Source organism: Triticum urartu, chromosome 3, assembly GCF_003073215.2.
Source record: "Triticum urartu cultivar G1812 chromosome 3, Tu2.1, whole genome shotgun sequence".
In the NCBI taxonomy this organism is placed as follows: Eukaryota; Viridiplantae; Streptophyta; class Magnoliopsida; order Poales; family Poaceae; genus Triticum; species Triticum urartu.
Genome location: NC_053024.1, coordinates 169,444,012 through 169,516,100, shown reverse-complemented (window position 1 = coordinate 169,516,100; position 72,089 = coordinate 169,444,012). Strand labels below are relative to the sequence as shown.

At 45.3% G+C, this 72,089-nt stretch overlaps 1 protein-coding gene across 1 annotated transcript; it reads left to right on the top strand.

Moving 5' to 3' along the window:
- Positions 1 to 42,880: 42,880 nt before the first annotated feature.
- On the top strand, positions 42,881 to 45,907 carry LOC125548228. Its single transcript, XM_048711887.1, has one exon. The coding sequence runs from the start codon at positions 42,985 to 42,987 to the stop codon at positions 44,200 to 44,202; it is 1,218 nt and encodes a 405-aa protein (XP_048567844.1). The 5' UTR covers positions 42,881 to 42,984; the 3' UTR covers positions 44,203 to 45,907.
- Positions 45,908 to 72,089: the final 26,182 nt, after the last annotated feature.

Here is a 72,089-nt window from a genome sequence, read left to right as displayed (position 1 = left end):
TAGGGTTTGATCCCTAGTATCCATTATGTTCTGAGATTGATGTTGCTATGACTTTGCTATGCTTAATGCTTGTCACTAGGGCTCGAGTGCCATGATTTCAGATCTAAACCTATTATGTTTCCATGAATATATGTGAGTTCTTGATCCTATTTTGCAAGTCAATAGTCACCTACTATGTGTTATGATCCGGTAACCCCGAAGTGACAATAATTGGGACCACTCCCGGTGATGACCGTAGTTTGAGGAGTTCATGTATTCACTAAGTGTTAATGCTTTGGTCCGGTACTCTATTAAAAGGAGGCCTTAATATCCCTTAGTTTCCAATAGGACCCCGCTGCCATGGGAGGGTAGGACAAAAGATTTCATGCAAGTTCTTTTCCATAAGCACGTATGACTATATTCGGAATACATGCCTACATTACATTGATGAACTAGAGCTAGTTCTGTGTCACCCTATGTTATAACTGTTGCATGAGGAATCGCATCCGACATAATTATCCATCACTGATCCAATGCCTACGAGCTTTTCACACATTGATCCTTGCTTAGTTACTTTTCCGTTGCCACTGTTACAATCACTACAAAACCAACAATGTTACTTTTTCCACCGTTACCGCTACTTCCATATTACTTTGCTACTAAATACTTTGCTGCAGATATTAAGTCTTTCAGGTGCGGTTGAATTGACAACTCAACTGTTAATACTTGAGAATACTCTTTGGCTCCCCTTGCGTCGAATCAATAAATTTGGGTTGAATACTCTACCCTTGAAAACTGTTGCGATCCCCTATACTTGTGGGTTATCAAGGCTATTTTCTGGCGCTGTTGCCGTGGAGCATAGCTCTATTCTTTGAGTCACTTGGGATTTATATCTATTGATCACTATGAAGAACTTTAAAGATGAAAGAACCAAGATTTATCCCTCAACTACGAGGGGAGGTAAGGAACTGCCATCCAGCTCTGCACTTGATTCACCTTCTGTTTTGAGTAAACTTGCGACACCTACACCTGCTATTTATTCTGATATGTCGCGTGTTATTGATGATGCCACTTCTGCTATGCATGATGCTTATGATGAAACTACTTCTATGCTTGATAATACTATGCCACTAGGTGAATTTCTTGATGAATGCTACCTCTTGAGCACTGCGTTGGTTTTCCCTTGAAGAGGAAAGGGTGATGGAGCAAAGCAGCGTAAGTATTTCCCTCAGTTTTTGAGAACCAAGGTATCAATCTAGTAGGAGACCACGTGCGAGTCACCTCGTACCTACACAAACAAATAAGAACCTCGCAACCAATGTGATAAAGGGGTTGTCAATCCCTTCATGGCCACTTGCAAGAGTGAGATCTGATAGAGATAATAATAATAATAAGATAAATATTTTTGGTATTTTTATGATATAGATTGAAAGTAAAGATTGCAAAATAAGATAGATTGGAAACTTGTATGATGGAAAATAGACCCGGGGGCCATAGGTTTCACTAGTGGCTTCTCTCAAGATAGCATAAGTATTACAGTGGGTGAACAAATTACTGTCGAGCAATTGATAGAAAAGTGAATAATTATGAGAATATCTAGGTATGATCATGTATATAGGCATCACGTTCGTGACAAGTAGACCGACTCCTGCCTGCATCTACTACTATTACTCCACACATCAACCGCTATCCAGCATGCATCTAGAGTATTAAGTTCATAAGAACAGAGTAACGCTTTAAGCAAGATGACATGATGTAGAGGGATAAACTCATGCAATATGATATAAACCCCATCTTTTTATCCTCGATGGCAACAATACAATACGTGTCATTTCTTTCTGTCACTCGGATCGAGCACCGCAAGATTGAACCCAAAGCTAAGCACTTCTCCCATTGCAAGAAAGATCAATCTAGTAGGCCAAACCAAACTGATAATTCAAAGAGACTTGCAAAGATAACCAATCATACATAAAAGAATTCAGAGAAGATTCAAATATTGTTCATAGATAATCTTGATCATAAACCCACAATTCATCGGATCTCGACAAACACACCGCAAAAAGAGTTACATCGAATAGATCTCCAAGAGAATCAAGGAGAACTTGGTATTGAGATCCAAAGAGAGAGAAGAAGCCATCTAGCTAATAGCTATGGACCCGAAGGTCTGAGGTAAACTACTCATACATCATCGGAGGGGCCATGGAGTTGATGTCGAGGCCCTCCGTGATCAATGCCCCCTCTGGCGGAGCTCTGGAAAAGGCCCCAAGAGGGGATCGCTTGGGTACAGAAGGTTGCGGGAGTGGAAATAGGGTTCCGTGGTGCTCCTGGATGTTTTCAGGGTACGTAGGTATATATAGGAGGAAGAAGTAGGTCGGTGGAGCCACGAGGGGCCCACGAGGGGGGAGGGCGCGCCCCCCTCCCTTGTGGCCACCTCGTTCGTTTCTTGATGTCCACTCTAAGTCCTCTGGATCAAGTTTGTTCCAAAAATCACGCTCCCGAAGGTTTCATTCTGTTTGGACTCCGTTTGATATTCCTTTTCTGCGAAACACTGAAATAGGCAAAAAAAACAGCAATTTGGGTTGGGCCTCCGGTTAATAGGTTAGTCCCAAAAATAATATAAAAGTGTAAAATAAAGCCCATTATCATCCAAAACAGATAATATAATAGCATGGAACAATAAAAAATTATAGATGCATTGAAGACGTATCAGCATCCCCAAGCTTAATTCCTTGAGTAGGTAAATGATAAAAACAGAATTTTTGATGTGGAATGCTTTCTAGAATATTCTTTAATGTATTTTTTTCTCTATTGTGGCATGCATGTTTAGATCCGAAAGATTCAAGATAAAAGTTTATTGTTGACACAAAAATAGTAATACTCCAAGAATTCTAATCAAGCAATTATGTCTTATCAAAATACCATAGCCAAAGAAAACTTATCCCTACAAAGTCATATAGTTTGGCTATGCTTCATTTTCGTCACACAAAATGCTCTCATCATGCACAACCCCGTTGACAAGCCAAGCAATTGTTTCATACTTAGCCTTTTCAAACTCTTTCAACTTTTACGCAATATATGAGCGCGAGCCATGGACATAGCACTATGGGTGGAATAGAATATGATGATTAAGGTTGTGTGAGAAGACAAAAAGGGAGAAAGTCTCACATTGTCGTGGCTAATCAATGGGCTATGGAGATTCCCACCGATTGATGTCAATACAAGGAGTAGGGATTGCCATGCAACAGATGCACTAGAGCTATAAATATATGAAAGCTCATCAAAGAAACTAAGTGGGTGTGCATCCAACGCGCTTGCTCACGAAGACCTAGGGCATTTGAGGAAGACCATCATTGGAATATACAAGCCAAGTTCTATAATGAAAAATTCCCACTAGTGTATGAAAGTGACAAAATAAGAGACTCTCTATCATGAAGATCATGGTGCTACTTTGAAGCACAAGTGTGGAAAAAGGATAGTAACATTGTCCCTTCTCTCTTTTTCTCTCATTATTTTTTTCATTTGGGCCTTCTTTTTTTGGCCTCTTTTCCTTCCTTTTTTTCGTCCGGAGTCTCATCCCGACCAGTGGGGGAATCATAGTCTCCATCATCCTTTCCTCACATGGGACAATGCTCTAATGATGATCATCACACTTTTATTTACTTACAACTCAAGAATTACAACTCGATACTTAGAACAAAATATGACTCTATCTGAATGCCTCCGGCGGTGTACCGGGATTGTGATGAATCAAGAGTGACATGTATGAAAAATTAAGCATGGTGGCCTTGCCACAAATACAACGTCAACTACATGATCATGCAAAGCAATATGACAATGATAATGCGTGTCATAATAAATGGAATTGTGGAAAGTTGCATGGCAATATATCTCAGAATGGCAATGGAAATGCCATAATAGGTAGGTATGGTGGCTTCTTTGAGGAAGATATAAGGAGGCTTATGTGTGATAGAGCGTATCATATCACGGGGTTTGGATGCACCGGCGAAGTTTGCACCAACTCTCGAGGTGAGAAAGGGCAATGCACGGTACCGAAGAGGCTAGCAATAATGGAAGGGTGAGAGTGCGTATAATCCATGGACTCAACATTAGTCATAAAGAACTCAGATACTTATTGAAAAAATCTACAAGTCATCAAAACCAAGCACTATGCGCATGCTCCCAGGGGGGATAGATTGGTAGGAAAAGACCATCGCTCGTCCCCGACTTCCACTCATAAGGAAAGCAATCAAAGAACACCACATGCTTCAAATTTGTCACATAACGTTTACCATACGTGCATGCTATGGGACTTGCCAACTTCAACACAAGTATTCATCAATTTCACAATTACTCAACTAGCACACCTCTAATATTACCACCTTTATATCTCAAAAACATCTATCAAGCATCCAACTTCTCTTAGCATTTAAAATTTATAACTGATAATCCCCAAGTGCAAGGAACCATCGTAGCAATTTCCAAAGGTGGAAGTGATAAGTATGGAGTGTCAGACACACAAGGAGCTAAAGGTAAGATCAATATTCTCTCAAGCCCTATCTGCCACTGATACGACTCTACGTACACCGAACGTTTGCTTCCAACTAGCAATGAGAAATAAAACTACGTTGTGGGTATGAAGTGGATAACTTTTTATGATATCGGAGAGCTAAAATATAAAAGTAGGTGATGTTATCATAAAGTTAGAATATATTACTAAATATTATAAATAGCGAGTGTCGAATAATGGTGGATCCGTGTGTGGAATTGTCCTAGGCAATTGTTAACAAGACCGGTAATCACTATTGCAATTTCATATGAGGGAGAGGCATAAGCTAACATACTTTCTCTACTTGGATCATATGCAATTATGATTGGAACTCTAGCAAGCATACGCAACTACTAAAGATCATTAAGGTAAAACTCAACCATAGCATTAAAGCATCAAGTCCTCTTTATTCCCATACGCAACAACCCCCTTACTCGGATTTGTGTTTCAGTCACTCACCAGCCCACTATAAGCGAATCATGAACGTATTGCAACACCCTACAGCGGGAACCCCTCACGCTTGCGCGACACGGAGGGCACCATAGGACAGCATCAAAGTAAAACATACAACTCATACCAATCTAGATCATCAATCAACCCAAAGACAAAAGATATCTACTCAAAACATCATAGGATGGCAACACATCATTGGATCATAATATGTGGCATAAAGCACCATGTTCAAGTAGGGATTACAGTGGGGTGCGGGAGAGTGGACCGCGTAAAAGAGATGGGGATGGTGATGTTGATGAAGACGATCACCGCGGCGATGATTCCCCTCTCGATGGCACTCTGGTGCCACCAAGAGAGAGGACGAGAGGTTCTCCCCATTGTGCTTCCTCCTCCATGGCCTCCCCCTGGATGGGGAGGGGTTCCCCCTCTGGTCCTTGGCCTTCATGGTGATGATGGCCCCTCCGGGATCATCCTCCATGCCCTCCGATGATGATGGCCCCCTCCGGTAGGGTGCCGGAGAGGGCCTAGATTGGTTTTCGGTGGCTACGGAGGCTTCTGGCGGCAGAACTCCCTATCTAGGTTAATTTTTCGAGGTTTCTATATTTATAGGAATTTTTGGCGTCGATCTCACGTCAAGGAGGTGCCCGAGGCATCCACGAGGCAGGCCCACGCGCCTGGGGGGTGGGCGTGCCCCCCACCCTCGTGGACGCCCCGGAACTCTCCTGGCCCAACTCTTTTACTCCGGGGTCTTCTTTTGGTCCATAAAAAACGTCAAAAATTGGCACGTCAATTGGACTCCGTTTGATATTCCTTTTCTATAAAACTCAAAAACAAGAAAAAAACAGAAACTGGCACTGGGCACTAGGTTAATAGGTTAGTCCCAAAAATCACATAAAATAGCATATAAAACATCCAAGGTTGATAATATAATAGCATGAATACTTCATAAATTATAGATACGTTGGAGACGTATCATCATCCCCAAGCTTAATTCTTGCTCGTCCTCGAGTAGGTAAATGATAAAAGAGATAATTTATGAAGTGTGAATGCTAGCAAGTGCATAAGTTTCATCAATGATAGTTCCAATCACTTTTTCTAGCATCATTATATATCATAACAGTAGCTCATCTTCATAAAGCTTTTCATGATCAAGTAACAAGCTATTCACATGTTAAAGTATAGATCATAAACTTTCTTGAAACTAACAAACTATATTAGTAGTCATTAAACAATTGCAATTCATCTTATTTTCAGGAAGGGTCTATGCTAGAGCTTTGATTTAGCAAACTCCACATACTCAACTATCATTTAATCTTTCACAATTGCTAACACTCATGTGATATTTATGGGTTCAAAGTTTTAATCGGACACAGAGAAAGATAGGGGCTTATAGACTCGCCTCCCAACCTTTTACCTCAAGGGTAATGTCAACAATAATAGGTCATGATAACTTACATCCAATTGGATATATATATTAGGATCTTTCCAACACAATGTGCTTGCCAAAGGATAAAATGTAAAAAGGAAAGGTGAAGATCACCATGACTCTTGCATAAGGGTAGAAGATAAAAGTAAAAGATAGGCCCTTCACAGAGGGAAGCAGAGGTTGTCGTGCGCTTTTATGGTTGGATGCACAAAATCTTAATGCAAAAGAACGTCACTTTATATTGCCACTTGTGATATGGACCTTTATTAAGCAGTCCATCGCTTTTATTTCTTCCACATCACAAGATCGTATAAAGCTTATTTTCTCCACATTAATAGATCATACATATTTAGAGGGCAATTTTTATTGCATGCACCGATGACAACTTACTTGAAGGATCTTACTCAATCCATAGGTAGATATAGTGGACTCTCATGGCAAAACTAGTTTAAGGGATGTTTGGAAGCACAAGTAGTATCTCTACTTGGTGCAAAGAATTTGGCTAGCATGAGGGGGAAAAGCAAGCTCAACATGTTGGATGATCCAAGACAATATACTTTATTTCGGATATAAGGAAACATAACCCATTAAGTTGTCTTCCTTGTCCGACGTCAACCTTTTAGCATGTCATATTTTAATGAGTGCTCACAATTACAAAAGATGTCCAAGATAGTATATTTATATGTGAAATCTCTCTTCCTTCAATATTCTTTCATGAATTGTTCAAGTGACCAATTCTACGTTTGCTAACTTTCAATAAGTTTACTACCTATATTTATTCTATGTGAAGTCATTACTCCCCATGGTATAAGCATATGAAACATATATAAATTCACATTTATGATATTCAATTATACAACCATTTACTCATAGGATGTATGTGAAGCACATGAGTAAATGACAAACTACTCCAAAAGATAATAGTGAAGGACACTGAGTAGTCAAATAAGTAACTAGCCATGGGAGGGTTCCTTTTCATTTAATAATTCAGATCCAATAATTTTATTCAAACAACAAGTAAAATTGAAAATACGCTCCAAGCAAAACACATATCATGTGACGAATAAAAATATAGCTCCAAGTAAGGTATACCGATAGTTTTGAAGACGAAAGAGGGGATGCCTTCCGGGGCATCCCCAAGATTAGGCACTTGAGTCTTCCTTGAATATTACCTTGGGGTGCCTCGGGCATCCCCAATCTTAGGGTCTTTCCACTCCTTATTCTCCTCGTATCGATATCTCACCCAAAGCTTGAAAACTTCAATCACACAAAACTTAACAGAACTTCGTGAGATAGGTTAGTATGATAAAGAGTAAACCATTCACTTTGGTACTGTCAAATACAAGGTTCATAATTGTTCTCACACAATGCCTACTGTACCATATCATTTCTACAATTTATATTGAGAAATATAAGTCATAGAAACTAGAAAACAAGCAAACTATGCAATGAAAACAGAATCTGTCAGAAACAGAACAGTTTGTAATGATCTGAACACTAACCATACTTGTGCTACTCAAAAAAATTATGAAATAAATTGGTGGACGTGAGGAATTTTTCTATTAATCTTCTGAAAAAAGAATCAACCTAATTGCACTCTCCAATAAAAATGGCAGCAAATCTCGTGAGCACAAAGTTTCTGTTTTTTACAGCAAGATCACATTAACTTTCACCCAAGTCTTCCCAAAGGTCTTACTTGGCATTTTATTGAAAAAAAATCTATAATACCTGATTAATACAGTAGCTTAATCATGAGAACACACAAAAACATTCAGGGTAAATATTGGGTTGTCTCCCAACAAGCGCTTTTCTTTAATGCCTTTTAGCTAGGCATGATGATTTCAATGATGCTCACATAAAAGATAAGAATTGAAACATAAAGAGAGCATCATGAAGAATATGACTAGCAAATTTAAACCTAACCCACTTCCTATGCCTAGGGATTTTGTGAGTACACAACTTATGGGAACAAGAATCAACTAGCATAGGAAGGAAAAACAAGGATAACTTCAAAACTTTAAGCACATAGAGAGGAAACTTGATATTATTGCAACTCCTACAAGCATGTATTCCTCCCTCATAATAATTTTTAGTAGCATCATGAATGATTTCAACAATATTACTGATATGTTCCATCGTATCTATAATTTTTTATTGTTCCATGCCAATATTCTACAACTTTCATATAATTTTGGCAACTTTTTATACTATTTTTGGGACTAACATATTGATCCAATGCCCAGTGCCAATTCTTGTTTGTTGCAGGTTTTTTGTTTTGCAGAATATCCATATCAAACGGAGTCCAAACGCGATAAAAACCGACGAAGATTTTTTTTGGAATATATATGATTTTTGGGAAGAAAAATCCAGGCGAGACGATGCCCGAGGGGGGCATGAGGCAGGGGGCGCGCCCCTGAACCTCGTGGCCACCCCGTAAGGTTGTTGATGCCCTTCTTTCTCCGCAAGAAAGCTAATATCCAGATAGAGATTGTGTTAAAATTTCAACCCAATCGGAGTTACGGATCTCCGGGAATATAAGAAACGGTGAAAGGGTAGAATCTGAGAACGCAGAAACAGAGAGAGACAGAGAGACAGATCCAATCTCGGAGGGGCTCTTGCCCCTCCCATGCCATGGAGGCCAAGGACCAGAGGGGAAACCCTTCTCCCATCTAGGGAGGAGGTCAAGGAAGAATAAGACGAAGGAGCCCCCTCTCCCCTTCTCTTCCAGTGGCGCCGGAACGCTACCGTGGCCATCATCATCATCATCATCATCATCATCATCGTGATCTACACCAACACCTCCGCCATCTTCACCAACATCTCCATCACCTTCCCCCCTCTATCTACAATGGTCCACTCTCCCGCAACCCGCTGTACCCTCTACTTGAACATGGTGCTTTATGCTTCATATTATTATCCAATGATGTGTTGCCATCCTATGATGTTTGAGTAGATTTTCGTTGTCGTATCGGTGGTTGATGAATTGATATGATTGATTTAATTTGCTTTTGGTTATGTTGCTGTCCTTTGATGCCCATCATATGAGCGCACGCGTGGATCACACCATAGGGTTAGTTGTATGTTGATAGGACTATGTATTGGAGGGCAAGGGTGACAGAAGCTTCAGCCTAGCATAGAAATTGATGCATACGGGATTGAAGGGGGACCAATATATCTTAATGCTACGGTTGGGTTTTACCTTAACGAACGTTAGTAGTTGCAGATGCTTGCTAATAGTTCCAATCATAAGTGCATAGAATTCCAAGTCAGGGATGACATGCTAGCAGTGGCCTCTCCCACATAATACTTGCTATCGGTCTAGTAAAGTAGTCAATTGCTTAGGGGCAATTTCGCAACTCCTACCACCACTTTTCCACACTCGCTATATTTACTTTATTGCTTCTTTACTTACAACAACCCCTACCTTTTATTTACTTGCTCTTTATTATCTTGCAAACCTATCCAACAACACCTACAAAGTACTTCTAGTTTCATACTTGTTCTAGGTAAAGCGAACATCAAGTGTGCGTAGAGTTGTATCGGTGGTTGATAGAACTTGAGGGAATATTTGTTCTGCCTTTAGCTCCTCGTTGGGTTCGACACTCTTACTTATCGATAACTTTTGCGATCCCCTATACTTGTGGGTTATCAAGACCTTTTTCTGGCACCGTTGCTGGGGAGCAATAGCGTGGGGTGAATATTCTCGTGTGTGCTTGTTTGATTTATCACTAAGTAATTTTTATTTGCTGTTCTTAGTTGTTCTTTATCTTTAGTTATGGATATGGAACACAAAATACCAAAAAATAGGTGTACTTTTTGCTCATGGAGATGGGGAACCTCCTAAAACCCTCGATGCTGGTTATGTGAAAGATATTATGTACTACTTTAATAATCCTGAGAAAACCCCATTCAATTATGTAATGGGAGTAACGTTGGATCAACGTGAATACTTTAGGGATTACCGCTTGACACAAAAAGGGAAACTATTATGGGATCAAATTCATATATTGAAGTGGTATGCTAGGCAACTATGCTTGAGATATGATTATACTTGTTGCTCTAGGATGAAGGCTCCACACCTTCCCTTTTTATGCGAATTTAATGATAATAAAACCTTAGCTTCTTATGCTAATGGTATATATGATTACTATGATGTGGAAGAAATAGAAGAATTTGTTGCTTTTATGGGTGCTTATGAAATTGAATCTATGTTTAAAGAGTTTGAAGATTTTGATGATTCGGTTTATAGACCTAAAAATTTAGCTATCCTTAAATATTGCTATGAGAATTATGAATACAATTCCGATATTAATTCACTTATTGATAAAGTCTCCGCTGTCCAAGAAGAGACTAATATTTTGCAGGAATCTATGAAAGAAGAAGTTGATGAAACTGTGAGCTCATTGGATGAAAAAGATGAGGAGGAGAGCGAAGAACAAAATGAGGAAGAGCGGATTGATCACCCGTGCCCACCTTCTAATGAGAGTACCTCTTCAACTCATACATTGTTTAATTCCCCTTCATGCTTACCGAAGGATGAATGCTATGATAATTGCTATGATCCCGTTGATTCTTTTGAAATATCACTTTTTGATGATGCTTTCTATGCTTGTGGCCAAGATGCCAATATGAATTATTCTTATGGAGATGAACTTGCTATAGTTCCTTATGTTAAAAATGAAATTGTTGCTATTGCACCCACGCATGATAGTCCTATTATCTTTTTGAATTCTCCCAACTACACTATATCAGAGAAGTTTGTGCTTATTAAGGATTATATTGATGGGTTGCTTTTTACTACTACACATGATAATTTTGATGAATATACTATGCATGTGCTTGCTGCTCCTACTTGCAATTATTATGAGAGAGGAACTATATCTCCACCTCTCTATGTTCCCAATACGATAAAATTGCAAGAAACTGTTTATACTATGCATTGGCCTTTACTATGTGTGCATGGATTGTTCTTTTATGACATGCCTATGCATAGGAAGAGAGTTAGACTTCGTCATTACATGATATATGTTACCTTGTGCTCACTACTAAATTGCAAATCATTGCTAATTAAAATTGGCTTTGATATACCTTGGGATCTGGGTGGATTCACTACTTGAGCACTATATGCCTAGCTTAATGGCTTTAAAGAAAGCGCTGCCAGGGAGACAACCCGGAAGTTTTAGAGAGTCATTTATTTCTGTTGAGTGCTTTTATATAGTTTAAAAACAACAAAAATAAAGAGGGGAACCCAAAACTTTTTCAAAAAGGAAAGTGAAAGTGAGAGAGACAAGCATTGTTGAAGTGGGAGAGCTCCTTGAACTTTGTTCATGCTCACGGCAACTTTGTGAATCTTGATTACAGAAACTTTTCAACAAAAATAATTATCCCCTTGTACAATTCCATTGTATTATAAAAATAATGTGCCAAGGTTTGCCTTTAGGATGTTTACATTTGCTTGATGGTTTGTACGGTGCAGGACAGAAACTTTGGTTGTAGTGCGCAATTTTACATTTTTAGATGGAACGTCAAATGGTTATGATTATTTTTGCGCTGTATTTCTATAAAAATTGTTTTTTTACTAATTTTTGCAGAATTTTTCAAGTATCAGAAGTATGGTGAATGTTTAGATTATTACAGACTGTTCTGTTTTAGACAGATTCTGTCTTTGATGCATAGTTTGCTCATTTTGATGAAACTATCAATTTATATTAGTGGATTAAGCCATGAAAAAGTAATATTACAGTATACACAATGCAAAAACAAAATATGAATTGGTTTGCAACAGCACTTAGAGTAGTGATTTGCTTTATTATACTAACGGATCTTACCGAGTTTTCTGTTGAAGTTTTGTGTGGATGAAGTGTTCGATGATCGAGAAGGTCTCGATGTGAGAAGAAGGAAGAGAGGCAAGAGCTCAAGCTTGGGGATTCCCGAGGCACCCCAAGTAAATATTCAAGGAGACTCAAGCGTCTAAGCTTGGGGATGCCCGGGAAGGCATCCCCTCTTTCTTCAATAAGTATAGGTATGTTTTCGGATTCGTTTCGTTCATGCGATATGTGCAATCTTGGAGCGTCTTTTGCATTTAGTTTTCATTTTTTTATTCACCATGCTGGTATGAGATAGTCCTTGGTTGATTTATAGAATGTTCTATGCACTTCACCTATATCTTTTGAGTATGGCTTTATAGAATGCTTCATGTGCTTCACTGATATCATTTGAAGTTTGGATTGCCTGTTTCTCTTTACATAGAAAACCGCCATTTGTAGAATGCTCTTTTTTGCTTCACTTATATTTGTTAGAGCATGGGCATATCTTTTGTAGAAATAATTAAACTCTCTTGCTTCACTTATATCTATTTAGAGAGATGACAGGAACTGGTCAATTACATGGTTAGTCATAAAATCCTACATAAAACTTGTAGATCACTGAATATGATATGTTTGATTCCTTGCAATAGTTTTGCGATATAAAGATGATGATATTAGAGTCATGCTAGTGGGTAGTTGTGGATTGTAGAAATACTTGTTTTGAGGTTTGTGATTCCTGTAGCATGCACGTATGGTGAACCATTATGTGATGAAGTCGGAGCATGATTTATTTATTGATTGTCTTCCTTATGAGTGGCGGTCGGGGGCGAGCGATGGTCTTTTCCTACCAATCTATCCCCCTAGGAGCATGTGCGTAGTACTTTGTTTGGATATCTAATAGACTTTTGCAATAAGTATGTGAGTTCTTTATGACTAATGTTGAGTCCATAGATTATACGCACTCTCACCCTTCCATCATTGCTAGCCTCTCTAGTATCGCGCAACTTTCGCCGGTACCATAAACCCACCATATACCTTCCTCAAAACAGCCACCATACCTACCTATCATGGCATTTCCATAGCCATTCCAAGATATATTTCCATGCAACTTTCATCATCATCATATACATGACTTGAGCATTCACTGTCATATTGATTTGCATGATCGTAAGATAGCTAGCATGATGGTTTCATGGCTTGTCCGTTTTTTGATATCATTGCTATGCTAGATCATTGCACATACCGCTACACCGCTGGAGGCACTCATATAGAGTCATATCTTTGTTCTAGTATCGAGTTGTAATATTGAGTTGTAAGTAAATAAAAGTGTGATGATCATCATTATTAGAGCATTGCCCTAGTGAGGAAAGGATGATGGAGACTATGATTCCCCCACAAGTCGGGATGAGACTCTAGACTTTAAAAATAAATAAAAGAGGCCAAAGAAGCCCAAATAAAAAAAGAGAGGCCAAAGAAGCCCAACAAAAAACAAAAATGAGAGAAAAATGAGAGAAAAAGAGAGAAGGGGCAATCTTACTATCCTTTTACCACACTTGTGCTTCAGAGTAGCACCATGTTCTTCATATAGAGAGACTCTTGAGTTATCACTTTCATATACTAGTGGGAATTTTCATTATAGAACTTGGCTTGTATATTCCGATGATGGGCTTCCTCAAACGCCCGAGGTCTTCATGAGCAAGCAAGTTGGATGCACACCCACTTAGTTTTCAGTCTGAGCTTTCATACACTTATAGCTCTTAGTGCATCTATTGCATGGCAATCCCTACTCACTCACATTGATATCTATTGATGGGCATCTCCATAGCCCGTTGATATGCCTAGTTGATGTGAGACTATCTTCTCCTTTTTTTCTTCTCCACAACCACCATTCTATTCCACCTATAGTACTATATCCATGGCTCACGCTCATGTATTGCGTGAAAGTTGAAAAGGTTTGAGAACGTCAAAAGTATGAAACAATTGCTTGGCTTGTCATCGGGGTTGTGCATGATGTGAATATTTTGTGTGGTGAAGATGGAGCATAGCCAGATTATATGATTTTGTAGGGATAACTTTCTTTGGCCATGTTATTTTGAAAAGACTGATTGCTTTATTAGTAGGCTTCAAGTATTATTGTTTTTATGTCAAATGATAGACTATTGCTTTGAATCACTCATATCTTAATATTCAAGCCATGATTAGATATGTGATCAAGATTATGCTAGGTAGCATTCCACATCAAAAATTATCTTTTTTATCATTTACCTACTCGAGGACGAGCAGGAATTAAGCTTGGGGATGCTGATATGTCTCCGTCGTATCTATAATTTTTGATTGTTCCATGCCAATATTCTACAACTTTCATATACTTTTGGCAACTTTTTATACTATTTTTGGGACTAACATATTGATCCAATGCCCAGTGCCAGTTCCTGTTTGTTGCATGTTTTTTTTCGCAATTACCATCACATAAAGCATTCTTTTCATGATCTACGGGCATAGAAATTTTTCTACTCTCCACATGAGCAAAATTCTTCTCATTCGGAATGGCGGGATCACTAGTTCCTAAAGTTGACACTCTTCCAAACCCGCTTTAGATGATAGTATTATTCATACTCCAAAAGATGTAAGTGAAGTTCATGGAGCATTCTACAATTAATATAAACTAACCAATGTTCAAGCTCAAAATGTATGAGTGAAGCACACGAAGCATTCTATAAAACCATACTCAAAAGATTTAAGTGAAGCACAAAGAGCAATTCTATAAGATCATAATTAAAATATATAAGTGAACCACATGAATAAATCAATGAAGGGCTATCTCATACTATCATGGTTCATAAAGGAAGAACAAAAAACACAAAGGACACAAATCATGTGAATGAAACAGAAACCGAGGTATACCGATAATTGTTGAAGAAGAAAGATGGGATGCCAACCGGGGCATCCCCAAGCTTAGATGCTTGAGTATCCTTAGAATGTTTACTTGGGGTGCCTTGGGCATCCCCAATCATTAGCTCTTTCCTCGCTTTATTCTTCTCACATCGGTAAGTCCTCGTTCTTCGAACACTTCATCAACAAAAACTTTGTGAGATCCGTTAGTATAATAAAGCAAATCACTACCTTTAGGTACTGTTGCAAACTCATTCCAATTTCATATTAGAACTATATCTACTGTATTCCAACTTCACCATGGTTCATACCCCCCGATACTACCCATATATTCATCAAAATAAGCAAACAACAGACGAAAAACAGAATCTGTCTAAAACAGGACAGTCTGTAGAAATCTGAAGGTTTAATAAAGTTCTGTAAATCCAAAAATTATGAAATAAATTTGAAATTTTGAAAAATTTATACAGAAGTAATGTGCAAAAAGTTTCAGACCCATTTGACTTTCCAGTAAAAAATTTAAAATCACGCGCTACAAGCAAAGTTTCTGTTTTTGTTCTGCACATAGTAAACAAGCAATCTAATCATCCTAAAACCAAAGCTTGGCACATTATTTTTATAATACAATGGATATATATAAGGGGATAATTATTTACAGAGAAACTTCCATGAAAATTTTTACATTGTTTCCGTGAGCATGAACACGAGTGCTCAAGGTCAACCCTCACTTCTTCAATGCATAACTTTCCAATCACTTCTCTTTTTGAAAAACTTTTTAGGCATGAGAGGCAAGTAATTTTTTGTATTTTCATTCTTTTAATTTTTTTATATATTTTTCACCCACAACTAAACAGAAACAAAAAAGAAAAAACAAAATCTACTTAGTGAATAAAGCAAACAAGCATACACGAGAATATCAACCCCACACTATTGCTCCCCGGCAACGGCGCCAGAAAAGAGCTTGATAATCCCCAAGTGCAAGGAATAATCGTAGCAATTTCCAAAGATGGAATTGATAAGTATGGAGTGTCGAACCCAGAAGTAGCTAAAGGTAAGATCAGTATTCTCTCAGGCCCTATTTGCCACTGATACGACTCTATGTACACCGAACGGTTGCTTCCAACTAGCAATGAGAAATAAAACTACGTTGTGGGTATGAAGTGGATAACTTTGTATGATATCGGAGAGCTAAAATATAAAAGTGGGTGTTGTTATCATAAAGTTAGAATATACTACTAAATATTATAAATAGAGAGTGTGGAATAATGGTGGATCGGTGTGCGAAATTGTCCTAGGCAATTGTTAACAAGACCGGTAATCACTATTGCAATTTCATATGAGGGAGAGGCATAAGCTAACATACTTTCTCTACTTGGATCATATGCATTTATGATTGGAACTCTAGCAAGTATCCGCAACTACTAAATATCATTAAGGTAAAACCCAACCATAGCATTAAAGCATCAAGTCCTCTTTATTCCCATACGCAACAACCCCCTTACTCGGGTTTGTGTTTCAGTCACTCACCAACCCACTATAAGCGAATCATGAACGTATTGCAACACCCTACAGCGGGAACCCCTCACGCTTGCACGACACGGAGGGCACCATAGGACAGCATCAAAGTAAAACATACAACTCATACCAATCTAGATCATCAATCAACCCAAAGACAAAAGATATCTACTCAAAACATCATAGGATGGCAACACATCATTGGATCATAATATGTGGCATAAAGCACCATGTTCAAGTAGGGATCACAACATGGTGCGGGAGAGTGGACCACGTAAAAGAGATGAGGATGGTGGTGTTGATGAAGACGATCACCGCGGCGATGATTCCCCTCTCGATGGCACTCCGGTGCCACCAAGAGAGAGGAGGAGAGGTTCTCCCCCTTGTGCTTCCTCCTCCATGGCCTCCCCCTGGATGGGGAGGGGTTCCCCCTCTAGTCCTTGGCCTTCATGGTGACTATGGCCCCTCCGGGATCCTCCTCCTTGCCCTCCGGTGATGATGCCCCCCTCCGTCAGGGTGCCGGAGAGGGCCTAGATTGGTTTTCCGTGGCTACGGAGGCTTCTAGCGGCGGAACTCCTGATCTAGGTTAATTTTCTGAAGTTTTTGTATTTATAGGATTTTTTGGCGTCGGTCTCATGTCAAGGAGGTGCCCGAGGCATCCACAAAGCAGGCCCACGCGCCTGGGGGGTGGGTGCGCCCCCCACCCTCGTGGACGCCCTGGGACTCTCCTGGCCCAACTCTTTTACTCCGGGGTCTTCTTTTTGACCATAAAAATCGTCAAAAATTGGCACGTCAATTGGACTCCGTTTGATATTCCTTTTATGTAAAACTCAAAAACCAGGAAAAAAACAGAAACTGGCACTGGGCACTATGTTAATAGGTTAGTCACAAAAATCATATAAAATAGCATATAAATGCATATGAAACATCCAAGGTTGATAATATAATAGCATGAATACTTCATAAATTATAGATACATTGGAGACGTATCAATAACCAAAGTGAATTACCATGCTGTTCTAAAGGACTCTCAAAATGATATAAGTGAAGCATGAGAGATCAATTATTTCTATAAAATAGAACCACCTCCGTGCTCTAAAAGATATAAGCAAAGCACTAGAGCAAAAACTATATGGCTCAAAAGATATAAGTGAAGCACATAGAGTATTCTAATAAACTCCAATTCAAGTGTGTCTCTCCCAGAAGGTGTGTACAGCAAGGATGATTGTGGTAAACTAAAAATCAAAGACTCAAATCATACATGACGTTCCAAGCAAAACACATATCATGTGGCGAATAAAAATATAGCTCCAAGTAAAGTTACCGATGGACGGAGACAAAAGGGGGGATGCCTTCCGGGGCATCCCCAAGCTTAGGCTTTTGGTTGTCCTTGGATTTTACCTTGGGGTGCCTTGGGCATCCCCAAGCTTAGGCTCTTGCCACTCCTTGTTCCATAATCCATCAAATCTTTACCCAAAACTTGAAAACTTCAGAACACAAAACTTAAAAAAAATCTTCGTGAGCTCCGTTAGTAAAAGAGAACAAACCACCACTTCAAGGTACTGTAATGAACTCATTCTTTATTTATATTGGTGTTAAACCTACTGTATTCCAACTTTTCTATGGTTCATAAACTCTATTACTAGCCATAGATTCATCAAAATAAGCAAACAACACATAAAAAACAGAATCTGTCAAAAACAGAACAGTCTGTAGTAATATGTAGGTTTCGAATACTTCTGGAACCCCAAAAATTCTAAAATAAATTGCTGGACGTGAGGAATTTATCTATTAATCATCTTCAAAAAGAATTAACTAAATAGCATTCTCCAGTAAAAAATGGCAGCAATTCTCGTGAGCACTAAAGTTTCTGTTTTTTACAGCAAGATCAAAAAGACTTTCCCCAAGTCTTCCCAAAGGTTCTACTCCCTCCGTTCCATATTAGTTGTCGCTTAAACGGATGTATCTAGCACTGAAATACGTCTAGGTACATCCATTTCAGAGACAAGTAATTCCGAACGGAGGGAGTACTTGGCACAAACACTAATTAAAAGCATAAAACCACATCTAAACAGAGGCTATATGAATTATTTATTGAATAACAGCAAGGAAAAATATTGGGTTTTCTCCCAACAAGCGCTATCGTTTAACGCCCCTAGCTAGGCATTGATAATTTTAATGATGCTCACATGAAAGAAAAGAATTCAAGCACAAAGAGAGCATCATAAAACACGTGACAAACACATCTAATTCTAACATACTTACTATGCATAGGCATCTTATAGGCAAACAAATTATCAAGGAAAGAAAAAACTAGCATATGCAAGGAAGCAGAAAGAAACAATAGCAATCTCAACATAACGAAAGGTAATTTAGTAACATGAAAATTTCTACCACCATATTTTCCTCTCTCATAATAATTACATGTGGGATCATAAGCAAATTCAACAAAATAGCTATCACATAAAATATTTTCAACACGATCCACATGCATGCAAAGTTGACACTCTTCCAAAATAGTGGGATTAACATTAACTAAAGTCATGACCTCTCCAAACCCACTTTTATCAAAAAAATTAATAAGATTGAATATTCTCCAAATATGTGGGATCTAAAGTTGACACTCTTCCAAACCCACTTTCAATAATATTGCAAACACTATTATAAATCGCATATTCATCATGGGGCTTAAATAAATTTTCAAGATCATAAGAAGAATCACCCCAATCATGATCATTGCAACAAATAGTAGTCATAGAAAAACTAGCATCCCCAAGCTTGAGGTTTTGAATATCATTAACACAATGGACATTAAGATAATTTATAATAACATTATTGCAATCATGTTTTTTATTGAAGGAACTATCAAGTATGGGTGCAATAGCAACGATCTCATGTTTGACATAAGGAACTATAGCAAATTCATAATCATAAATATTGGCATCATGGCCACAAGAATAGCAAGCATCATGTTCATCAAGGGATATTTCAATCAAATCATCGGAATCATAATTATCTATAGATTCATGCATATCATTATTTTCTTCTGAAGCAACTGTCATTCTTTCAATAAATTCTTTGACATGGACATTATGAGCATAGTTTTCATAGCAATATTTAAGTATGTCAATTTTCAGATTCGTAGAGAGTAATATCATGCTTTTCAATCAAAGAAGCAACTTCATAAGCACCCGTAAAAGCAACACATTCTTCAATTTGTTCGATATCGTAGTAACTATAAACACCCTTTGCACAAGAAGATAAGATTTCATTATCATTAAACTCACATAGGTAGGGGAGATGTTTTTTAGGGTTCTTAGAGCAACAAGTAATATCACAAATTTCACAAAGATTCCAAGCATAACATAGCAATCTGTTTATTTGATCCCATAAGAGTCTCCCTTTTTCAGACAAACGGTGACGCACAAAATGAGCATGCCCATCTAAAGATTTCCCATCAACTAGGCTAGTTGGGGTTTCAGCACGAGCGCATAAGGATCGAAGATGATCCAAGTAGAACACTTTAAGTGGATCCATATCAATAGATTTTTAGCAAGCAAAGATGCAAGCAAATAGAAGGCACATGGAAACACAAAGAATACATACAAGAAGAAGGCGAACGTAAAAAGGGCGAATAAAACGGCAAAGGTGGAGTGGGGGAGAGGAAAACGGGAGGCAAATGGCAAATAATGTAATGCGAAGGGTAAGAGTTGTGATGGGTACTTGGTATGTCTTGACTTGGCGTAGATCTCCCCGACAACGGCGCCAGAAATCCTTCTTGCTACCTCTTGAGCACTGCGTTGGTTTTCCCTTGAAGAGGAAAGGGTGATGCAGCAAAGCAGCGTAAGTATTTCCCTCAGTTTTTGAGAACCAAGGTATCAATCCAGTAGGAGACCACGCGCGAGTCACCTTGTACCTACACAAACAAATAAGAACCTTGCAACCAACGCGATAAAGGGGTTGTCAATCCCTTCACGGCCACTTGCGAGAGTGAGATCTGATAGAGATAATAATAATAAGATAAATATTTTTGGTATTTTTATGATATAGATTGAAAGTAAAGATTGCAAAATAAGATAGATTGCAAAATTGTATGATGGAAAATAGACCCGGGGGCCATAGGTTTCACTAGTGGCTTCTCTCAAGATATCATAAGTATTACGGTGGGTGAACAAATTACTGTCGAGTAATTGATAGAAAAGTGAATAATTATGAGAATATATAGGTATGATCATGTATATAGACATCACGTCCGTGACAAGTAGACTGACTCCTGCCTGCATCTACTACTATTACTTCACACATCGACCGCTATCCAGCATGCATCTAGATTATTAAGTTCATAAGAATAGAGTAACGCTTTAAGCAAGATGACATGATGTAGAGGGATAAACTCATGCAATATGATATAAACCCCGTCTTTTTATCCTCGATGGCAACAATACAATACGTGTCGTTTCCCTTTCTGTCACTGGGATCGAGCACCGCAAGATTGAATCCAAAGCTAAGCACTTCTCCCATTGCAAGAAAGATCAATCTAGTAGGCCAAACCAAACTGATAATTCGAAGAGACTTGCAAAGATAACCAATCATACATAAAAGAATTCAGAGAAGATTCAAATATTGTTCATAGATAATCTTGATCATAAAACCACAATTCATCGGATCTCGACAAACACACCACAAAAAGAGTTACGTCGAATAGATCTCCAAGAGAATCGAGGAGAACTTTGTATTGAGATCCAAAGAGAGAGAAGAAGCCATCTAGCTAATAACTATGGACCCAAAGGTCTGAGGTAAACTACTCACACATCATTGGAGGGGCCATGGAGTTGATGTAGAGGCCCTCTGTGATTAATGCCCCCTCTGGCGGAGCTCCGGAAAAGGCCCCAAGATGGGATCTCTTGGGTATAGAAGGTTGCGGCAGTGGAAATAGGGTTTCGTTGTGCTCCTGGATGTTTTCAGGGTACGTAGGTATATATAGGAGGAAGAAGTAGGTCGGTGGAGCCACGAGGGGCCCATGAGGGGGGAGATCGCGCCCAGGGGGGTAGGCGCGCCCCCTGCCTTGTGGCCACCTTGTTCGTTTCTTGACGCCCACTCCAAGTCCTCTAGATCACGTTTGTTCCAAAAATCATGCTCCCGAAGGTTTCATTCCGTTTGGACTCCGTTTGATATTCCTTTTCTGTGAAACACTGAAATAGGAAAAAACAGCAATTTGGGCTGGGTCTCCGGTTAATAGGTTAGTCCCAAAAATAATATAAAAGTGTAAAATAAAGCCCATTATCATCCAAAACAGATAATATAATAGCATGGAAAAATAAAAAATTATAGATACGTTGGAGACGTATCAATGAACAACTTGCTAGGGTTAGAGAGAATGAAATTATTGAAACCGATAATATTGATGAAAGTGATGATGAAGATTCCCCCCCCCCCTATATATGAATTGCCTATTGTGCGTGAGGGTTATGTTATGGATGAAGAAACTGCTAGAGACTTTTTAGCTTGCAATGATAGATATGATCTTAAGAAATTGTTAGCTAAGCTGAAAGAAAAATCCTTGAATGCTAGAATGAAACATGACCCTGCTTTTGCTACTTCACCTATGTGTATCTCTGATAAGGATTATGGTTTCTCTATCGATCCTGAGTTAATTACTTTGGTTGAATCTGATCCTTTCCATGGTTATGAAACTAAAACTGTTTTGGCACATCTTACTAAATTAAATGATATAGCCACCCTTTTTACTCATGATGAGAAAACTCGCTATTACTTTATCCTTAAGTTATGTCTGTTCTCATTAAAGGGTGATGCTAAAACATGGTTTAATTCTCTTGATCCTGGTTGTGTGCGTAGTCCCCAGGATATGATTTATTACTTCTCTACTAAATATTTCCCTGCTCATAAGAAACAAGCTGCCTTAAGGGAAATATATAATTTTGTGCAAGTTGAAGAAGAGAGTCTCCCACAAGCTTGGGGGAGGCTTCTCCGATTACTTAATGCTTTGCCTGATCATCCTCTCAAGAAAAATGAAATACTTGATATCTTTTATAATGGACTAACCGATGCTTCCAGAGACCACCTGGATAGTTGTGCTGGTTGTGTTTTCAGGGAAAGAACTGTTGAGCAAGCTGAATTGCTATTGAATAATATGTTGAGTAATGAAAATGATTGGACACTTCCTGAACCAACTCCTAAGCCAACTCCAAAGAAAAGGGGTATTCTATTTCTCAGTCCTGAAGATATGCAAGAGGCAAAGAAATCTATGAAACAAAAGGTATTAAAGCTGAAGATGTTAATAATTTACCACCTATTGAAGAAATACATGGTCTTGATAACCCGACACAGGTAGTAAAGGTAAATTCTCTCTATAGATTTGATGAAGGTGATATTCCTCATAATAAGTCTGCTAGCCAATGCTTGGATGAATTTGATAATTTTATTGTGAAGCAACAAAACTTCAATGCTTATGTTGGTAGACAATTGCAACGTAATGCTTATATGATTGAACACTTGAGTGATTACATGTCTAGAGTTAAAGGTGAACTTAAACTTATTAGTAAACATGCTTCTATGGTTACCACTCAAGTAGAACAAGTACTTAAAGCTCAGAATGATTTGCTCAATGAATTATAAGAAAAATGAAAATGTTGTTAGAGTTGTGACTAGAGGGGGTAAAATGACTCGGGAACCTTTGTATCCTGAAGACCACCCTAAGAGAATTGAGTAAGATTCTCAGAGAACTAATGTTGATGCACCTAGTTCTTCTAAGAGGAAGAAAAAGAAAAATGATAGGACTTTGCATGCTTCTAGTGAACCTATTGTTGACACACCTGAGAATCCTAATGATATCTCTATTTATGATGTTGAAACACAATCTGGTAATGAACATGAACCTAGTGATAATGTTAATGATGATGTTCATGTCGATGCTCAACCTAGCAATGGCAATGATGTAGAGATTGAACCTGCTGTTGATCTTGATAACCAACAATCAAAGAATCAACGTTATGATAAGAGAGACTTCGTTGCGACGAAGCACGGTAAAGAAAGAGAATCATGGGTTCAGAAACCGATGCCTTTTCCTACTAAACCATCCAAGAAAAAGGATGATGAGGATTTTGAGCGCTTTGCTGAAATGATTAGACCTATCTTTTTGTGTATGTGTTTGACTAATATGCTTAAAATGAATCCTTATGCTAAGTACATGAAAGATATTGTTACAAAAAAGAAAGATACCGGAAGCTGAAATTTCCACCATGCTTGCTAATTATACTTTTAAGGGTGGAATACCAAAGAAACTTAGAAATCCAGGAGTACCAACTATACCATGCTCCATTAAAAGAAACTATGTTAAAACTACTTTATGTGATCTTGGAGCCGGTGTTAGTGCTATGCCTCTCTCTTTATATCGTAGACTTGATTTGAATAAGTTGACACCTAGTGAAATATCTTTGCAAATGGCTGATAAATCAACTGCTATACCTGTCGGTATTTGTGAGGATGTGCCTGTAGTGGTTGCAAACGTTACTATTTTAACGGACTTTGTTATTCTTGATATTCCCGAGGACGATAGTGAAGGAAATATGCCCTAGAGGCAATAATAAAGTTATTATTTATTTCCTTATATCATGATAAATGTTTATTATTCATGCTAGAATTGTATTAACCGGAAACATAATACATGTGTGAATACATAGACAAACAGAGTGTCACTAGTATGCCTCTACTTGACTAGCTCGTTAATCAAAGATGGTTATGTTTCCTAACCATGAACAAAGAGTTGTTATTTGATTAACGGGATCACATCATTAGGTGAATGATCTGATTGACATGACCCATTCCATTAGCTTAGCACCCGATCGTTTAGTATGTTGCTATTGCTTTCTTCATGACGTATACATGTTCCTATGACTATGAGATTATGCAACTCCCGTTTGCCGGAGGAACACTTTGTGTGCTACCAAACGTCACAACGTAAATGGGTGATTATAAAGGTACTCTACAGGTGTCTCCAAAGGTACATGTTGGGTTGGCGTATTTCGAGATTAGGATTTGTCACTCCGATTGTCGGAGAGGTATCTCTGGGCCCTCTCGGTAATGCACATCACATAAGCCTTGCAAGCATTCCAACTAATGAGTTACTTGCGAGATGATGTATTACGGAACGAGTAAAGAGACTTGCCGGTAACGAGATTGAACTAGGTATTGAGATACCGACGATCGAATCTCGGGCAAGTAACATACCGATGACAAAGGGAACAACGTATGTTGTTATGCGGTCTGACCGGTAAAGATCTTCGTAGAATATGTAGGAGCCAATATGAGCATCAAGGTTCCGCTATTGGTTATTGACCGGAGACGTGTCTCGGTCATGTCTACATTGTTCTCGAACCCGTAGGGTCCGCACGCTTAAGGTTTCGATGACAGTTATATTATGAGTTTATGAGTTTTGATGTACCGAAGTTAGTTCGGAGTCCCGGATGTGATCACGGACATGACGAGGAGTCTCGAAATGGTCGAGACATAAAGATTGATATATTGGACGGCTATATTCGGACACCGGAAGTGTTCCGGGTGATTTCGGAGAAAACTGGAGAGCCGGAGGGTTACCGGAACCCCCCCAGGAGAAGTAATGGGCCATATGGGCCTTAGTGGAGAGAGAGAGGGGCAGCCAAAGGTGGGCCGTGCGCCTCCTCCCCCCTGGTCCGAATTGGACTAGGAGAGGGGGGGCGGCGCCCCCCTTTCCTTCTCCCTCCCCACTTCTTTCCCCCTCCTAGTAGGAGTCCTACTCCTACTAGGAGGAGGACTCCTCCTTGGCGCGCCATAGAGGCCGGCCGGCCTCCTCCCCTTGATCCTTTATATACGGGGGCAAGGGGGCACCCCTTGATACACAAGTTGATCCAGGTGATCATATTCTTAGCCATGTGCGGTGCCCCCTTCCAACATAGTCCTCGATAATATTGTAGCGGTGCTTAGGCGAAGCCCTGTGACGGTAGTACATCAAGATCGTCACCACACCGTCGTGCTGACGGAACTCTTCCCCGACACTTTGCTGGATCGGAGTCCGGGGATCGTCATCGAGCTGAACGTGTGCTAGAACTCGGAGGTGCCGTAGTTTCGGTGCTTGATCGGTCGGGCCGTGGAGACGTACGACTACATCAACCAAACGCTTCCGTTGTCGATCTACAAGGGTACGTAGATCACACTCTCCCCCTCTCGTTGCTATGCACCACCATGATCTTGCATGTGCGTAGGAAAATTTTGAAATTACTATGTTCCCCAACAGTGGCATCCGAGCCTAGGTTTTATATGTTGATGTTATATGCACGAGTAGAACACAAGTGAGTTGTGGGCGATATAAGTCATACTGCTTACCAGCATGTGATACTTTGGTTCAGCGGTATTGTTGGACAAAGCGGCCCGGACCGACATTACGCGTACGCTTACGCGAGACCGGTTCTCCCGACGTGCTTTGCACATAGGTGGCTTGCGGGTGACAGTTTCTCCAACTTTAGTTGAACCGAGTGTGGCTACGCCCGGTCCTTGCGAAGGTTAAAACAGCACCAACTTGACAAACTATCGTTGTGGTTTTGATGCGTAGGTAAGAATGGTTCTTGCTTAAGCCCGTAGCAGCCACGTAAAACTTGCAACAACAAAGTAGAGGACGTCTAACTTGTTTTTGCAGGGCATGTTGTGATGTGATATGGTCAAGACATGATGCTAAATTTTATTGTATGAGATGATCATGTTTTGTAACCGAGTTATCGGCAACTGGCAGGAGCCATATGGTTGTCGCTTTATTGTATGCAATGCAATCGCGCTGTAATGCTTTACTTTATCACTAAGCGGTAGCGATAGTCGTGGAAGCATAAGATTGGCGAGACGACAACGATGCTACGATGGAGATCAAGGTATCGCGCCGGTGACGATGGTGATCATGATGGTGCTTCAAAGATGGAGATCACAAGCACAAGATGTTGATGGCCATATCATATCACTTATATTGATTGCATGTGATGTTTATCTTTTATGCATCTTATCTTGCTTTGTTTGACGGTAGCATTATAAGATGATCTCTCACTAATTATCAAGAAGTGTTCTCCCTGAGTATGCACCATTGCGAAAGTTCTTCATGCTGAGACACCACGTGATGATCGGGTGTGATAGGCTCTACGTTCAAATACAACGGGTGCAAAACAGTTGCACACGCGGGATACTCAGGTTATACTTGACGAGCCAAGCATATACAGATATGGCCTCGGAACACGGAGACCGAAAGGTCGAGCGTGAATCATATAGTAGATATGATCAACATAGTGATTTTCACCAATGAAACTACTCCATCTCACGTGATGATCGGACATGGTTTAGCTGATTTGGATCACGTAATCACTTAGAGGATTAGAGGGATGTCTATCTAAGTGGGAGTTCTTTAAGTAAATTAATTGAACCTAAATTTATCATGAAACTTAGTACCTGACAGTATCTTGCTTGTTTATGCTTGATTGTAGATAGATGGCTCGTGCTGTTGTTCCGTTAAATTTTAATGCGTTCCTTGAGAAAGCAAAGTTGAAAGATGATGGTAGCAATTACACGGACTGGGTCCGTAACTTGAGGATTATCCTCATTGCTGCGCAGAAGAATTACGTCCTGGAAGCACCGCTGGGTGCCAGGCCTGCTGCTGGAGCAACACCAGATGTTATGAACGTCTGGCAGAGCAAAGCTGATGACTACTCGATAGTTCAGTGTGCCATGCTTTACGGCTTAGAATCGGGACTTCAACGACGTTTTGAACGTCATGGAGCATATGAGATGTTCCAGGAGTTGAAGTTAATATTTCAAGCAAATGCCCGGATTGAGAGATATGAAGTCTCCAATAAGTTCTATAGCTGCAAGATGGAAGAGAACAGTTCTGTCAGTGAGCATATACTCAAAATTTCTGGGTATAATAATCACTTGATTCAATTGGGAGTTAATCTTCCAGATGATTGCATCATTGACAGAATTCTCCAATCACTGCCACCAAGCTACAAGAGCTTCGTGATGAACTATAATATGCAAGGGATGAATAAGACTATTCCCGAGCTCTTCGCAATGCTGAAAGCTGCGGAGGTAGAAATCAAGAAGGAGCATCAAGTGTTGATGGTCAACAAGACCACTAGTTTCAAGAAAAAGGGCAAAGGGAAGAACAAGGGGAACTTCAAAAAGAACAGCAAGCAAGTTGCTACTCAAGAGAAGAAACCCAAACCTGGACCTAAGCCTGAAACTGAGTGCTTCTACTGCAAGCAGACTGGTCACTGGAAGCAGAACTGCCCCAAGTATTTGGCGGATAAGAAGGATGGCAAGGTGAACAAAGGTATATGTGATATACATGTTATTGATGTGTACCTTACTAATGCTCGCAGTAGCACCTGGGTATTTGATACTGGTTTTGTTGCTAATATTTGCAACTCGAAACAGGGACTACGGATTAAGCGAAGATTGGCTAAGGACGAGGTGACGATGCGCGTGGGAAACGGTTCCAAAGTCGATGTGATCGCAGTCGGCACGCTAGCTCTACATCTACCTTCGGGATTAATATTAGACCTAAATAATTGTCATTTGGTGCCAGCGTTAAGCATGAACATTATATCTGGATTTTGTTTAATGCGAGACGGTTATTCGTTTAAATCTGAGAATAATGGTTTTTCTATTTATATGAGTAATATCTTTTATGGTCATGCACCCTTAAAGAGTGGTCTATTTTATTGAATCTCGATAGTAGCGACACACATATTCATAGTGTTGAGGCCAAAAGATGCAGAGTTGATAATGATAGTGCAACTTATTTGCGGCACTGCCATTTAGGTCATATCGGTGTAAAGCGCATGAAGAAACTCCATACTGATGAACTTTTGGAACCACTTGATTATGAATCACTTGGTACTTGCGAACCGTGCCTCATGGGCAAGATGACTAAAACACCATTCTTCGGTACTATGGAGAGAGCAACAGATTTGTTGGAAATCATACATACAGATGTATGTGGTCCAATGAATATTGAGGCTCGTGGCGGATATCGTTATTTTCTCACCTTCACAGATGACTTAAGCAGATATGGGTGTATCTACTTAATGAAACATAAGTCTGAAACGTTTGAAAAGTTCAAAGAATTTCAGAGTGAAGTTGAAAATCATCGTAACAAGAAAATAAAATTTCTACGATCTGATCATGGAGGAGAATATTTGAGTTACGAGTTTGGTGTACATTTGAAACAATGCGGAATAGTTTCGCAACTCACGCCACCCGGAACACCACAGCGTAATGGTGTGTCCGAACGTCGTAATCGTACTTTACTAGATATGGTGCGATCTATGATGTCTCTTACTGATTTACCGCTATCGTTTTGGGGTTATGCTTTGGAGACGGCCGCATTCACGTTAAATAGGGCACCATCAAAATCCGTTGAGACGACACCTTATGAACTATGGTTTGGCAAGAAACCAAAGTTGTCGTTTCTGAAAGTTTGGGGCTGCGATGCTTATGTGAAAAAGCTTCAACCTGATAAGCTCGAACCCAAATCGGAGAAATGTGTCTTCATAGGATATCCAAAGGAGACTATTGGATACACCTTCTATCACAGATCCGAAGGCAAGACTTTTGTTGCTAAGTTCGGAAACTTTCTGGAGAAGGAGTTTCTCTCGAAAGAAGTGAGTGGGAGGAAAGTAGAACTTGACGAGGTAACTGTACCTGCTCCCTTATTGGAAAGTAGTGCATCACAGAAAACTGTTTCTGTGACACCTACACCAGTTAGTGAGGAAGCTAATGATGATGATCATGAAACTTCAAAAAAAGATACTACTGAACCTCGTAGATCAACCAGAGTGAGATCCGTGCCAGAGTGGTACGGTAATCCTGTTCTGGAAGTCATGCTACTAGATCATGATGAACCTACGAACTATGAAGAAGCGATGGTGAGCCCAGATTCCGCAAAATGGCTTGAAGCCATGAAATCTGAGATGGATCCATGTATGAGAACAAAGTATGGACTTTGGTTGACTTGCCCGATGATCGGCAAGCAATTGAGAATAAATGGATCTTCAAGAAGAAGACTGACGCTAACGGTAATATTACTGTCTACAAAGCTCGACTTGTCGCAAAAGGTTTTTGGCAAGTTCAAGGGATTGACTATGATGAGACCTTCTCACCTGTAGCGATGCTTAAGTCTGTCTGAATCATGTTAGCAATTGCCACATTTTATGATTATGAAATTTGGCAGATGGATGTCAAAACTACATTCCTGAATGGATTTCTAGAAGAAGAGTTGTATATGATGCAACCAAAAGGTTTTGTCGATCCAAAGGGAGCTAACAAAGTGTGCAAGCTCCAGCGATCCATTTATGGACTGGTGCAAGCCTCTCGGAGTTGGAATAAACGCTTTGATAGTGTGATCAAAGCATTTGGTTTTATACAGACTTTTGGAGAAGCCTGTATTTACAAGAAAGTGAGTGGGAGCTCTGTAGCATTTCTGATATTATATGTGGATGACATATTACTAATTGGAAATGATATAGAATTTCTGGATAGCATAAAGGGATACTTGAATAAGATTTTTTCAATGAAAGACCTCGGTGAAGCTGCTTACATATTAGGCATTAAGATCTATAGAGATATATCAAGACGCTTAATTGGACTTTCACAAAGCACATACCTTGACAAAGTTTTGAAGAAGTTCAAAATGGATCAAGCAAAGAAAGGGTTCTTGCCTGTGTTACAAGGTGTGAAGTTGAGTAAGACTCAATGCCCGACCACTGCAGAAGATAGAGAGAAAATGAAAGATGTTCCCTATGCTTCAGCCATAGGCTCTATCATGTATGCAATGCTGTGTACCAGACCTAATGTGTGCCTTGCTATAAGTCTAGCAGGGAGGTACCAAAGTGATCCAGGAGTGGATCACTGGACAGCGGTCAAGAACATCCTGAAATACCTCAAAAGGACTAAGGATATGTTTCTCATTTATGGAGGTGACAAAGAGCTCATCGTAAAAGGTTACGTTGATGCAAGCTTTGACACTGATCCGGACGATTCTAAATCGCAAACTGGATACGTGTTTACATTAAACGGTGGAGCTGTCAGTTGGTGCAGTTCTAAACAAAGCGTTGTAGCGGGATCTACATGTGAAGCGGAGTACATAGCTGCTTCGGAAGCAGCAAATGAGGGAGTCTGGATGAAGGAGTTCATATCCGATCTAGGTTTCATACCTAGTGCATCGGGTCCAATGAAAATCTTTTGTGACAATACTGGTGCAATTGCCTTGGCAAAGGAATCCAGATTTCACAAGAGAACCAAGCACATCAAGAGATGCTTCAATTCCATCCGGGATCTAGTCCAAGTGGGAGACATAGAGATTTGCAAGATACATACAGATCTAAATGTTGTAGACCCGTTGACTAAGCCTCTTCCACGAGCAAAACATGATCAGCACCAAGGCTCCATGGGTGTTAGAATCATTACTGTGTAATCTAGATTATTGACTCTAGTGCAAGTGGGAGACTGAAGGAAATATGCCCTACAGGCAATAATAAAGTTATTATTTATTTCCTTATATCATGATAAATGTTTATTATTCATGCTAGAATTGTATTAACCGGAAACATAATACATGTGTGAATACATAGACAAACAGAGTGTCACTAGTATGCCTCTACTTGACTAGCTCGTTAATCAAAGATGGTTATGTTTCCTAACCATGAACAAAGAGTTGTTATTTGATTAACGGGATCAAATCATTAGGTGAATGATCTGATTGACATGACCCATTCCATTAGCTTAGCACCCGATCGTTTAGTATGTTGCTATTGCTTTCTTCATGACTTATACATGTTCCTATGACTATGAGATTATGCAACTCCCGTTTGCCGGAGGAACACTTTGTGTGCTACCAAACGTCACAACGTAAATGGGTGATTATAAAGGTACTCTACAGGTGTTTCCAAAGGTACATGTTGGGTTGGCGTATTTCGAGATTAGGATTTGTCACTCCGATTGTCGGAGAGGTATCTCTGGGCCCTCTCGGTAATGCACATCACATAAGCCTTGCAAGCATTGCAACTAATGAGTTATTTGCGATATGATGTATTACGGAACGAGTAAAGAGACTTGCCGGTAACGAGATTGAACTAGGTATTGAGATACCGACGATCGAATCTCGGGCAAGTAACATACCGATGACAAAGGGAACAACGTATGTTGTTATGCGGTCTGACCGATAAAGATCTTCGTAGAATATGTAGGAGCCAATATGAGCATCCAGGTTCCGCTATTGGTTATTGACCGGAGACGTGTCTCGGTCATGTCTACATTGTTCTCGAACCCGTAGGGTTCGCACGCTTAAGGTTTCGATGACAGTTATATTATGAGTTTATGAGTTTTGATGTACCGAAGTTAGTTCGGAGTCCCTGATGTGATCACGGACATGACATGGAGTCTCGAAATGGTCGAGACATAAAGATTGATATATTGGACGGCTATATTCGGACACCGGAAGTGTTCTGGGTGATCTAGGAGAAAACCGGAGAGCCGGAGGGTTACCGGAACCCCCCGGGAGAAGTAATGGGCCATATGGGCCTTAGTGGAGAGAGAGAGGGGCAACCAAAGGTGGGTCGCGCGCCTCCTCCCCCCCTGGTCCGAATTGGACTAGGAGAGGGGGGGGCGGCGCCCCCCTTTCCTTCTCCCTCCCCACTTCTTTCCCCCTCCTAGTAGGAGTCCTACTCCTACTAGGAGGAGGACTCCTCCTTGGCGCGCCATAGAGGCCGGCCGGCCTCCTCCCCTTGATCCTTTATATACGGGGGCAAGGGGGCACCCCTTGATACACAAGTTGATCCAGGTGATCATATTCTTAGCCGTGTGCGGTGCCCCCTTCCAACATAGTCCTCGATAATATTGTAGCGGTGCTTAGGCGAAGCCCTGCGACGGTAGTACATCAAGATCGTCACCATGCCATCGTGCTGACGGAACTCTTCCCCGACACTTTGCTGGATCGGAGTCCGGGGATCGTCATCGAGCTGAACGTGTGCTAGAACTCGAAGGTGCCATAGTTTTGGTGCTTGATCGGTCGGGCCGTGGAGACGTACGACTACATCAACCAAACGCTTCCGTTGTCGATCTACAAGGGTACGTAGATCACACTCTCCCCCTCTCATTGCTATGCACCACCATGATCTTGCGTGTGCGTAGGAAAATTTTGAAATTACTACGTTCCCCAACAGATAGTATGCCTATTATTCTTGGTAGACCCTTTTTGAATAGTGTAGGGGCTGTTATTGATCGCAACAAAGGCAATGTCACTTTTCATGTTAATGGTAATGAGCATACGGTACACTTTCCAAGGAAACAACCTCAAGTCCACAGTATCAATTCTATTGAAAAAATTCCAACAGTTACTATTGGAGGTTTTGAATTTCCTCTTCCTACTGTCAAGAAGAAATATGACATTTCTTATTGTTGGGGACGTGCATATCCCCGTTGAGGTAACTTAGTGTTATTCGAAAATTCTCCGGTTTCATGTTATTCGAAAAGAGTTTGTTAACAAGACTTGATCAACCTTGTTAGTGGAATCCTTTTGATGAGCATGAGATGGATGAAGTTAGAAAGCACAACTCTCTATACCCTCTTTTTACTTTCTGTTATTTAGATTAAATAAAGCAAAAATAGTATTTCATGTCTATTTCCTGAATTATCCCTGCAATAAAAAATACCCCGAAAATAAAAGTTCTCCAAATGTCCAAAAAATTTAATATGATTTTTTCTAGAATATTTAAGAATTATTGGCACTGAGAACACACCAGGGGGACCCACCATGTGCCCACGAGGGTGGAGGGCGTGCCCACCCCCCTGGGGTGCGCCCCCTACCTCGTGGACCCCATGTGGGCCCCTCCACTTATTCTTGCACCCACACACTTCGTCTTCCTCCAGAAAAAAAATCCTCCACCAGCTCAAACCCGTGTTCTAGCCCATCTTGCTGCCATTTTCGATCTCCTAGCTCAAAGCTCCATTCACAAAACTACTTTGGGGGATTGTTCTTCGGTATGTGACTCCTCCAATGGCCCAATTAGTTTTTGTTCTAGTGCTTTATTTATTTCAAATTTTTGCTACTTAGGTGACCCTGTTCTTGAGCTTTCATGTCAAATTTATGTGGTCAAAAGTAGTTTTATTGCATGATATGGCCTCTAGGCACTTGTAGGAGTAGTTGCTATCGATCTTGTTGAGTTTGGTTCACCTTTATTTTGAGTTACTAAAAAATTCAGAAATTTTTCAGAGGAAGAAATATGTTTAGTAAAATGTACAAAGGTGGTTCCTCAAGAAAGCAGGCACCTAGGCTCGCTATACGTGAGCCGGACTATGAACTACCGAGGGAAGCTCAAGTGGGGCCTTGCGAATGGCCGTAGAAGAGTTTATGATCCGTGCAGGCATCAAGGAAGAATTTGATGCATATGTGCATAATGCTGATCTTGAGGGCTTCGTGTCAGATAAGTGCCAGCAATACCGCTACTTAACTGATTCATTTGTGAGAATGTTTAAATTTACATCCTCGCACAATTCTCACATTGTTTTATTTGATCTTTATGATAAATCATATACCATGGACCTAGAAGATTTTAATACTGCTTGTAAACTCCCGCACTGGGGCAATGTTAGTGAACCTCGCAAATCTGAATATAAATACTTTCTTGCTAGTATTGTTGTGGGGGAATCTAGGGAAATCACACAAGCTACCACAGGGAGCATTCATTTTCCTTCCATACATTATTTTGCTCTCTTCATGGGTAGATGCATTAACGGTAAAGATGAGGCTTGTCACATGGGCGTTCCAGATCTTAGTGTCCTCAAGAGTGCTGTATTAGGTGATAAACAATATAACTTGAGGGCTATTGTTGCACGTAGGTTGCATCTTAATAGTTTAAGTGGAGACTTGTTTGGTGGAATTTATGCAACTCGTGTAGCTAATTTTCTTGAGATACCACATGAGAATGATATGGAATTGCCTCCTTCTTATCTAGATTATAATGCTATGGTTCGTCATCAGTTTGTTGAGAGGAATGAACAGTTCCTCTAGTACCGACTAATCTTTGATAGACGGCACACCGTCCATGTTGCTCTCCCTGCTCCTGCTTTCTTTGACTTTTAGACAAAAGGGAGATATGTTATAACCAGGGAGGAGGCGAACGAGTACAAGAGGAGGACGGAGGCAGCTCACCTCCAAGCTGCAGCCCGTGAGGCAATAGCCGCTGCATCACAGTACGACCCCAGCTATAACTTTGGATATCCACCAGGCCAGCCGTGGGCATAGACCAACTTAGGCCAAAAGCCTAAGCTTGGGGGAGTACGTATCTCTCACCGACATTACATTCATGTTCACACACTCATGCCAGTTGTCGGTGCTCATACTTTTACATTGTACTATCCATGCTAGTTTAATTTCTTTTTAAGCTTTCTTCTTGTATGTTTGAAAAACCATAATAAAAAACAAAAAATTAGTTGTAGCTTTTAGCTAGTTTACTTTCCATGCTTGTAGTAGTAGTAATTAAAAAGAAAACCCAAAAAGATTTATCGTTCTTATTTTGCTTGTTGGGAGCTTTCCCGTGTAAATAGTTTTATTTCTTTTCTTCGGGGGTCGAGAGGAGAAGACCATGATGAAATTGTTGAGTGACTCTCATATGCATTATTGTTGATTTAACCAAGAAGCCCATATTACCTTGTCTTCTACTGTGTATTAAATGCTTGTAGATTCCAGCTTAGTCCAATGCACGTGCACTATTATTATTATCCACACTGTTTGGTCATGCAAGTGAAAGCTAATAATGACGATATATGATGGACTGATTGAGATGAGAAAGCTGGTATGAACTCGACCTATCTTGTTTTTGTAAATATGATTAGTTCATCGTTCCTGATTCAGCCTATTATGAATGAAACATGTTTGCAATGACAATTAGAGATTATAGTTTCTCATGCCATGCTTAATTAGCTAGGAGTTTATAATGGTTTACCTTGCGTGCCAACATGATATTAAAATGGTTTTGATGTGGTATGATAGGGTGATATCCTCCTTTGAACGATTCGAGTGGCTTGACTTGGCACATGTTCACGCATGTAGTTGAAACAAAATCAACATAGCCTCCACGATATTTATGTTCATGGTGAATTATATCCTACTCATGATTGCATTCAGTGTTGATTAATTTTAATGCATGTTCATGACTATTGTCACTCTCTAGCTGGTCGCTTCCCAGTCTCTTTCTAGTCTTCACTTGTACTAAGCGGGAATACTGCTTGTGCATCCACTTCCATAAACCCCAAAAGTTATTTCATATGAGTCCACCATACCTTCTTATATGCGGTATCTACCTGCCGTTCCAAGTAATTTGTATGTGCCAAACTCTAAACCTTCAAATGAAATTCTGCTTTGTATGCTCGAATAGCTCATGTATCAACTAGGGTTGTTTATATCTTCCATGCTAGGCGGGTTATTCTCAAGAGGAGTGGACTCCGCTCCTCACTCACGAGAAAGTGGTTGGTATCCGGGATGCGCAGTCCCATGCTTAAATTAAAATAATTGCAAACAAAACTCCCCAAGGATTGTTGTTAGTTAGAGGCATCTGTTGTTTCGGACAAGCCATGGATTGATGTTTGTTGGTGGTAGGGGGTATAAACTTTACCATTCTATTTGGGAACCGCCTATAATGTGTGTAGCATGGAAGATATCGACATCTCTCGGTTGTTATGTTGACAATGAAAGTATACCACTCAAAATATTATTCATCTCTATTTCAAAATCGAGCTCTGGCACCTCTACAAATCCCCGCTTCCCTCTGAGAATGGCCTATCTATTTACTTTTATGTTGAGTCATCACCCTGTTATTAGAAAGCACCAGTTGGAGAGCATCGCTGTCATTTGCATGTATTACCATTAGTTTACATTGAGTATGAATGTGACTGGATCTCTTTTACCATGAATTACAATGTTTAGTCAGTCCTTGATCTTCAGAGGTGCTCTGCATTTATGTTTTGCGGTCTCGGAAAGGGCTAGCGAGATACCATCTTGTTATATCATATTATGATTGTTTTGAGAAAGTGTTGTCATCCGAGATTTATTATTATTGCTCGCTAGTTGATTATGCCATTGATATGAGTAAACATGAGACCAAAATGTTATTGTGAATATGGTTAGTTCATAATCTTTGATGAAAACTCGAATGTTGGCTTTACATATGTATCAAAGTGCTAGTGATCGACTAGAGGGGGTGAATAGGCGAACATTAGTCCCTCAACCAGGTTTGTCGTCAATACTCCAAAACCAACCAGGGGAGGCACTAGATGCACTTACAATTTACAACAACAAGATCAAACAGAGTTTGTAAAAGTTTTTCTTTATCACTTTCAGTTTGTCAACTGAATTGTTTGAGCACAAGCAAAGGTTTAATCTTGGGGGAGTTGATATGTCTCCATCGTATCTACTTTTCCAAACACTTTTGACCTTGTTTTGGACTCTAAATTGCATGATTTGAATGGAACTAACCCGGACTGACGTTGTTTTCAGCAGAATTGCCATGGTGTTATTTTTATGCAGAAATAAAAGTTCTCAGAATGACCTGAAACTTCACGGAGAATATTTTTGGAATATATAAAAAATACTGGAGAAAGAATCTACGTTAGGGGGGCCACACCCTGTCCACGAGGGTGGGGGCGCGCCCACCCCCCTAGGGCGCGCCCCTGCCTCGTGGGCCCCCTGATGCTCCACTGACCTCAACTTCAACTCTACATATTCACGTCCGGGGAGAAAAAATCAGAGAGAAGGATTCATCGTGTTTTACGATACAGAGCCGCCGCCAAGCCCTAATCTCTCTCGGGAGGGCTGATCTGGAGTCCGTTCGGGGCTCCGGAGAGGGGAATCCATCGCCATCGTCATCATCAACCTTCCTCCATCACCAATTTCATGATGCTCACCGCCGTGCGTGAGTAATTCCATCGTAGGCTTGCTGTACGGTGATGGGTTGGATGAGATTTATCATGTAATCGAGTTAGTTTTGTTAGGGTTTGATCCCTAGTATCCATTATGTTCTGAGATTGATGTTGCTACGACTTTGCTATGCTTAATGCTTGTCACTAGGGCCCGAGTGCCATGATTTCATATCTGAACCTATTATGTTTCCATGAATATATGTGATTTCTTGATCCTATTTTGCAAGTCAATAGTCACCTACTATGTGTTATGATCCGGTAAACCCGAAGTGACAATAATCGGGACGACTCCCGGTGACGACCGTAGTTTGAGGAGTTCGTGTATTCACTAAGTGTTAATGCTTTGGTCCGGTACTCTATTAAAAGGAGGTCGTAATATCCCTTAGTTTCCAATAGGACCCCGCTGCCACGGGAGGGTACGACAAATTATTTCATGCAAGTTATTTTCCATAAGCACATATGACTATATTCGGAATACATGCCTACATTACATTGATGAACTGGAGCTAGTTCTGTGTCACCCTATGTTATAACTGTTGCTTGAGGAATCACATCCGACATAATTATCCATCACTGATCCAATGCCTACGAGCTTTTCACATATTGATCTTTGCTTAGTTACTTTTCCGTTGCCACTGTTACAATCACTACAAAACCAATACCGTTACTTTTGCCACCGTTACCGCTACTTACATATTATTTTGCTACTAAATACTTTGCTACAGATATTAAGTCTTTCAGGTGCGGTTGAATTGACAACTCAACTGTTAATACTTGAGAATATTCTTTGGCTCCCCTTGTGTCGAATCAATAAATTTGGGTTGAATACTCTACCCTCGAAAACTGTTGCGATCCTGGGTTATCAAATGACGTGGATGACCACTGTAACCAGGGAAATTCGAACCAAAATATTTGACGTCCAAACTCAATACACGCGGGTTAAGCTACCTGAATCGTTTGTGATGTTAACATATCGTACACAGTTCTGAATAAGGGACCGTGTCTGATGACACTTTGCACGCCAGTTTTTTCGCTAAAGAGATTCCCAATTTTCGGCTTTCGCGAAAATTCTACCTCCCCGCCCCTCCCCCTTACCAAAAGCCGCATTTCCCCTGTTTCCGCCTTCCTTTCCAAGTTGAAACATTCGCTCCTTGCTTGCAGCGCCGCCTCCTCGTTGGCGACCCTCCTTCACGCTGCTCGACCTCGCCTATCTAGGCAGTAATCCACACCCGACCCCCATTCTCTTCCTCCTTCCACATCCCACATGCCCCGACCGCCGGCGCGAGCGTGACACCTTCCACCCAAATCACCGACCCATCCACCAAATAAGTGTCGCCCTAAGCCATGGTGCACGCAGTATAGCTAGGATCTCAAGGAGCATTTGGCAGCGGAGAAGCAAATCACGGTCGCACACGCGGATGAGGTCGCGAGGCCACCATTGACGCCTCACGCGCCGACGCTGCGACGCGGTTGGCTGCTTTAAATGAAAGTTCACCGTGTTTTCTCGAGGCCACCATCGGCGCCTTCAACGAATATTACGAGGTGTTTTCTCAGTGTGCACGTGCTTACCTCATCTCGAGAGCCAGTAGGTTGGTGCCCTGCGCGCCTCAGGCAACTCACCACTACAACGAGGGCACCCATGATGCGGAGGCCTCGTCGTCTTCCATGCCCAAGGAGCCAATCATCATCGATATCTTCGACAATGAGGAGTAGCTTGTCTTATTAGCTCACTATAAGGACCCATGTTCAATTTGCTAGCTATTGCCTTTCCTTAACAAATTATAGTGAATCGTGCTATCTACTTTTACCATGCAATCTTCTGCTATAGTGTATATGTTCTATATGTCGTGCAATGTGGTGTTCAGTTAACTGCTTGGTTCAATTTTGCAAATGTGATGTTTAATTCTTCAGGGTGTAATATTTCCAAGTTGTTAAACATGCTTGGTTTGGTTAACTGTCTGATCTTCTATTACGAGTATGTTATATTGTGCAATGTGGTGCTCAGTTAACATTTGGTTCATTTGTTGTGTTGTTTAGTTAACTTCTTGGTTCAATTTTGTAATGCGATGTTCAATTGTTGTGGGTGCATTCTGTTATTGTATACCATGTGAGAAATAAATCGAATTTGGTTGTACTAAATACATGAGAAAAAAATACAATTGCTATATTTCCATATTGTTAAGCATGCTTGGTTTGGTTAACTGTCTGATCTTCTATTATAAGTATGTTATATTGTGCAATGTGGTGCTCAGTTAACGTTTAGTTCATTTGTTGTGGTGTTTAGTTAACTGTTTTTTTTGATTCAATTCTGCAATGCGATGTTCAATTGTTGTGGGTGCATTCTGTTATTGCGTACCATGTGAGGAATAAGTTGAATTTGGCTGAAGTAAATACATGACAAAAAAATACAATTGCTATATTTCCAAGTTGTCAAGCATGTTTGGTTTGGTTAACTATCTGATTTTCTATTAGGAGTATATTATATTATGCAATGTGGTGCTCAGTTAATGTTTGGTTCATTTGTTGTGGTGTTTAACTAACTGCTTGGTTCAATTCTACACTGCGATGTCCAATTGTCGTGGTTAAAATTTTGTATTGTTGTGCATGTGAGGAATAAATCGGATTTGGCTGCACTTAATACATGAGAAACATATACAAGTGCTATATTTTCTAGTTCTTAGTCATGCTTGGTTTGGATAAATGGGATTTCCATGTGGCTTGAATTAATTACTTAACCTGATGACTAACTACCTTACATGTGTTGCAGGGAAACAATGGAAAGCACTGAGGTTTACAATCGAGATTAGCACGTGCATGGTCCGTTGTCTAATAGCACATTATTGCGCAATTGTAGGATTCATTCTAATATTTAGATTTTTAACAATTTGGTCTTGCACATGTAGGTCCTGCTGTCAGAGGTTTTGACCCACTGTTCGACCCTTTTTGCATATAGGAAAATGAGTTGTCCATGAATATCAGTCAAGTCAAGAAACTCAGAAAGATTGTTATGATAAAGAAATTAGCGACAAAAAACAAAAAATCTTTATCTGCACAATGAAGAAGACATCAGTTCACTACCGGATGGTACTAACTATTATACCTTGCTTTTTATTTCTTTGCCCCATTTCCAATATAGAGAAGATATTTACGCACATCCTTATTTTCAGGCCTTTACAAAGCAGTTCACCGATGATTACCTCTCAAACCACCTGTATGGTCAGGAGGCGGGGAAGGTATTCATACAACACCCACGGTTCAATATTGAAGTATTTCTGAAGAGGACGAAGGATGGACGGTCAATCATCCACATACACTGGCCTAAAATTACAAAGACCTTCAATATCAATGAAGGCTCAATATTCGTCTTCTGCTTCAGCAGTTTTTCAGATGAGATACATATGTCTATGTACCGTCTATGATGCTAATTTCGAAAGATTATAGATGTTGCATGTGAAACTTGGTACTGGTGTAGTTGTGTAATGGGGTAGCTGAGTGCTGAAGCTATATGATATTGTACTCTGATATATTTCAATTATGAAAATGAAATATATTTTTTGCTTAATATGAAATGTCAATTAGATTAATAAATGGATTATGTATAATCGAATAATTAGCTTGCTAATTGGGCTTTTCTATTGCAAACAGTTATTGAAAAAACACCGTGTGCGATGCATTCAATAACGCACACAGTTTTTAAGAATAAACCGTATTAGATTAATGAACAATCACACACGACATCCTCTTAAAAACTGTTTGCATTAGGCCACCTGGCGCAAACGTTTACCACGTAAAAACTGTGTGTGATGAACAACCCTTGACACACAGTTTCTTCTAGGCACCGTGTGTGATGAATTCAATAACGCAAACGATAAAATTGTTAATACAGTGTGCAATGAAAACGCTATCACAAACAATTTAACCGGAAAATTGTGTGTGATGTACCTGCGAACATAAACTTTTCCTTGGAGCGACTGTGTGGGATGTATATACGAACGGAAACGTTTAGCGATGGCTGACTTATGGGATATACTTACGACCAGAAATGATTTTCACCTGTATAATTGTATTTTTTTAAGCACTACTGTACGTATTTCTGTATTTGAGTGCTCGCCGGTCGCACATGACCTTATTTTGCCGAGCGTGTGTGCCAGGAGGGCATATCCCTGACGGTTTCTGGGTCGTGTGAGAAGGACCCCCTATCGCCCACACTCACTTTGCGACGGTTTCAAATGCCGTCGCGAAAGGGGTTAAAAACCGTTTGTTTAGCACCTCGCTGTACTAGTGTGTGACAGGGAGGTTGTTGTCTGGGTAGGCGTTGTCGACGACGACGAAGAAGGGGAGGAGCCTAACGCCCCCCTTGTAGCCCTGGCTGGACCCCTCGCGGGAGCCACTCTGATACATCGAGGTGTCGTGCCACCGTAGTCTCTCGCCGCACCAACGTTGCCATGTCATGTCGTCGTCGTGGAGGAGGTGCCTGTGCCACCATTGCCTTGTCGCGTCGTCGTCGAGGAGGAGGAGAAGGGATGGGTGAAATGGGGACTGGAGTTTGCGGCGCGTGGGGTGAGAGGATAAGGCCCAGTTCTTTTGCCAGAATTTGGGGATTGTAACAGAATCCGACCCCTACCCAGCTTTTCCCGGAATCTTTGAGGTTTGAGCCCTATTTGTTTTACAATCCTATCTAGTTAGGGTCTAATTAGACAGAATTGTAAAATAAATGAGGCTCAAAAATTATGGGAGAAGCTGGATAGGGATCGGACTCTGAGAGAATCCCGAGATTTTGACAAAAGAACTGGGCCTAGACCTTGTCCATGGGCCAGGCCCGATGACCGGGCCAGGCCGGGCATGGGCCCGTCGTATTCGCGTGTTAACGAAGAGGCCCGGCCCGAGGTCCGGCGGGCTTTTAACGTGATGGGCCAGGCTTGGGCCTGGGTTTTTTGCATCAGGTTTTGGTAGGCCCGGCCCGACAAATGGGCAGATATAACTGGTCCTAAGCCTCCTGTGGTGTGAGGGTGTTCGCGGTAGAAAGCACACAGAGCGAACGATCCCTTTCGGCTGAAGTGTCGAGTAAAGTGCTTCAAGATTCATGCAAAAGGATGGAATGGTGGCTGGGCGTTCACTGGGACTTCCATGAGAATGTCAGCCGGATAATAAGATTTCCAAAAAGAAAGAAAAAAACTTACAAAACAAACCGAGCTCACCTACGTCACCGCTCTCCCCGTTTTCACTTTCGCACGCGTTTTCCCGTCCCCGAACCAAATTTCAAAAGGAAAGCCTTCGACCGCGCAGATCCCCTCTTCTTTCCATCCCTCTCCCGCGCACGCGCCGTCAAACCCTAGCTGGCTCGCTCCGTCCCTCCTCCTCTCATGGCGTCCCCGCGTGCGCCCGACTGGCCCCGTGGCCTCATCTTCGCCCCCGGCGACGCCGATCTCATAACAATCCACCTCCAGCGCAAGAGCTCCGGGTCCTCGCTCCCCGCCGCCGACGCCCGGTACATCCACAACGCGGACGTGTACGCGGCCGAGCCCGCCGCGCTCGTCACCGGCCTCCTCCCCGCCTCGGCGAGGAGCGACGGCGAGGGCAGGGAGTGGTACTTCTTCACCTCCGTGCGGGCCCAGAGCAGCCGGGACACCCGCAGGTGCCGCGCCGTCGCGGGTGGGGCCGGCACCTGGCATTCGGAGAAGGCGCGGTGCGTCGTGCTCGACGGGGGCGGCGCCGTCGTCGGGTACCGCCAATCCTTCACCTACGAGCCCAAGAACGGCTGGCTGATGCTCGAGTTCAGCCAACAAGAACCCCGCCGCGGCGAGGCCATGCCCGTCCTCTGCAAAATCTACCAGAAGCGTCGTGCCGGCCGGTCCGCCTCGAAGACGATTTCGTCTGGGTCGTCGTCGATGTCGGGATCCAAGAGGAAGGCGGCGGCCGCGAACGAGCGCTCCGTCGAGGGTTCCTCGGCCCGCGTGAGGCGATGCCTGCAGTTCCGTCTGCCTCCTGCCGCACCAAATCCGCCCGCACTTGTTGCTACATCGGAGATTCAAGAAGCATACTTGCTTTCAGCCCAGCGGCCGCAGGCAGAGCACGAACCAGAGGAGCCTCAAGAACCACCGGTACGCATAGCACACATAGCCACACCGCTGATTCCCAGCTTCTCCATGGCCGCCGACCACGCCCTGACCTTGGACCGCACCGCCTTCCTCCGCCCCGCCCAAGATTGGCCCATGCCAGGGAATTCGGACCTGAGCGACACGTCGACGGTACTACTGGGCAATTATGGCTTCGTCTCACCAGCCACCTCCGAGCTGAGCTGCTACAATGCCACGACACCCTTGAGAGATAACACCGGCGCTTGGGCCTTCCAGCTGTCCGCCCTGACCTCCTCCTATGACACCACCTTCCTCCTCCCTGGCCAAGATTGGGCCACACCAGAGTCGTCACAAGTCAGTGAGGCATCGACGCTGGACAGCTACGGCTGCTTCTCGCCCGACCACGCCACATCCAGGCCCACCACACAGCCGATCAGCAATGGCACCGGCTATTGTTGGTCTTTCCCGCAGCACAGCGAGCTATCGGCGATTTTTGGCGCCTGATTGAATGCTTTGATACGCTTCCACGCTAGGCTGAGAGGAGTGTGGGTCTGCCTCCTTTAGTTTGTAGGGATTTTTTTGCCATACTCGATTGTTCTTGGTAGACTTTTTCAGCAGCAACCCTGCTTTCTGTTGGAACCGAGGCTTGGTTCAGTTAACCGACATCTTAGCGGTCCTCCGGCGATGTAACTGGGATGCACACAACACACGTAGCTGTGGATCCTTCGTTGTGCACTCTTCCTATAGCCGTGGTTTAGTACAAGAGTTTATTTTGTGGGCCTCCAATTGATTTAGTTTTTTAGATTATTATGCTTTTGTTGCTACTGCACACACACTGAATAATTCAGAAATGGAGCGCTTCTTGTTTACCTGGCCCACACAGCGTTATAAGGTGAAGAACTTTTTAAGCAAGGGGCCTCGTAGTCTCCTATTCATATGTTTTTGGGGGCGATGATTCTTAAATCTTAATGTGGTCTATCCTTCATTATGAACTGACAAACAAAGCAGCACATCAAGCGATTTGCATGATTTCACCCAGTTGGTTAATCTGGGTAGAACAATGGTTTTCCTTCCGCGTATCTGAAAATGAAAGAGTTCAGTGCTCTAAGTGATACTTACATACTCCCTCCATCCGGAAAAGCTGGTCCCAAGCTTGTCCCTCAAATGGATGATGCTAGATACATCCACTTGAGGGACAAGCTTTTTCGGACGGAGGGAGTATATAATTACTAGAGCCCCAATATAATTAGTCATACTTCGAGGTATATGATATGAGCAGAGCCTGGATATAATTATATTTTTTTTGTCTATCAATAGCAGTTCATTATATTTTGGTTTGAATTAGCAATACCTGTACCTTCAATGATGTTTTAATTTGTTACTCTACTTAGCTATTACTGTTATTGACACAACAAAGTCATGCCATCAATAGTCACTCTTTTTGCAGATTCAGAAACAATGTAGAGCTTACTGAAGTAAAACAAAGTATATGTTATTAGCTGTCATAATGTTCACGTCAAAGTTGTCTTGTTTCATACCACTGACCGCACCTTTGGTCGCGACGCGTCAAAATAAGCCTTCTTCGTTTTTGGTCTAATCGGCTTTGGTTCATTTCTTCTAGTTGTCATTTGTGCAGGCATTGAGCTTTCCAAGGAGGAACAAAGCCTTAGATGATGCACTGTTTGGTTTCTGCATCAAACAGTTCTCCCCCTCCATTATGACATCATAATGAACTTTTTTGTTTATTTCTGTGATTCATGCGCCTTCATTTGTTCTTGTGTGCTTTTTTGTGAGGCAGGAATGCAGTCCGTGAAATACTTGAAAAGAAATTTCAGCCACTTCTGAGGACTCCTCACTAGTGAACATAGTTTTTGTTCTATATATCCTCTGCACCCTGCCCCACCCTCTACATTTCGTACTAGCTAGATGCAAAAATGCATTAAATTTTTTTCCTGGTAGCTACGGGGCGTGTTATCTTTCTCTGCGATGTTTTCTCTTTAAAGCGTCTATTTATTTTGTAGGCTAAAAAGAACAAAGTAGATGGTGTGGGCAGGGATGCTTTTAGCAGATTTTCAGATTAGTACTCCTCGCAAGTGCTGAAAAACCTGACTCCATACCAGAGCGCTGTTATTGGTTCAGGTTTGGATAACTCCTTGTGTATGGGAAGCATGAAATTTCGTCAGAGTTTGCCAGATGGGTGGCTGACCAGAAGATGCACATGCTGCAAACACCCAAGCAGGGTTGTTCCTACCTTAGTCCGCAGTTACGAAGATGCCGAATTCCTTGATGCCTTGATCAAATTATCCCCTTTGAGCACATAAATCTGTCTTGGTCATCACACGGGTCTTGTCATTCACTTTGTTTTCTGACCTTTTGTTGCTAATAATAAAGAGTCGTTCTTGCTTGTTTCCTGTTGTTGCGTATCTTTTGTTACTACGCCCTCTTAAAAAAATCTTGATCTCAAAGCAATTTTTGAAGGGTATTTTTGTACTTGCATTGTGATGGATCTGTTAAAAAGGTAAAAATTTGTCTGATTTCGTGCAAAATAAAATCTGCATGTGTTCCAAAATATCTAAATTAGAGTGTGCAATTTGGTCTAGAAATTATCTGATTTGCTATATAAAGAAGAATCAATGTTTGGAATATGAAATCTGGTCCACAAATACATTGTACACTAGTTAGTACATTGTCAGGAAGAGCAATGAGCTCTAGATTGATACAACATTTGAAGGGTTGAGTGTGCTTCGTTGTCCCGTCGGTGCTGCTGTGCTTTTAATTATTTTTTTTGTTATTTGGTTTGGCATGTGGAGAAGATGGTGTGTTTTATTTTTATAATTTGGTGTTTTGGTGGGCTTTTTTGTGTTTTCTTCAAACTTCTATGTGGAAGTTTACTGTGCCGGTGGCGGCATGTTTATATTAGTGCTACAGTGCCACATTTGAAGCTTCTTATTTCTAGGCGGTGAGAGGATGTGCGGGATTGATGTGTTTCTTTAGGCTGGTTTGAGAACATGTTGTCCCACATAAAATCGTGAATCAAATTCAAAATTAAATACCTTAACTGAATGAAAGAGTCCCTTGAGAAATTGTTGACTCGGTAAAAATTGCGGGCCAAATCCAAATGTAAGGGCATCTCCTGCTGTTGGAGCCCCCCAGGACAATCTCCGGACCAAAACTAGCATGTCGTGGGGGGCAAAACGCGAGTCTGTTTTTCTAGCCGTTGATGCCCCCCCCCCCCAGACAATCGTCGGGCAAAAAGTGATTGGGTGGGTCAAGAGAAAGGACGAGTGGGGGAATAGGATTGGTTGTTGCTTCCAGCGGCACCCCAATAGCCCCCCAGTGCACGCTGGGTTTGTCCTGGGTTCGCCGGCGCCATTTTGAGGTCTTGGGAGGGGTTGGGGGGGGAGGGGCATGGCTGGGCCCTTTTTACATTGCCGGTGGAAAAAAGGGCTCGGGGGGGGGGGGGGCACTTGGGGCCGGCTGGAGATGCTCTAACACCTCAATTAAATGGGAGGACTCTAAAATTAGAGTGTATGGTGTATTAAAAATTAAACACCTTACTTGAATGGGAGTGCGACACACTGATAACACATGATAGATACCACTCATCTCCCTCGCGTCGCCCCCGTCCTGGCGACTCGGGGGCTCTCCAACCCTAGGCGCCGCTGCCGCCCTCTCCTTTTGCCCTCTTCGCGCCGCCGCCGGGTGACTCCACCGGGTGAAACCCACGTGGCAAACGACGGCGGCGGGGGGACTCTCCCCCGACTCCCCTTCCTTCGCGGGCGGCGGATCTAGGCGGCAGGCGGCGGTGTCCTGCAGCACTCTTGGCGCGATGGCAGGCCTCGGCGAGCGGTGGTGGGGCGCGGGGCACACGGCGGCGAGCCTCGGCAGGCGGTGGCGGCTGCGCGCGGGGCTGACTCCGGGGCGGTGGCGCGGGCATGGATCCATCGCGGATTTGATCCTGCGGGCGCGGTCTCGGCACCCCCTGCTCGGCTGGCGGGTCTGGGTGGGGGTTCTCCTTGCTGAGATCTGGCAGCGGGATCATCCAGATCCCGGCAAGGATGGCGGCGACCCGTGCACGAGAGATGGAGGTCTTCGATCAGATCTGGGTGAAAACCTGCTATTGGCTATTGCCAAGGCCGGCGATGGCGACGTTGTCTGCGTCGTTCCCTTCTTGAAGGCATCGCCGTGGAGACGTTCAAGGCCACTCTCTGCTACCTCCGGGGGAAACCCTAGATCAGTAGATCGGATGACGGCGACTCTCTTGTGTCGTTTCCCCCTGGGGGCGTCATTCTTGGAGGGACTAGAGGACGGCGACTTTGGTGGAGCGGTGCTTCATCTTACACATTGATGGTGGCGGATCTCGGCGGCGTGGCGCTGTGGAGACTCGGCGTCTGATGCGCAGAGATGGACTCGTGCAGGAGGAGGAAGCTGTCTGGCGTCATGGTGGCGTTGATGGCAGAGTGGCCTGACATAGTAGAAGCCTCAATATCTGCTCTGAAGACAGACTTGTGGAAGATGACGGCGACGACACATGTGAGTGCGTTAGACCGGTTTGTGCCCCAAACCCGGTATGTGGCTCGGCTGGGGCTTCCGCCTTTTGATGATAGGTTTAGGTGAGTGGTCTGGGTATTTGGCCAGCTAGCATCCCTTCATCATATGGATAGAAATAGTGGCATATGTTGCCAAGATGGCGGATTCAGGCATATTGTTGTAATACTTTGTAAGATCATCGAGAATAATTAATAAAGTGGTCGTATGCATCTCTCAGATACAGAGGCCGGGGGTCATCCTCCTTTTCTAAAAAAAACTTGAATGGGAGTGCTCCTTGAAACATTGTTGGCCAATTCAAAATTGGGAACCCAATAAATACCTACATCCCATAGGAATCCTTTTTCTCCCTTTTAAATATTCTTACTGCCTCTAAACGGATTAATGATAGACCGTTTCCTGATTTTGCATGCATGCGATGCGGTGGTTGTCCTTAATTCGCGAAGGTGGTTGATTTAACCACGCAAGGTCCTTTTCTTCTCTGATTCTTAGTTTCTCCGCGGTTGATTTGCGTGTGATTTATGTCCATACATGGTGGCATCTGTTATTTTCTGTATGCGCCGTTAATTTAAGTTTTCGGGTAAGTATGTACTTGCCGTTTGAATGGTTGTTTCTAGAGCGATCGGTTATGCTGTATAAATTGACGGTCGGTCGGACAACGAAGCCCTATTGCTACTGCTACGAGAGCCACTTTGTAGTCGTCGCTCGCCGGCCACGGGATTCATAGGCCATGCGCCTGGGCCGTGAGGTTGTGGTGGCTTCTATCTTTCACGTCGAGTACACCATTGAGGCAACAGAGATGACCACCAACCGGACGGAACTTCGCGGGTGCGTTCGCGGTGTGGTCGCCTGGTCGGCTGCAACGGTGGCGAGACGTCCGACGCCAACGTCACAATCAGGTTCCACGTCGGTGACCATGGGACAGCGAGACATTTAGCAGACCCTAGTCACACTGGCGCACACCTTCCCGGTCATCGCCCGATCCGGCAGTGGCGGAGCTAGCATTTGACATCAGGGTGGTTCATCTTTTAAAAAAAAAATTACAAAAAATATGACATGTGAATGTTCTAACTAGTTACCAATATCACATAAAAATAAATTAATATGATCTTACAAACACACTAAAAATCTCAGTTAAGTCTAAGTTTTGCATAAAGAAACATACCTAGTAGTAGTACATACTATATGGACCATAGTATATACCTTGAGAAGTTCTTGAGTTTGCTCTATGGTCACATTTGACATAGACACTGCTGGTTCTTGAGTTTGCTCTTCAATTACAACCGCCATACACACAAATTCTCCGGTTTGCTCTCCGGCCACATCTGACGTATTCCCCGCCTTCTTTTTCTTCCCTAACTTCATAGCTTTTCTCTGGAAAAGCGAAACAATGTCTACGTCCTGTTCATTCTTCAAAAATTCTGCAATAAAAATTAATTTGTATCAATAAATGTAACTGAGGCAGAAATTATGTGCAAAATTATGTGTGTGTTCATAGTGCAAAAAGCAAACCCTAGGTAAAAATTTGGGGGTTTTCGGTAACTTAAATTGGGTTGCACACTTGCTGCCGCCGAAGACTGGTTACTGAGCGGCAGCGGTGGCCAGCAGCTTTGCAGCGAGGCCGGAGGGCGGAGGCAGGGGCGGGGCGGTAGGGTTAGGCGGCCCGGGTAGGGGCGCCGTGGGGGAGCGACTGGAGCGGTGGATCCGGGGGCAGAGCCCGGGCGGGAAGGAGAGGCGGGATGGGCTCCGGCCGGCGACCGGCGAGGCCGCGAGGTCGGCAAGCCGGTCAAGCGAGGAACGGCGGCTGGGATGCTGTCCTGTCTCCTGTGCGAGATGTGGACAAGAGGAGGGCGTGACGAGACCAAGGCGTGACGGCGTTCGCTGGATCCGATCGGTAAGTGCTATTGGGCTGATTTTTTTCTGGACCAGTTAGAAATCCATAGGTATATAACCTGACCCAAAATATCAGGGTGGGCCGCGGCCCACCCTGGCCACCCTGTAGCTCCGCCCCTGCGATCCGGCATCACGCTTCCCGGTACCGGCCCCACCCAAGAGGTCGGCCTGGAAGCAAGCCCCCTTCCTCCTCCGGCCCAACGGCGCCTCACACTCTGACATGCCGTGGCCACCAACTATCCTGGATGTCGGCCACTGGCTCGACCTTGCTAAGAGCATCTCTAGTAGAATCGCAATATAATACCGTGACCCGTAATATAATCATCAAAATACAGGGCGGCATGAAAAATTCTACCCAAATAGACCCCGCAAATGCGTTCGATCCATAATTTTTTTCCGTGGCGCGGCGAAAGTTCCTCTTCAACCTTTAGATTCATCGGCGGGGTGGGTGGGTGGGGGGGGGGAGGCCAACCCAAGCTCGCCCCCTATCCGCAGCGAGATTTGACGCGAGGGAAATTTCCGCCATTTTTCGCCGCCATGGAAGCCTCCTAGCCGTCCCCCGTCACCGTGGAAGTTGCGCGCGCGCAATCCCCTCCGGCGGATCTCGTCGCCGGTTATGTCGCCCAAGGCACCACCGCGCCTGCCCACAAGCGCCAGGGCAACGTTGTCGTGCAGTGCAGCAATCCGGCGGGCCTCGCCGGAAAGGCACGCGCGCCGAGCGCCGCCGCCGCTGCGCGATCTACTCGGCCGTCGATGAAGAAGGTGAGCAAGGTTTCGGGCGTGAAGCACAAGAAGGTTCCTACGAAAAGGCCGGCACCTTCGTCCACTACCTCTGCCTCGGCGAGATGTTCCCCGACGATGACGTTCAACGGCGCTGCTTCCACCGCAGGCGAGGAGTTTGATGAAATGGCCAGAAGGTATGCATCTTCGATCCCTTGTACTTGCTTCGCTTTTCGCCATTGTGGTAGCCCATGACTTGATGCCACTTGCTGTAGCGGTGGTTTGAACAATGCCACTGCCGAGTTCGTGAACTTGTTAGACACCAACGCCGTCGACATCGATCAAGCCCCGTTCGCTGATTTCGATTACAATGAAATGGAGGATGGCGTGAATGATCAAGGTGGTGAAGATGAAGTGGAGAAGGTATATAAGGGGCGTATGAGCAAGCGCAAGCAAAAAAAACATGAGATTGAAGAACTACACGATCGTGGAAGATCAAATCTTGATCAAGGCTTGGAGTGCGGTGTATCTTGATGCTTACAAGGGTACATCTCAAACCTCCAAGAGGTTTTGGCAAAGAATCGAAGATCAATACTGCCGCATGATGGCGAAGCATCCCAATAGGACTCCATGGACCGTTCGGTCACTCCAAGGTCGTTGGGACGTGATCAAGCTGATTTGTAGCCCTTGGGCTACTTGCTTGGAACAAGTTCGCAATGCACCTCCAAGTGGAACCGTTGAATCCGACTATGTGAGTTCGTTTTCACATCCCAAGTTGTGCACATCATTTATAGCATACGAAGTGATTGCATCATTTGACTTTGTTTTAATTGTGTAGGACAAAATTGCTCAACAAAGTTACAAAGACATGGAAGCTTTCGAAGGCATTTTTTTAAACTAGAGCATTGTCGGGATATGCTCAAAGAGTACGACAAGTGGAAGTTGATTGACAAAGAATCCCCATCGAAAAGAGGTTCACTTATGAACATAGATGAAGATGAAGATAATGATGGCCCAAGAAATTTGAACAAGCCCGATGGTGACAAGAAGACAAAGGAGAAGATCAAGAGGGAACACGAAGCATCGAGCTTGAGGGACAAGATAGATGCCATGGTGCAATCAATGAGTTGATGTTAGCGAAGACATTGGAGACAAAGAAAGAGTTGGCCGAGAAGAAGGCACGAGAGAAGCAAGAGAAGTGACAATTGTTCAAGGATGAGGGGTTGCGCAAGGTGGCCATTGAGGAGAGAAGGGCACGTGCCGCTGAGAACAACGCCATGTCCAAGCTTCTTGCTGAAGAGAATAGGATCATGACATTGAACCGCAATGTCATGGATGACATCACCAAAGAATGGCATGATATGGCAAGGAGAGACATCTTGAAGAGGAGGATGCTTGCGTCGACCGGTGCGTGTTACAGTGCCGGCGATGTTTTCTCATCGGGATTTGGAACCAATGTTGCCGATGCATTCAGTGCGCCCCGCCGATGCTTTCGGTGCCGGAGTTGGAACAAGTGTCGGTTATGGATTCGGGGGCGGCGATGGCATCGATGGAGGTGGTGCGGAGTGAAGATCATGACAACGGATGAAAAACGACCAAGATGATGATGGGCGTGGTCATCGCTTTTGCATGAAGTCCTTTTACGTTTGTCGTACAAAACTATGCTTTTATTTGCATGCGAACTACATTTTATTGTTCGAATTTGAACTCATTTGTCGGAATCGCTGTCAAATTCGCTTATCAGGTGTTTTCAGTTTGCGGGTCGACACGGCAGCGGCCGAGCAGACCCCGCGTAGCCGACCTGTAAAAGAGCATATTCTGCGAATATCCTTTTTTACGGGTCCGTTTTACAGGGTATGACTCTACCGCCGCCTACAACGGTCTTCAAAATCGTTTTTCCACGAACTATAAACGCGTTTTGCGGATCGACATTATACAGGGTCTGCTAGAGATGTTCTAACGCGCCGCAGACTAGGAGCCCGCTCTCGGTCCTGATTCCCTCCTTCGACTTCCCCGAGCCTCCCTCGGATTGTGGCTCCGGGTCTGAACCCAATATAGTCATCATTGACCACTCCGACCAAGCGCCGGTCGCCGCCCTTGACCCGCTGTAGATCCGGCGTCGACGATTGATCTCCTGTTCCGCCCACGGGAAGATGGGGCAACTTCACCGCCACGTCGTCTTGTTGCTTTTCTTCTATGGTGACCCACAAGGACACAACCACTAGACACTGGCCGGGGTTGGCGAGACGGCTCGGAGGGTGGAGGCACTGGCACGCCATATAGCGGGGACGAAATCGGGACGGTCGGGTAAAGGTGCAAAGTGGAGCCTTTTTTTTTAGCTGCAACGTGGAGCATTTTGGTCTATGATGTGTCCTGGAGTACTGAGTTGGGGCCGGACAGGCCGAAGGATGACCCGCGTACGTTGAGGATGTTGCGAGTAGTGGCGGAGCGTGACAAGAAACCAAGAGGGTAATTTCAAAATAAAATTAAAATATGCATGAAAACAAGTGTGACTCGCAACATAAACTAAAACAAGGGCAACTCTGAACAGACGTAATGAAATCATTGGAGTACATCTTCTCGGAATCATCAGTTGCTACCAAAAATAAAAAAAATTCAAACATCATTGCTGCTTCTTTGAATAAGAAGATATCGAGCTAGCATGTGAATCAAGTTTCTTTAATTTATGCAAACAGCTTAACCCCATGGCAATCATTTACATGGCAACCAAAACGTGATTGAATGAGTTAATATAATGGTTTGAATCCAGTTTACATAGCAATCAAAATCTACACACCGTTAGAATTTTAATGAATCGGTTTACTATAACTGAATTAGAATATAAGTATATCATGATTGCTCCTTCAGTCCCTCCGCAATAGTTCACTCCCTAGCTCATCATAAATAAAAATAAATAAATTACAACAAGGTAATTTTAGATTTTATAATATGATTAAAGTAGACCCGGGGCTCATAGTTTTTACTAGAGATTTCTCTCTTGAACACATATCATACGGTGGGTGAACAAATTAATGTTGGGCAATTGATAGAAAAGCGCATCATTATGACGTATTCACAACAATGATCATGTATATATACATCATGTACGGGACAAGTAGACCGACTCATGCTTGCATCTATTACTATTGCTCCACCAATCGACTGCTATCCAACATGCATCTACGGTATTAAATTCATGAAAAAAATTAAAATAACGCCTTAAGCAAGATGACATGATGTAGGCAAAGTAAACCCACTCAATATGAATAAATCCCGTAGTTTTATCCTTAGTAGCAATAATACAATATGTGCCTCACTACCCTTTCTGTCACTGGGTGAGGACACCACAAGATTGAACCCACTACAAAACCACTAGTAGAAAACAGGGCTTTGGTTCGGCCAGAAAAGAGCATTAATTCCGGTTGCATTACGAACCAGGACTAATGTGAGCATTAGTCCCGGTTCGAGCGGCTAGGGCACCGTACAGGCATTAGTCTCAGTTCAAATGGGACATTTAGTCCCGATTGGTGCCACGAACCGAGACTAAAGGGTGCGATGCCCATTAGTACCGGTTCGTGGCACAAACCGGTACTAAAGGTTAGACCTTTAGTCCCGGTTCGAGCCACCAACCGGGACAAATGGGGTTGAGGCATTAGTACCGGTTCGTGGCACCAACCGGTACTAAATGTCCCATTTGAACCGAGACTAATGCCTGTACGGTGCCCTAGCCGCTCGAACCAGGACTAATGCTCACATTAGTCCTGGTCCGTAATGCAACCGGGATTAATGCTCTTTTCTGGCCGAACCAAAGCCCTGTTTTCTACTAGTGGTTTTGTAGTGGGTTCAATCTTGTGGTGTCCTCACCCGGTGACAGAAAGGGTAGTGAGGCACATATTGTATTATTGCTACTAAGGATAAAACTACGTGATTTATTCATATTGAATGGGTTTACTTTGCCTACATCATGTCATCTTGCTTAAGGCGTTATTTTAATTTTTTTTCATGAATTTAATACCGTAGATGCATGTTGGATAGCAGTCGATTGGTGGAGCAATAGTAATAGATGCAAGCATGAGTCGGTCTACTTGTCCCGTACATGATGCATATATACATGATCATTGTTGTGAATACGTCATAATGATGCGCTTTTCTATCAATTGCCTAACATTAATTTGTTCACCCACCGTATGATATGTGTTCAAGAGAGAAATCTCTAGTAAAAACTATGAGCCCCGGGTCTACTTTAATCATATTATAAAATCCACCTTTAGTACTGGTTGGTGCCACGAACCGATACTAATGATGCAATTTTCAAATTCTACCCCCCTTGTGTATCGCCTTTTCAGTTTTATAAAAAGCAAAAGAAAATGATAAAAACTTCAAAAGTTAAAATACTTCGAGATATAGTTATGTTACTACATCTACTAGTTAGGAAAATTTAAAAACTTAAATTTGGACATGTTTTGCAAAAAGTGTAGGGAAAATGTAAAACGGCTATAACTTTTGCATACGATGTCAGAAAAAAAACGTATAATATATCAAAATGTTCAGCACGAAAATCTGCATCCGATTTTGACAGCCTACGGCTTGTTTGCAAATTTTTAGAATCCTCAAATTCTAAAAGGAAAAAAAGTTATGCTCAAATTTCAGTTTTTTTTGAATTTTCGTTAAATCTGGTCAAACTACTTATTCAAGAAGTATTAGTGTTACTAAATAATTATTCAAGAATATTAGTGTTACTAAATAATTATTTCAGTTTTTTTGAATTTCGGTCAAATCTGGTCAAACTGTGGTCAAACAATGGTCAAACCACTTATTCAAGAAATATTAGTGTTACTAAATAATTATTGTTTTTAGAATGATAGTTTCAAAGTCAAACAGTGAAATGTGTGACTTCATGCTCAAGCTACACTCCTGAGAGTTAATAGGATTGACATCTTACTATTGTCAGAAAAACAACAAGTGCAAACTTGGAAACAAGGGAGAATAGAACCCGAAAGTTAAGCATGCTCAGGTTGGCGTAGTGAGAGGATGGGTGACCATCCGGAAAGTTAGATGATTTGGAATGATGAGGGGTGATTAGAGACTAGAGGTTAAATTGAGCAGTGATGAGGGATGATTAGAGATTAGAGGTTAAAATAATTCAGAAATTTGAAAATTCGGGAAAAAATTTCATTTTTTTCAAAAAAAATCATAAATTTTCCTTTAGTACCGGTTGGTGTTACCAAGCGGGACTAAAGGTGGACCTCGGCCTAGAATCGGGACTAAAGGGGGGGGGGACTTTAGTAACGACCCTCTAGTCCCGGTTCCAGAACCGGGACTAAAAGCCCTTATGAACCGGGACAAATGATTCTTTTTCTACTAGTGAACACCTCTCCCACTGAAGATAAATCAATCTAGTTCGTTGAACCAAGCAGATAGATCGAAGAGAAATACAAAGTTATAACAATCATGCAAAATAAAGTTCAGAAACGACTCAATTACTTTCAATGAATATTCCAATCATAAACCCACAATCATCGAATCCAAACAAACACACCGCGACAGAAGATTACATCGGATATAACTCCAAGAAGATCGAGGAGAACATTATATTGAAGATCAAAAAGAGAGAGAGAAGAAGTCATCTAACTACTAGTTATGGACCCGTAGTGTAACGCCCCGAGACCGATGTGCCAGGTGTCCTCCAGTTATTCGCTGTTATTGCTTTGTCATTGCTTGCGTGTCGTACTTTGCATATCATGTCATCATGTGCATTTCATTTGCATACATGTTCGTCTCTTGCATCCGAGCATTTTCCCCGTTGTCCGTTTTGCATTCCGGCGCTCCTATCTCCTCCGGTGGTCATTTCTACCTTTCTTTCGTGTGTGGGGGTTAAACATTTCCGGATTGGACCGAGACTTGCCAAGCGGCCTTGGTTTACTACCGGTAGACCGCCTGTCAAGTTTCGTACCATCTGGACTTCGTTTGATACTCCAACGGTTAACCGAGGGACCGAGAAGGCCTCGTGTGTGTTGCAGCCCAACACCCTTCCAATTTGGCCCAAAACCCACCTAAACCTCCTCCATCATCTCGGTCGTTCGATCACGATCGCGTGGCCGAAAACCGCACCTCATTTGGACTCTCCTAGCTCCCTCTACCTATAAATATGTGCTCCCCTCCCGAATTTCGTGGATGAAACCCTAAAATTCCTCCCGCACGCCGCCGGACATGTCCGCGCCCGCCGGACGAAATCCCGCCGCCGCTCCCTTCCAGTGGCAACGTGCCACGTGTCCGCGCCCGTCGTCCCCGCCGTCGGCCCGCGCGGCCCGGATCGGGCCCGCGGGGCCCACCTGTCACTGCCGCCATCCGCGGAGGGCGCTCGCCGCCCGCGCCAGCCGGATCCAGCGCCGCGCCGCCCGCCTCTTCCTCCGCCGGAGCTGCGCCGCCGCGCGCAAGCTCGCCGGCCCCGACCACCGCACCCCGCCGCCTCGGGCGCCCCGCGCCGCCGCCGTTTTCCCGTCGCGCCCTGCCACCCTGCCGCCCCGAAGGAGCTCCACGCCGCCTCGCCGCCGGCGAACTCCGCCTCGCCGTGCCGCCTCCACCCCATCGTCTTAGAGCTCCGGCAGCTCCACCATCTCCGGCTGCCGTCGTCTTCAACTCCGGTGTACAGGAGATCCGTCGCCGCCTCGGGAAGCGTGCCATGGATCTGGATCTGGATCCATCCTCCTCGGTTGACTTTTATCCCTCAAACCCTAATTATATGCCCACGTTCATCATGCCGTAACTTTGCATCCGTAGCTCCGATTTGAGTGTGTGACATATCAAAATGTTCTTCTTAGAGAGTACATCATTTCATCTCACTACATCATTTTCATTTGAGCCCATTTTGATGCCCGAAATGCTGTTGGAAGAATGCTATTTGAGATATTTGTCACATCTGCTGCACCAAATAGCTATTTGTCATTTTTGCCAAGATTATTGTGTGCATGATATGCCCCTGAGCTCTACATATGTTTTGTTATATGCTTTGTCATCTTTCCAAAGGTGCAATCCATGTTTTTTTTTGTGATGTGTGTAGTGACTAGCACAAGCTTGCAAAGTGGTGCATTGTTAATGCTGATTTCAGGGACTTAGAAATTCCACTAAGTCCTTGATCTGTTTTTATCAATATGCCATATGTTCATGTTGTTTCCTAGTGATCCGTGCCTCTTTGGAGGATGATCAGTAAGGATGTTTTGTTAATCTTGTAGTGCTCAATCCATCCATGTCTTTGTTTGAAATTATGGAGCACCCTAGCTTGAGTCAATCGAGCTCTACTTTTGCTATTTCGTGAATCCCGGCAGATTGTCTACTTGTTAGCAATTTTGCTGAGGATGTTGTAGTTGATCCGTGCATGCTATGTTGTTGTTCTTGCCATGTCTAGCTTGTACAATGTGTATTCTTGATGGGTGTATGCTTAGATTGTCATGACATGCTCTATAGTGAGTGCATCGAGCTCGGAAACATGCCTACTTGATATCTGTTTTGCATGCTCCAGTTTTTCACTAAGTCTGTGATCTGGTTATGTTTTTGCCATGTTCACATGCTTGCAATTATATTTTCTGATCCCTTTTGACTCAAGGTCACTAAGGGACTTTTGTTAAGATCTTTGAGTAGCTCCATGCCATGCTTTACTTTGCCATGTTCAGACCCTGTAGCATATAGTTTTCATGCTCCAAAGTGTGCTACCTGATCTGAAATTCCAGACAAGTGTTAATTTCACTAAGCCTGAGATCTGTTTACCAATTGCATTTTTGCCATGCTTGTTTGAACCTGTTAATGGATGAATTAGCCGCAGCTGAGTGTTCCTCTTTTATCAAGCATCATGAATGGATCCCTGCCATATATTTTGTTGCCATGTTTGGGTGCTGTAGCATGTCTGTCTTGTTGCATTTAGATGGTCACTTGCTGTATATCACAGACCGGTGCCATATTTGTTTTGCTTGCCATTTCCAAACCGTGCATCCGATTCCGGTGATCTTTATATCGATTTCAACCGAAATCACCTCACCTTTCCAGTGACACTCTTGAATTTCCAAGTTGAGGCCATGTTCAATCATTCCTTGTCAAATCATGCATATGCATCGCATACCGCATCTCGCATATCATACCATGTTCATGTGTGGTTTATTTACTATGTTGTGTGCTTCTTTCCGGTGTTTGCTTCTTCGGGTTGGTTCCGGTAACATCGCGTTTGTGAGGACCCGTTCGACTATGTCCGTTTGTCTTCTTCATGGACTCGTTCTTCTTCCTTGCGGGATTTCAGGCAAGATGATCATACCCTCGAAATCACTTCTATCTTTGCTTGCTAGTTGCTCGCTCTTTTGCTATGCCTATGCTGCGATACCTACCACTTGCTTATCATGCCTCCCATATTGTTGAACCAAGCCTCTAACCCACCTTTTTCCTAGAAAACCGTTGTTTGGCTATGTTACCGCTTTGCTCAGCCCCTCTTATAGCGTTGTTAGTTGCAGGTGAAGATTGAAGTTTGTTCCTTGTTGGAACATGGAGATCGTTCCTTGTTGGAACATTGTTTACTTGTTGGGATATCACAATATCTCTTATTTAATTAATGCATCTATATACTTGGTAAAGGGTGGAAGGCTCGGCCTTATGCCTGGTGTTTTGTTCCACTCTTGCCGCCCTAGTTTCCGTCATATCGGTGTTATGTTCCTGGATTTTGCGTCCCTTACGCGGTTGGGTAATAATGGGAACCCCTTGACAGTTTGCCTTGATAAAACTCTTCCAGCAATACCCAACATTGGTTTTACCATTCGCCACCTAGCCTCTTTTTCCCTTGGGAGTCGCGCTCCTGAGGGTCATCATTATTTTAACCCCCCCCGGGTCAGTGCTCCTCTGAGTGTTGGTCCAAACTAGAGCCCCTTGCAGCGCCACCTCGGGGAAACCCGAGGGCTGGTTTTTGTTGTACGGACTACTCATCTGAGTGTGCCCTGAGAACGAGATATGTGCAGCTCCTATCGGGATTTGTCGGCACATTCGGGCGGTGTTGCTGGACTTGTTTTACCATTGTCGAGGATGTCTTGTAACCGGGATTCCGAGTCTGATCGGGTCTTCCTGCTAGAAGGAATATCCTTCGTTGACCGTGAGAGCTTGTGATGGGCTAAGTTGGGACACCCCTGCAGGGATTGAACTTTCGAAAGCCGTGCCCACGGTTATGGGAAGATGAGAATTTGTTAATGTCCGGTTGTAGAAAACCTAAAGTTGACCTTAATTAAAATGCATCAACCGCGTGTGTAACCGTGATGGTTTCTTTCCGGCGGAGTCCGAGAAGTGAACACGGTGTTGGAGTTATGCTTGACGTAGGTTGTTCTAGGATCACTTCTTGATCATAGTTTCTCGATCGTGATTTGCCTTCTCTTCTCGCTCTCATTTGTGTATGTTAGCCACCATATATACTAGTCGCTTGCTGCAGCTCCACCTCATACCTTGACCTTACCCATAAGCTTAAATAGTCTTGATCACGAGGGTGCGAGATTGCTGAGTCCCCGTGGCTCACAGATTACTTCAAAAACCAGCTTGCAGGTGCCGATGAACCGTGCAGATGCGCAACCAAGCTCAGGAGGAGCTCGATGAAGATCTTGTCCTTTGTGTTGTTTCGTTCTAGTTGATCAGTAGTGGAGCCCAGTTGGGGTCGATCGGGGACCTTGTCGCATTTGGGATTCTTCTTTTATTTTGGTTCTGTAGTCGGACCTTGATTGTATTTGGATGATGTAATGCTTTATTCATGTAATTGTGTGAAGTGGCGATTGTAAGCCAACTATGTATCTCTTTCCCTTATGTATTACATGGGTTGTTTGCGAAGATTACCTCACTTGCGACATTGCTTTCAATGCGGTTATGCCTCTAAGTCGTGCTTCGACACGTGGGAGATATAGCCGCATCGAGGGCGTAACACGTAGGTCTGTGGTGAACTACTCACGCATCATCAAAATACAACAAGGATGATGTAGAAGGCCTCCGTGATCTGTTCCCCCTCCGACAGAGTACCGAAAAATGCCTCCAGAAGGGATCACGGAAGAACAGAAGTTTGCGGTGGTGAAAAAAGTGTTTCAGGTGGCTCTTTGGGGGTTTCCCAATATTTGAGAATTTATAGAAGTGAAATTAGTTCAGACGTAGCCTCGGGGGCCCCATGAGATAACAGGGCGCGCCTAGGGGGGCGTGACCTGTTGCCTTGCCGCCTCCTCGTTCGTCCTCTGGACTCCTCCCGAAGCTTCTAGGGTCTCTTATGTACAAAAAAACCCATCAAAAAGTTTCATAGCGTTTCACTCCATTTGGTACTGATTTTTTGGAAAACCAGAAACAAGCAGAAAACAACAACTGACACTAGGCAATGGGTTAATAGGTTAGCTCGAAAAATGATATAAAATAGCATAAAAATGCATATAAAGTATCAAAGATTGATAATATAATACCACGATGAGGTACAACAATAGCGGCGACGTACATATTTGATGCAATAGCTGAGCAACTTGCAGCCGGGCTTTGGCAAGTTGGCTGCCGGGATGCTCGACAGTTTAGGGAAGTTCAAAGTAGGCGACGACAAGGGTAAGGTTGTCTGTCGGGTTCGCCGGCTTGAGGGAGCTCGGTGTCGACGCCCCTTTCATCGTTGGCAAAATCTGTGACGGCAAGCTACTCGCGACCACCGTCTGACTACCGACAACTCCATCCACCTCTCATTGGAGTGTACTCGTTTGGTCGGGAGATGGAGAAATAATCGAGAAGACGATGGCAAATTGGCAATTGGTCTCCGAGCACAGTTACATGTATTAATCAGTTTAGCAACTATAATCCTCAATGCATAGGTGCTTAGTTTGTTGTTGCTAAGATTTCATCATTTAATTGTTTAATCACTGAACTCGTTTATGCATTGGGCAAACTTCTCTTATGTATAAGTGTTTTGCATAGGACCGCATGCTTGGTATTGGTTCTTTCTGGATCATCAAATTCCTCTCTCTCCTATTAACCACTCCCTCCGTCCCATAATATGACTATATGGCATGCTTCCCTAGTCCCCACTGCCAGTTTTCGAAAAAAAGTCCCTACTGCCAGTAAGTTAGAATTAGTGCGCATGTTCCGTTTGATTTATTATTAGTAAGATGCGGCGGTTGCTCGGTGGGTGGCAAGGCGGAGTTGGAGGAAGGCGACGACGGACTGCTGCTGTTCGAAGGAAAAGATCCATAGGTGCGAAGATGGAGTTCTTCCTGGATCCACCCAACAGGCGAGTGTTCCTCCTAAGAGCATCTCCAGCCGTTCGGCCCCTCAAGGGGCCTAAAAAGAGCGGCTTGGGGGTGAACCGACACTAGATTGGCCCGTGGGGGCGACCTAGCTCGCAGTCACGCCCCCAGGCGCCGGCCCTAGGACGCCGCAATTTCGAACTTGGTCGTTCCCGCTCAAAAGACGTCACAAGTCCGGCGATCACAGGACACAGTTCGACGATCGGATAAATAGTTCGGCATAAAAAAAAAGAACACCACAAGTCTGGACGCGTGCGCAACGCATCACTCGGCGGGGTCGGCCTCCGGCGTCGGCGTAGTCGGCGTGCGCGGGCTAGGCGGTGTCGGAGCTGCTTCCGTGTTGGGTGGCGTCGGCGCGGGTTCGGTGCTGCTGGGCGTCGTGGAGGCATCAACACTCGGGCTTGGCGTCGGCGTGGGCGCGGGAGTTGGCGGCGCCGCCGTCGTCAGCTGGTTCAGGATGAGGCCGCGCTCCGCCATGTACCACGCCTTGAGCTGTTCGTCGTTGCTCTGGAGTATGTCCGCCCCGCCCATCAGAAAAGCCAGGTCGGTGTTCCTCTTCTTCGCGGCGACGTTGGTCTGGAGCAGCTCGAGCTTGACGGCGCTGTTCGTTATCAACGCCGACCATCGTGTCTCGGTCTTCTCTTCATGCAGGGCGGCTCAGGCCTGTGCGTCAGCGAGGCAGTGTTTGATGGACTCCTGCACTCGCGCGGTTGCCGCTTCGGCGTGTTTCCCCTTCTTGGCCCCTTTGTTGCCGTCCGGCCACCCTTCTGACGCGCCCGTCGTCGGCGCGTCCAGCTTGTAGGTCTCCTGGCGCGGGGGATCACGTACTTCTTCGGCGGCACGGCGGGTGGCTGGGAGGCGAGCGGGAGGAAGGTTGACGGGAGGAATGGAGAGAATAAGAGAAAGGGGGAGGGGAAGAAATGGCGGGAAGAGGCTCTCGACTCGCCAACAGAGCGGCCCCACGTTCCTTTTCGCTTGTGCCGGCGCCCCAGCGTGCCGAGTTCGGCTCGGGTCCGCTGGCGTCAGTTCGGCCCAAGCCGGCGAAAAACGAGCTACTGGGATGCGACTGGGTCGATTTTTTGACGCCGACGCCGCAAAAACATCTGAGAAAAAGGCCTGTTGGGCACGGCTGGAGATGCTCTAAGTCCTAACTAACCTCCAGTCCGCCGCGTTCGATAGATGCATTCCGTTTATTGGTTAATTTGATTGATTGATTGACGAGTCATCCTGCATGCCCTCCTCCGATGTGTAGATTGACATTGCCCGACGAGGTTGTCAACGAGAGCCCGTGGGATTCCTTGTGCGTCTGATGACCAGCCGGCGGAATCTGAATCTGGTCTCCCGCCCGCAGCTACCGTCAGGAAGGTCACGCCGCCGGCACAGAAGAATCCGTCGGGGCTGATCTTGAAGACAATGGAGTCCGAGCTACGTACACTACTTCAGAGCAGTCAACTAACTCACATCGACACTGAAGCTCCAGCTCCGTGGCCAGACGAAGAGGTCAGTATTGTGACTGTTAGTACCTGTTGGCATGTCTGGTTGATAACAATGTTACCATGTTATTTGTATTGATGTTTGTGCAAATCTAGTAAGTACCCAATATCTTCGGCCAATCAGTTCATTGCAAAAATGGAGCAGGAAGTTTGGACGCAAATCGTAGAACGAAAAAAATGGATTGTTTTCTGCCAGAGTAGAAATTGCTTCTGTGTCAGAATGTGTTGCTCAGCTCTGGGCCATACAAGATTGAATTCAGTTTTGTTAGTACAGTACAGTTAATTCAGTTTTGTGTCATTCCTTTGAAGGGTGTCATACAAGATTTAGCTGACACTGTATTAAAATAATGTCTAGAATCCGTATACCGAAAAAGGCTTTCGCCCCGCTTTATAAATAAAGCAAACCGCCACGAGCACATACAAGAACTAGTTCAGAAACACACACCCAAGAAACACAACAAATAGATTCAGAGGTACTGCTGAGGGCACAGCTCAACAAGCCCAAAACACACACGACACACAAAAAAGGCTCATCCGGGGTTAAGGCCGGAGACCAAAAGACGACTAATCAGGCTTCGGTGGGGGCGGCGGTGGTGGCGGCGACAGGCGGACGGCCATCGAGCGGAGATCGGCGATGAAGGCGGAGATGGCGTCCCGGTCCCGAGGGCGGCTAAGCGGCCGCCAGAGCTGCAAGTAACCAGACAGTTTGAAGAGAGCGTCAGTAGATCGTCGAAGAGGGGAGCGCTGAATCACGAGCTTATTGTGAATAGTCCAAAGCGTCCACGCGAGGACCCCAATCTCAAGCCACCTAATGTGGCGAGAGGGCACCGGCGAGGCCTGAAGCTCGGCGAAGAGGTCGGGGAAGTTGGAGTGGCACCAATCCCCACCAACCGCCTCACGAAAGCAGCTCCAAACAAATTGAGCAGATACGCAGGAGAAGAAGATGTGGTTCGAGTCTTCGGGGTATCACAGAGGGGGCAGAGGCTGGAGCCCGGACCATTGCGCTTGCGAACCTCAACTCCCGACGGCAGCCGGCCACGGATTCATTGCCACATGAAGATGCGGATTTTGAGGGGCAGGCGAATGGACCAGATCGCCAGGATGGGCAGCAGAGCGGAGGAGGGGGCGATAGCCGCGTAGAGGGACTTAGTGGAGAATTGTCCCGAGGGCTCGAGGCGCCACCGAACCGCATCCGGGTCCGAGTCCACCAACGGTTCATGGAGAGCAATACAATCAAGAAGTTCATGCCAAGCGGCCACTTCCGGAGGCCCAAATGGCCTCCGAAACGCGAGGCGCCCTAAGTCAATAAGGGCCTGTTGAACTGAGATTGTAGGAACGACGGCGATGGAGAAGAGGTCCGGAAAGCGGGCAGCGAACGGAGCATCACCCGCCCATCGGTCAAACCAGAACAGGGTCGCCGCACCCGAGCCTACCGAGATGGAGGTCCCAATGCGGAGAACGGGAAGCAGTTGGATGACCGACTGCCAGAACTGGGACCCACCCGAACGCTGGCAGAAGGCCAGAGGCTGGCCACGCAAGTATTTATGCCGGATGATGTCCAACCAGAGACCACCGTGTCCCTGGGAAATACGCCAGAGCCAGCGGGATAGAAGGGCAATGTTCATGCGCTTCGAGCACATGATGCCAAGGCCTCCCTGCTCCCGGGGCTTGCAGATGTCGGGCCAACTCACCATATGATACTTTTGTCTGTTGTTGTCCCCAGCCCAATAGAAGCGCGACTGGATTTTCGCGATCTCGTGATGGAGAGTCTCGTGGAGGCTATAGAAGCTCATAAGGAATAGGAGGAGACTAGAGAGCGAGGAGTTGATGAGAATTGTCCGGGCCGCCTTCGAGAGCCAGCGACCTTGCCAAGGCTCAATGCGCGTTTGTAACTTGGTCACTGCAGGACGAAGGTCCGCCACAGTAAGCCTAGAGTCACTAATGGGCGTTCCCAGGTAGGTCGTTGGGAAGGCACCCAAGCGGCAATTGAGGCGGTTGGCGATGTCAAGGGCCTCAGCTGGAGAATAGCCCATCACCATCACATCACTCTTATCGAAGTTAATCTTAAGGCCAGACATTTGTTGGAAGCAAAGGAGGAGAAATTTGAGGCTAGCGATGTCCGTATCCGAGCCTTCGACCATGATAATGGTGTCGTCGACGTACTGGAGCAGGGAGATGCCGACACCCCCAGTCAAGTGGGGAGTGATGCCTCTAATATGGCCCACCGCTTTGGCCTTATCTAGAATGGCCGCAAGAGCACCAACCACCATGTTAAACAGGAAGGGGGAGAATGGATCACCCTGCCTCACCCCACAGAACGTGGGGAAGTAGGGACCGATCTCCCCATTGATGTTGACGGCGGTGCGCCCACACGAGACCATCTCCATAACCCGCGTGACCCAGCGGTCATCAAAACCTTTTCGCAGGAGGACTTCCCGAAGGAAGGGCCAGCTAACCGTATCATAGGCTTGATGGAAGTCAATCTTCAGGAAGACCGCCTTAAGGCGTTTGGATCACACCTCATGGAGAACCTCGTGAAGAACCAGCACCCCATCCAGAATATAGCGGCCTTGGATGAAAGCCGATTGGTTGGGGTGGGTGATCTGGTCCGCTAGCAGGGTCACCCTATTGGCGAACCCTTTAGCCAGAATCCGGAAAATCATGTTGATCACCGTGATGGGGCGGAACTGCCGGATGTCCGAAGCGCCAGGGACCTTGGGAATGAGCGAGATCGTCCCATAATTAAGGCGTCCGAGGTTGATGGACCCGACATAGAACTCGTCGAAGATGGCCATGATCTCTGGCTTGATCACATTCCAGAAGCTTTGGAAGAACTTGACTGGAAGGCCATCCGGGCCAGGTGCTGAGGTCGGATTCATGCCTTTGATGGCGGCCCAAACCTCGTCCTCAGAGAAGGGGGCTAACAGGGCCGCGTTCTCAAGGTCAGACACAAGTTGGCAACCGGACCAGCAGTCGAGTGCTAAAGATAAGCCGCTCCGAGGAGCGGCTGTGAACAGGGCCCTATAGAAGCCGTCGACATGGGACCTAATGTCCCGGGGGGACTGCAAAAGGTTTGGACCGTCCCAAAGGAGAGGGATGGTGTTACGCCTGCGCCGGCCATTAGCGATAGCTTGGAAATAGGCCGTATTTGCGTCGCCCTTCAACACCCATTTCTGAGCACCACGCAACCGCCAGTAGGCCTCTTCATCAGAGTAGATGACAGAGAGCTGATCTTCCAGGTCATAGCGAGAGAGCCACTCCTCGGGAGAAAGGCCGGAAGCATCAGCACGCAGGTCCAGGGTTTGGATTGCAGACAGTAGGGCCTTCTTACGCTCGCGGAGGTCGCGCCCCAGGTTGGCACCCCACCCCTTCATAAACTGCCGACCACGTTTGGCGCAGGCGTGCCAAGAGTTGGCAGCGGAGGGAGGGCGGGACGGGGACTGTGAGAGGGCGCGAGTCTCCACCCAGCGCGCACCGACCGCGTCAATGAAGCCCGCTTGGGACAACCAAAATGTCTCAAAATGGAATCGGGGCGGGATCGGGGGACGCTCATCTGCGGAGGAGAGGAGGAGAGGGACGTGGTCAGAGCCAATCCGAGTGATGGCTCGGAGAGAGGCAAGGGAGCAACAAAGGTCCCATTCCGAAGAGACTAGGACCCGGTCCAGAACGGACTGGGTCGGGGCTACCTGGCGGTTGGTCCAGGTGAACCTGGCACCAACCCGGTCAATCTCACGGAGGCCAAGATCGGCAATGCAATCGTTGAACATTTGCATCAGGGCAAAGTTGACGTTCGCATTGCTCTTGTCCTCCGCGCATCTAAGGAGATTAAAGTCACCCCCCACCACCACCGGCAGAGAGGCAGCCGACACCTTCCTGTTGAGCTCCTCAAGGAAGGAGGCGGAACGGCTGTGGTCGGCGGGGCCGTACACAATAATGACCTCCCACTTGAAGTTGATGGAACGCTCAAAAATCTCCATGCTAACAAAGAACTGTCCCCGATCCATACTACCCACCTCGAAGGTGGCATCCTTCACACCTAGCAGGATGCCACTGGAGTGGCCCGCGGTCCCACTAGAAGGGAGCCAATGCCAGGCGAAGAGGTGGGAGCTCAGGCGGTCAAGATCAGGAAGGGAGAACTCCGTGCGCATGGTCTCCTGAATAGCCACAATGTCAATGTGTTCGTCGCGAATGTACTCGATGAGTTGGCGGCAGCGGCTGTCATGGCCGAAACCGCGGATGTTCCAGAAAAGGGCACGCATCACGCGACCATTGAGGGGCTGCTTGACCCCAGGACACGAGAGGCGCTTTGGTTGCGGAGAGCGGCAGTACGAGAGCGGGTACGACCCCGAAGCTCGGAGGCGTCCAGGGGTGGGATACCGCCAATCCTCCGAGGAGGGGGTGGTATGGGGTCTGCCGACTCAGATGATGGGCCAGGGGGCGAGAGTAGAGCGGCTCTAGCCTCAGCCAGCTTCCCATCAAGGATCTCGCGAGCCCTAATGGCCGCGATCTGGGCCGACGGGGGGCCAACCTCCCCCCTAAAGATAATCGCGGAATCAGTCACAATCTTCACCAGGTTTCCAAGAGGCATCGATTCGAGAGCCGAAAAAGAACAAGTAGCTGCTGAGGGAGGGACTGGAGGGGTACCTGGCTCCAGGTTCCGTGCCGCAGCCCGAAGCTCCGCCCGCTCGCGGATGGGAAGCACCGGGCTCCCCTCCGGGCGCGCCGCGTCCAGCCGTGCGCTCCGGCGCGAGGCAGTAGCCGGAGAGGAGACCGAGCGGGCACGCCGGGAGAAGGCCACCACGCGTGGCGGCGGAGGCGGGGCAGCCAAGGGGGTGGTCACCTGAGACTCCCCCTCCAGGCCGAGACCGCAGCGGGTAGAGGCTGAAGAGCTAGGATCGGAGAGGAGGGCTGCAGCTTTGTCGGGGAAGACGGTGGGGGAGCAGGGGCCTCGACGAGCGCCACCCGGACCGCGGCCGGAGACGGCAGGGGCGCCGATGGGGAGGGACCGGGGGAGGCCACGATGTCCCGAGCGAGCGGCGAAGGCGGGTCCAGGGTCACCGGTCCCGTGGGACGGAAGACCAGGTCAAGGCCCGGCTCGCCTGGAGCAGTGCAGACGGGGAGCGTGGGGAGGATGCGGGGCAGACGACCAAGCCCACACTGGAGGCGTCGCTAGCAGCAGGGGACTCGGCCCCCGGGGCGAGGGTAGCCAGGGACGGGGGAACCAGCGCGACCTGGCGCCCGTGGCCACCATCGGCCGGAGGAGAAGGGGAGCGGGACACCGACCGAGAGGGCGAGTCGTCCGAGCCCTCCCCGTCCTCCGACCGGCGGGGGCGAGGGTGGTGGCGGCCGTGGTAGTCCCCACCGGCGGGGGCGAGGGTGGTGGCGGCCATGGTAGTCCCCACCGGCGCCTGGGTTGCCGTCAGGAGGGCCATCGTCGGTGAAGCGAGGGCGGCCGACGTGGTTGGGAGGCTCGGGGGCGATGCGGAGGTCGTAGCCATGGTCGTTGAAGAAGACACGGACGGTGATGCGAAGCTTGGAGGAGTCTAAGCACTTGACCTTGACCCGACCTCCTCCTCCTTACGGAGGGAGAGCTCATCCACCACCACCACCTTGCCCAAGATCCTGGATATCTGGCGGATGACGAGCTCAGAGCGGGCGATGTCGGGAAGCCCACCCACAAGGAGCCAGGCGGTATCCAGCACAGCCACCGCAGGGGCGTCGAGGATAGGCTCAGTGATGTCGACGACGAGCTGGTTGAGGGCGAGGGTGATCCGGCCACTGCGCGTGGCGTACCCGTAGCTGACGGAGTCAGGGAAGACCACGGTGAAGATGTGACCGGCAGTAGGGGTAGCCAGCCAGTCCCATTGGCACCGGTAGAGGTGGTTGAGCTCGGCCTCAATCATCTCTGGAGAGGCCACCCCATCAACCACAGTAACGATCGCCTGAAGGGAGGGGGTGGGTGGGGGGAGATCGGGGACCTCGAGGTGAAAGAAGCCCAGCCCCTCGATCCCGTGCCCATACATCATGAGCTCCGACGTCACCGGGCGAGCAGGACAAAGCAGGGCAGGATGGCCAGGGTCCTGGCAAATGTAGCAGCACTGGGGGTTGACGCAGTTGACTTGCGAGTGTCCCGCCACCCCGCAATTGAAGCACGGGGGGCGAGGAAGGTTGGAGACCGGGCCCGGAAGAGGGGCAGAGCCCGGAGCCACCGGGGGAAGCGAGGCGGGGGCGCCCCGACCCTGCCCGCGCCGTTTCTTCTACTTGGCCGGGCCCTGACGACCGCGGGATGGGCCGGAACCCGGGGCGGCCGCGGGAGCCGGCACCGACGACGACGCGACGTGGGGCGGGACGTACTTGCGCGGCGTCGTGGAGGGAACCGGGGCTTGGGGACGGGAAGCAGCGGGGATCGATGAGCGCGGAGGGGACGGGGAGCGGCCGCGACGGGGCAGGGGGAAGGCGAACGGCGGCGGGACTGCCAGTCACCCGACGCGGCAGCACGGGGAGACCGCGACCGGCCGCGGTCATCCCTTCGGGCCGGCGAGCGGCGGTCATCGCGCCGGCCGTCGCGGAGCTCACGCAGCTCATGGCGGAGTTCTTCCTCACGGCGCAGGGAGTCCGGCGATGGACGACGAGGCTCGCGGCGGTCATCCTGTCCCCGCTTCGGGCGTGGCTCGTCGTCGTGCCAGTTGCGCATGGCCGACGGTGGCGGCGGGAGGGGGCGCGAGGACGGGCCTGCAACGAGGGGCGGTGGGGAGGGGAGTGGGGGAGGAGGAGGATTCGGTCGAGGGGAGGACGCGAGAGTGACGGCGGGAGGAGGCAGGGGAGCGATTGGATACCCGCGAGGGAACCAGATCGATCTAGGCGGGGCACTGGGCCTAGGGCACCAGGGCGGCCCAGTCGGCGCGGGCAGGCCCAGGTGGAGCGGAAGGGGCCCAGCAGGCGCAGCAGGCGCAGCCGCCAGATGGGCCGGGCCGCGGCCCAAGAGGCCTGGGCTGGACAGGTCGAGGCCCAGCACTCGACGGGGACGGCCGAGCCGTAGGGTTTCCCCTTCAGCGGCGGGCGCCGCCGCAGCAGTTTGCACCCGCGACCCGCCGCCGGCGGAGACCGGCGCGGGGATGCCTGGGGAGGGAAACACGGACGCGGAGGGAAGAGGAGCCGAACGGAGCGATGAATGAACGAAAAGGGGAGGCATGGACCACCGGAGCCGTGGTCACCGGGACATGCCTCGACGGCGGCAGCGCCGGAGCAATCGCCAGCCGAGCCAACGGCGGACGGCGCCAGGAAGAGCGGGCGGCGCCGCGTTCCGAGCGGCCAGCCACACCCCATGAGCGGGCACGGCGACGGCGACCGCTCCCATCCCGCAAGCTCCGGCCTTGCGTCCCCGGTGCCCGAGACTGGCTCGAGGGCAGCTGCGGCGACCGCGCCTGCCGCGAGCCGGCGGCAGAACCCCACACATGGGGGGCTGAGCCACCGGCCTAGCCGGGCTGGGCGGCGCGACGGGGAGTGACGAGCGAGGGAGGGAACGGCGCGTCGTCCGCGCAGTCGGCCCACTGGAAGCGGGAGGCGGCCGCAGGAGCGGGCGAGGGGGGCGGCAGGTCGGGCGGCTCCGCCGGAGCCGGCGACGGGGAGGGAGGAGGGGGGGGGGGAGCGGGGTCGACGGGGCCGGCGAGGGGCGCGGCGGAGGGCAGCCCCGCAGCCAGGGGCGCGACGCCGCAGGCGTCGCAGGAGCGCACCGCTACCTCCATCACGCACCTCCGGTAGTCAGAATCCGTATAGGGTCGATCCCTCCAGATCGACCACCATGTACTGGCAAGATTGGAGCATTGGAGGAAACGATCCTTGGTTTCATGGGACGAAGAGCGGAAAATGTAGTGGAACCTGAAACTGCACTACTTGGATGATGGTGTACACACCGGGGCATGGGTAGTCAACTAGTCATAGAAATCTCTGGTTAACTCGTTGCCCCTTGTGCCTCAGTTGCAGAGGCACAACACAAGAACTGAGCACACGAGAAGCAACCTGAAGTGAGAGTACTCCACCGCTAAACTCTTATTTTTGAGGGAATGAATGCCATCATGGCTACTTTATTGATTGGGGAAAATGTTTACATCATTTACAAAGGCACTAACAAGAAAATCAGGGGGTTCATCGATCCTATTACAGGATGCATTATGATCATAAGAAAATTTAGCTATGATATGAGCAACTTCTTTGGCCTCCCTTCGACAGTGTAGAAACTCAAACATTTCCAATCATGTCTGGCATGACAAAGCAGTCAGTGTAAACCGGTGGCTTCTCCCCAAATTCTTTCTTGATCTGCACACGCGTTGACAACCTCTAGTGCACCAGCTTCGATCTGTATGAAGTCATAGCCCATGGAATATGCTACAATTAATCCATTTTTCAATGCTATTGCTTCCGCTGTTACTGCATTAGTAACATAAGGGATTGTAGCACATCA

Bases quoted from the DNA above. Each gene is read 5' to 3' on its own strand.
- LOC125548228 (XM_048711887.1), top strand. From the start codon at position 42,985: ATGGCGTCCCCGCGTGCGCCCGACTGGCCCCGTGGCCTCATCTTCGCC.